This window comes from Phaenicophaeus curvirostris, chromosome 2 (assembly GCF_032191515.1).
Source record: "Phaenicophaeus curvirostris isolate KB17595 chromosome 2, BPBGC_Pcur_1.0, whole genome shotgun sequence".
NCBI lineage: Eukaryota > Metazoa > Chordata > Aves > Cuculiformes > Cuculidae > Phaenicophaeus > Phaenicophaeus curvirostris.
In genome coordinates, this window is record NC_091393.1 from 57730836 (window position 1) to 57802924 (window position 72089).

The 72089-nt window shown below is 39.5% G+C and overlaps 1 protein-coding gene across 1 annotated transcript; it reads left to right on the forward strand.

Moving 5' to 3' along the window:
- The first annotated feature begins 5012 nt into the window (after positions 1-5012).
- EPM2A (EPM2A glucan phosphatase, laforin) lies at positions 5013-46135 on the forward strand. The gene is made up of 4 exons (XM_069852177.1): positions 5013-5293; positions 18938-19112; positions 42495-42736; positions 44153-46135. The coding sequence occupies exons 1-4, from the start codon at positions 5032-5034 to the stop codon at positions 44431-44433; spliced, it is 960 nt and encodes a 319-aa protein (XP_069708278.1). The 5' UTR covers positions 5013-5031; the 3' UTR covers positions 44434-46135.
- The last annotated feature ends 25954 nt before the right edge of the window (positions 46136-72089 follow it).

Sequence of the window (72089 nt, forward strand, 5' to 3'; positions counted from 1 at the left end):
GCAACAGAAAATGTTCCATGAATACGTCGTATGATCACAGCATCAGTTTCTGGACTTTCAAACTTCTCCATAGAACCCTTCTAGCTACAGCAATTAGGCAGAAACTGAATACAACCGTTGACGTTACAGTTCGTACACAGCCTCAGTGATTCCTCCTGTGAAATCACCACCTACACAAATTTTTGGATAATAAACCAGACGTAAAGGCTAATTAGCTGGAAATTACATACGGCTGGACCTATCAGTGCAGTTTAGGTGAAACCCCACAAAGCAATCGATTCTTGCAGAGATGGCAGCCTCTAGAGCTCCTACTTACATACTAATGCTGTGAAAAAACAATCTTTTTTGTGCAATTTTCCTCATTTAGTCAGTTGGAAACTGTATTGGGTTTGCGTGGCAAGGTTTTGGTAACTGAGGGGGTAGCTACTAGGGTGGTTTCTGTGAAAAGCTGCTAGAAGCTTCTACATCCAATAGAGTGAATGCTGCCTGGCTCCAAGACAGACCCTCTGCTAGCCAAGGCTAAGCCCATCAGTGATGGTTGTAGCATCTCTGGGATAACATATTTAAGAAGGCACGGACACCTGTGCAACAGCAACTGCCACTGGAGAGTAAGAATATGTGAGAGGAACAACTCTGCAGACACCAAGGTCAGTGAAGAAGGAGGGGTAGGAGGTGCTCCAGGTGCAAGAGCAGAAATTCTCCTGCAGCCCATGGTGAAGACCATGGTGAAGCAGGCTATCCCCCTGCAGCCCATGGAGGTTAACAGTGGAGCAAATACCCAGCTGTAGCCCATGGAGGACCCCATGCCAGAACAGGTGGATGCATGAAAGAGGCTGTGATCCTGTGGGAAGCCTAGGCTCCTGGTAGTACCTTTGGCCCTATGGTGGACCCATATTGTAGCAGTCTGTTCCTGAAGGACTGCACTCCATGGAAAGGACCCATACTGGAGCAGTTTGCAAAGATCTATAGCCTGTGGGAAGGACTCGCATTGGAGAAGTTCATGGAGGATTGTCTCCTGTGGGAGGGACACCACGCTGAATCAGGGGAAGAGCATGAGGAGTCTTCCCCATGAGAAGGAAAGAGCAGCAGAGACAATATGTGATAAACTGACCACAATCCCTATTCCCCATCCCCATATGCCACTGGGGTGGAAGGAGTTACAGAATTTGGAAGTAAAGTTGAGCCTGGGAAGAAGGGAGGGGAGTGAGGAAGGTGTTTTAAGAGTCAGGCTTAATTTCTCATTATCCTATTCTGGCAATAAACTAAATTAACATTCCCAAAGTCAAGTCTGTTTTTTCCCGTAATGGTAAACGGTCCTTATTGTGACCCACAAACCGTTTGTTATATTTTCTCTCCCCTGTCCAGTTGTGGAGTGGGAATCCTAGAGCAGCTTTGGCGGGCACCTAGTGTTCAGACAGCACCAGCCCATCACAGAGACACAATCAGAATTGACAAATGCCTGGGATGGTACCAGTGAAAATAAATTGAAGGCTTTAAAACAGATTTGGCACGAAGTATCACAGTCTTACTAGTTTACTGTTAAATTTGAGGTAGATTGAGGCAGTAGATGCTGTAGGTGTAAGTATATTGCTAGATCCTAAACAGCAGTTAAGGACACAAAGGCACAATGTTTATTGTTACAATTCAGACAGACCACTAAGGTGGACGTTTGTTCCCACAAAAGTGAACAGTTAACAATAGTTTCTGGGACAGTTAAAAGCAACTAGATTATTAGGAGTTTGGTGTCTTTACGCTGAAATTTTTTGATGGAACCTGTAAGGTTTGCCAAATAGGAAAGAGGACTTAATACAGTGGGAAAAAGGAAATGGTCATGTTTAATTTTGTGGCTGTAAAAGGTGCCTGGGTTATAGGGAAGGCTTTTAAGTTTAAGAATAATATTGAGGACTGCAGTGGAAGAGCACTGGCCAGGCAGTACTAGGATAAGGGATCATTTTTGCAAAGGAAACTAGTTTATAGTTAATTCCTTAGGAGGCTTAGGGTGATGCTTAAAACTAAATGTAGGGTTACAGCAATGGCCCAGCAGAAGTACTTCTTCAAATCCTGCAATCCCAAGTCATGACAGTAAACATAACAACTCCTTTGCTCCTGAGCTTAACCTCAAACCTTATGGTACCTACAGCTCACTAGTCTCAGATCTAATGAGAATTAATTTTATCCTGTCTACAGCCCTCACTCAGTCCACAACTTGGTAGCATTCATCAATAAAAACTGCTCTTCCCTTCCCACTATGCCCAACCCTTGAGACTTTAGAGTCCCAAGTCAATCTCCAGTTCTAGTTTTTTATCTCAATCTTGCAGGATCCAGCAATAAATCCAGTTTTTCAGCCTTTCTGGTTTGCTCTCAATGATAACCCTAATCTGAACTAAGCTTTTTGAGGAAAGAGCAGGAAGGCAAGCTTGTCACTTTCTGTCACCTTTACCTTAATCTTGCACCCAAAAATGACAGGCACAAAATGGATAAAGGCAGAACCTGGAGAAGAAAGAGACCGAATTTTTTGAAACCTAGTATTTGGCATATCACAGTCTAAAGAACAAATTTTTTGTTGTTCCACATGGCATACAGGTCTAAAATGAGGACTCAGTACTGAAAGGCATAAAGAAGTTAAGGTTTGTCTAAAGGCAAATGTGTTGGTGGTTTCTGTTTACATTGAGGCTTAGACAACACCCAGGAACTAAATTCTCAGTGAGATATCTTGTTGGATCCTGCAGTTTCTTTATCTGGGACCGAGACTGGAATGAACACAAGCATATGGTTTGTTGTAGACGCAATATGCTGGGGTGCTTTTAGGTGTTCAAGCTTAAACTCTGGGATAAAACCCCAAAGTTCTATACTGCCCATAACACTGAACTGAAAATTTATGGTAAAAGGGTAGATATTAGATAGCCAATTATCAGACAGGTAACGGGTAACTCAACTGGAAGGTTGAGCAAAGCGAAGATCAAAATATACTGCTTTGATCCACAAAGGCAGCAGTGCTACAGCAAGGGCTGGTGCCAGCAGCAATACATGGAGACAGCCAGAACTCCTCTAGATTTGGTTATGTCTGGAAAAGTGGTGGTGTATCATTTACAAGTTCAATGAGAATCAGTGAAAATGAGCTACAGCACTCTTAAAAATACATTTGGCAGTACATACTCTTCAGTGTGTCATCACCCCTGAACAGAGAAAACAAGCACTCATCTTTTGAAGCAGGATTTCTTTTGACTCATTGAAAGGCCTTCATCCTGTTCCCAGAACTTGACCTAAATAAAGTTACCACTCCTCTGTTTCTGTCCTTAAATGCTTCTGGAATGGGTGCATTCAGACAAGGACTGCCCTGTAAATTGTTGGATTGCATTTTCTTTCTCAGCCATTCTGTGCAAGCCCTAAACATTGCCACATGCAGGAGTTGCCAAATTACAGCCAGAAGGGCAAAACAAGAACACGTGCAGAGGAAACTACAGAATTTTTTTAAAAAAGATTTCTAACCTCCCCTGATATTGCACATTTCTTGTCTCACCACATTTTGGTGCCTGTCTGCAGAGAAGATACACACATTATGGACACTGAAGCGTTATTCAAATTACCTATTTGTAATGCTGCACGTACGGCAGTTATTTAATGATGTGTTTGCCACACTAAATTAAGTCTGGGCTCTCACAAGTTGTTGCAGTAGCTTCATTAAATGAAGTAATGATACTTGCTTAGTAAAGTCAGTATAGATAATGTGTAGCCTGTTGCAATCTGGAAACCTAGTATTTATCTACAGAGATCACTCTCTGTTCCAGTCCTAATTAGAATCATAAAATTGTTAAGGTTGGAAAAGACTTCTACGATCACCAAGTCCAACCATCGACACACCACCAACGTGCCTACTAAACCATGTCCCAAAGCAGCACGCCTCCATGTTTTCTGAACACCTCCAGGGATGGACATTCCATCACTTCCCTGGGCAGTTTGTCCCAATGCTTCAGCACTCTTAAGAATTTTTCCAAATATCCAATCTAAATCTCCCCTGGTGCAACTTGAGACCATTTCCTCTCATCCTATCATTTGTTACTTGGGAGAGGAGACCAGCATCCACCTTGCTATAACCAACTTTCAAGGAGTTGTGATAAGGTCTCCCCTCAGCCTCCTCTTCTCCAGGGTAAACAATCTCAGTTCATAGAATCACAGAATCTCTAGGTTGGAAAAGGCCTCTTAGATCATCAAGTCCAACCATTCCTATCAAACACTAAACCACTTCCCTGAGCACCTCATCTAACGGTCTTTTAAACACCTCCAGGGAAGGTGACTCAACCACCTCCTTGGGAAGCCTGTTGCAATGCGCAGGGACCCTTTCTGTGCAATTTTGTTTTCTGATGTCCAGCCTGAACCTCCCTGGTGGAGATTGAAGCCATTTCCTCTTGTCCTGTCCCCTGTCACTTGGGAGAAGAGGCCAGCACCCTCCTCTCTACAACCTCCTTTCAGGTAGTTGTAGAGAGCAATGAGGTCTCCCCTCAGCCTCCTCTTCTCCAGGCTAAACAACCCCAGCTCTCTCAGCCGTTCCTCATAAGGCCTGTTCTCCAGCCCCTTCACCAGCTTCGTTGCTCTTCTCTGGACTCGCTCCAGAGCCTCAACATCCTTCTTGTGGTGAGGGGCCCAGAACTGAACACAGGATTCGAGGAGCGGTCTCCCCCGTGCCGAGTACAGAGGGAGAATAACCTCCCTGGACCTGCTGGCCACGCCGCTTCTGATACAAGCCAAGATGCCATTGGCCTTCTTGGCCGCCTGGGCACACTGCTGGCTCATGTTCAGTCAGCTGTCAACCAACACCCCCAGGTCCCTCTCCTCCAGGCAGCTTTCTAGCTCCTCTTCCCCTAGTCCGTAGCGCCGCACGGGTCCGTCGTGTCCCAAGGGCAAAGCGCCCCAAACCGCCGTGTTTGGGCGGTTGCCCGGGGACGGGGGGGCGGTCGGAGCGGTCACGCGCCCCTCTGGCCCCGCCCCCCCCGCCGGAAGCGCGGGTGCCCGAGGCGCAGGCCGCCCGCCGCCATGCTGTTCCGTTTCGGCGTGGTGCTGCCGGCGAGGATGACGGAGGGCGGCGGGGAGCTGCTGGTGGCCGGGTCGCGGCCGGAGCTGGGTCAGTGGGACCCGCAGCGCGCCGTGCCCATGAAGCCGGCGCGCCCGACCGCCCCGCTGCCCGCCCAGGAGCCCGCGCTGTGGCTGGCGGAGGTGGCGCTGCCGGACGAGGACGCCACCAGCCCCTTCTGGTACAAATTCCTGCGGCGGCAGGGCGGCGGCCTCCTCTGGGAAGGTAACGCGCGGGCCCCGCCCCGCTTCGCCCCTCCACGAGTGCTGCGGGCGGTGCTGGGCGCCTCGGGGTAAAAAGGGTCCAGAGCTGCCGGAGGAGGCCCCGAAGTTGGTTGAGGGTTCAGAGAAGCGGCTGAAGGCGCTTAGAGAGGGCTTGGGGGAGACCTCATCGCAGTCTACAGCTTCCTCACAAGGGGAAGAGGAGGAGCAGGCGCTAAGCTCTTCTCTCTGGTGATCGATGAAAGGACCCGAGGGAATGGCAGGAAGATGTCCCCGGGGAGATTTGGGTTGGATATTAGGGAAAGGTTCTTCACAGAAGGTGGTGGAACACTGGAAGCAGTCACGGGTGCCAAGCCTGACAACATTCAAACAGCGTTTGGACAACACCAGCAGGTCCAGGGAGGTGATTCACCCCTGTACTCGGCACTGATGAGGCCGCATCTCGAGTACTGTGTTCAATTCTGGGCCCCTCATTACAAGAAGGGTGTTGAGATTCTGGAGCACATCCAGAAAAGAGCAAGAAAACTGGTGAGGGGACTGGAGTACAGGTGTTAAGAGGAATGGCTGAGGGAGCTGGGGTTGTTTAGCCTTGAGAAAAGGTGGGTGAGGTGAGACCTTATCACTTTCTACAATTCCTTGAAAGGACGTTGCAGAGAGGTGGATGCTGGTCTCTTCTGCCAAATGACAGGTGATAGGACTAGAGGGAATGGCCTCAAACTGTGCCGGGGAGGTTCAGACAGGACATTAGGAAAAAAGTTTTTGCCAAAAGGGTCATCAGACACTGGCAGAGGCTGCCCAGGGAGGTGGTTGAGTCACTATTCCTTGAGGTATTTAAAAGACTGTTAGATGAGGTAGTAAGAATATGGTTTAATGGCAGATAGGTATGGTTGGACTTGATCTTAGAGGTCTTTTCCAACTTGGTGATTCTATGAATGCTCTCAGACACGCAGTGTGAACGTTGGGGTTGCCTATTCAGGGGCAGGAGCCCGACTCGATGATCCTCGTGGGTCTCTTCTAACTCCAGTCATTCTGGGATTTGGGCCACCCCGGCTGCTGGGCACCAGGCGGGACTGGGGCAGCGGGGCCATCGGGCGCCGGACAGGAGGGGCAGCTCTGCGGGGACAGAGCAGAAGTGGGAGCTCTTGACATTGAGGGATCCCTTGCCCTGCTGGCGACTCTGACAGCTCTGGCTCTTGCCCGGTGCCCCCCAAGTGGCGTTGCTGGGGAACCGGGAGGGGCATCCCCATCAGGTGCACGGCACCCCGGCCTTGATGCTGGCGGGTGTCGTAGAGGTATGGGGATGGCCTGCGTTACGCCTGTGGCTAGAACCTCCTAGGTTGTCGTGACTAGCCATGACACAAGCACTCACTAGCAAACACAATTTTTAACTGTGTGGAGGAGAGTGAATGCAAAAGGAAGCAGCTCATCTAAGTTGGTGAATGTTCTTTGAAACAGTTACATCATTATTTTTTTTTCTTCTGTTGTCATGGTGGTTTGTTTTCTTTCCCCAGAAGTAAAGAACTCGGAATTTCCTAATTATGCATTAAGGTGTGATTTGCTTACTTTATTTCAGTAAGCTGAAATGTCATGATGGCTTTTTCAGGCTGGTAAATTTTACCATTGGAATTGCTGAAAAAAATAGGGAAAAGTCCTATCACAGCTTTTCCAGTCTTCTTGCAGTTTCAGTAGTACTTCCAGCATGATTTTCTCCTTTTCAGTGTTGTCAAATGTTGACCAACTTCAGTCAGTTTTGCTGTTCACGTATACGCAATTTAAGTATCTCAAATAAAAGAGAACACAACTACAATTGTATGCTGAGTTAAATAAAGCTCTAAATATACCTGTTGTCACCGAGGAATGGATTGGACTTGGTGAAAGGAAGATGCATTACTAGGTAGTTTGTGAATGGGTTTTTTTGGCTTGTAAAATATCTTTTATAATCTGTATACTGAGATAACACATTGTAGATCAGTTGCTCTTCACCTGTTTTAAGAATACATATCACACTAATAAACTGCCATTCTGTCGTATAGACTAAAACATGCATGTCATCATAATTATTGCATTTGTTTTTTCATCTTTGTATTAATAAGGCTACGCATTAATAGTTCATTCACAGAAGTTTACATCATGAAGCACTATTTACACAAAGTAACAGTAATTGATCTTTTAGCAGCTAAAATAAATAATATATTCTGCCTCTTTTAACCATATTTTTCTTTTGCAGGAAAAGTGAATTTATGGAATAAAAATCTTTGCGTCTGTCCAAGGAAGCAGAATTGTGTCTCTTTTGAAGGTGCCAGGTTGTACATAACGTGACGATGATATTGGCATATAAAAAGGTCCTCACCACACAGAAGTAATAGTAGTGTGTTTCAGTCTGTAGAGAGTCTGTAATTGTAAGGTGATGGCTGCTGTCTAATTTGGAAGTAATGATATCTCAAGGTATTTTTCCATACCCAGGAGTGCATTTAGTAAGTGTAGTCTATGTAATAAACACATTTTGTTTTGGCAGTGATGCGACTGATGCAGTTTTAGGATTAGCCTAGATGGGATTTTGTTCTTGTCGTTGTGAATGCTCAGGAATTTCAATTTATTGATTAGCTAGAATGACAGAAAACCAACAGGAATATCATCCAAATGCAAGGTTTTGGTTTTTTTTTAATTACTCATTCATATCAAACATTTTTTTCTATGTTGTTATTTACAAGAAAGAACTAAATTTGCTTAACCCTGAAATGTATTGTTCTTCATTTATTGCATGAAGGGAGCTTAAGGATGGTTTTCTATCCAATAATTAAACAATATCTTGCTGTCCTTTTTTATGTCTTTTGTTTTAATGATTTTTTTTGATTGTAGATTAATAAAAATTCTGTCTGTCACCTGTTTATTCTTGAAAAAATCACAGTTTGAAAACAATTACCTTTTTTAAAGAAAGAACAAATCTCTTTTGGTGATAAGTAAATGTTATGCTCTTTAGTATCTGATGTGTTTAGAATTAAAATGTGCTTTGGGAGACATAGCAGTTACAGAACATCTGCACTTTTGAAGACATGGTCATGAGGGATAGAGGAAAGTGCAGAATGATACTTGCAGAGGAAGTTTTATCAGTTGAGACATTCATCTGTAACCAGAGAAACTCCTGTCCAATTATGGATGTCAGATGCTTATGTATATTGGATGTGAAAGAATGTGTCATCTTTAAGAAAACAACTCCCAATTTTTAAATTAGTGTACTTTGTGTGAAACTTTCACTAGTAATGCATGTACTTTTTCTAAAACTAGAGCACATGTTGCATCATATGTTTGAGTATAAATGTAGTTCATCCTCGCAGTCATTCCAATGCAATGGGGAAACAGATAAAGTGAGGATATTTCTTTCCATGGGCTATGAGAGTCAAAGTAACATGTCAGCATTCTGTGACTTTTGGGTTCTGCCAGGTGGTCTGGTATGAAGCCTTCAGATAAAGCTTGGCCTGCAGGAGGGTTATTGGTTTGTTGCTTGTGTCAGGAGGTACCTAGTTCTCTCTAGGAGAATGAGGAGGGAGAGGAGACTCTTGTGTTCCTGAAGGGTCAGATGCTTACCTTTGCTGTCCCAGGGTCTGTCACTTAAAGCCATTGGGCTCTTCTGGCTCAAATCATGTGATTTCTGTATGTGCTGTGGCCCAAGTTAAGTTTCTTCAGGGACAGTACTTTGCTTACTAGCAGTGAGGTCAGCTGACAGACCTGTTATCCAGAGGGGGTTTTAACTCTGTATTTATGGAAAAATGGGTTGATTATATTGAGCTTCAGAACCTGGAAATAGGTTTACCCATTAGGACAAAAAAAAAAAAAAAGTGTTTAACTCTCTCATCCCCTTCCCAACTGCATTTTACATGCCTTTCTGTGTACTTCAGTTTTGATGCAGATTCTTCAGACTGGCTTTATTGATGTCTCTCTTTCAGCTTGGAAAGTGAAAGTGTATTTTGCTTACTGTTAAAATGAAATAAATACAAGACAAAACTTACTCTTGAATTTATTTTTGTGAATTTGTGCTTGAACACTCACCTATGCCTTCTTTTCCCCTTTACTCTGATCTAAGTAAACGGTAGGTACTATACAAGATATGTGTTCCATAAAAGGACAGAAGAGTTACTAAGGGTATGCCCTCAGCTGTATTTTGAAATGATGGAATACAGTCTGTTGACACCTTACATTTTAAGAAGGGGAAAAAAGTATATATAAAAAGTATAAGCTTATATTCTAAAATGTTGGTCCATTTTCACATATTATTTAGTTTGATGTAGTTGGTGCTTGAAGCTTGACAGATAAGACTATTGTCAGTTACAGCTGATCAACCTACATTCCAGCCATTTGTGGGAGTGAGAGATTTATTCCTGCCAAAAAAAAAAAATCCCTGAAAAAAACAGCTGTAGTTTTGGGGAGGGAGGAGGAAAAGGAGATTCTTGTTTGCACTTGCCTGCTGCAGTTGTTCTTCGGTTTCTTTGGAGCCCAAAACAAACAATACAACATATTTGGATTTAGAAACAGTAGGGTACACAGCCGGTGGCTTGCTATGTTGGCCATCCAACATATCCAGTTCATACTTCTGTGAGCTTTTTAGTTACAGTTTAAGCTGGCTGTCAGGCAACGTTCAAAAAGCATGGTACGTTTGTGGAGGGTTTCATAATATTGTAATATAATTAATGAAAACATCAGAAGTAAGATCTGCCTGTAACTTTCAGGGGTCAAGCACTTGATTGGCTGAAACTACTAGTGACAGTAAGGCACATTAAAATTTCATTTCTAAGGTGATTGTGTGTAAAAGCCTAGAACAATCTCACTTCTTGCCCTCAACTCCATGGACCAAAATGAGTATAATTTCTTATTTTAATACAGGAGATTAGTCGAAGGCTGCATGGGAAGTTAATACTGAGTTGCCACTTGAGTTGGAGAGATTGTAACAGAATAAAAAGCATTTGGGGCTAAGCCATAGCAGTATAAATTGAAGTAAAAATTCTAGAGGCCATTGTGGAGAGGTATAGTTGCATGCAACATTATTTTTCTATAACTGAGATGCATCTCTTTTTCTTTCCCAAAGCTAATCTACAGATGTCCAAATGAGATAGCAGTTCTATTTTAAAAAAGAAAAAAAAAGAAAAGTAACTTGGAGAGATCAACATTTTTCTTCATACCTTTTAATGCAGATACTGTATGTAGTGTTGTTTCCACTGGGTGTCGCCATTTTACTTGTGTATAGCTAGTGACTGCCTAGTTTCTTGCAGCTACTTGCACATTTTGTCAGTATTGAGTTTTAACCTATTCTGCTTTTTAAAATAATCCAGAGTGTTACCTGCTTTCTCAGTCTCAGTCTTGTTCTTAAGTGGGTAGTTACCCGGAAGAAACATAAAGTGCAGTTGAATGTTGACAGTCAAATAATTGTGCATAATATGCATTTTGGTTGTGCAAGGCTATTGCTCTGGACATTACTAAATGTCTTAACACATCTCAGATATGTGAAAACTTTATAAGTAAAGCAGATATATTTGAAATCTATTATCCAGTACCTCTTCAATGAATGGAGAGAAACTTCTGTTTACAAATTACAACAGCTCCTGGTATTTTGTTGTCAAACCCCCCTCCTCCCAAGACATACACTTAGTGTGGATTATGGTGAAATTGGTAGCAAGTTTTTTGATACTTCCTACCTGTATGTGTGCATTAACAGGCAGACTACTCGAGAACAGTCAAACAGCGCAGAGTTGCCCATGAAACTACAAATTCAGAATAATAGAGATAAGTATGTACCCATGCAATGATTCCTCTGGATTTGGCAGGTGTGTGCCATTTCTTACCCTGCAGGGGTAATCAGGGCCAACTTTAACTGCTGCGAGAGCCTAATTAAAGCACTTGTGATTATAATGGTAAAATTACAATAGCTGCGTTGTTTATGCAAATATTTATTTACTGTTTTTCCCATCATCCACTTCACTTCTCACCCCTCACTTCCAAGTGACAGCTGCATGCAATAAAGGGTTAAGAACTTATTTTCAAGAGCAAGAAGCACTGAGAAGTGATAAGTAAAGAACTGGGATATACAGTACAATGCCATAGAGAATATCAAAGCAGTTAGGAAGACCATATTACATTATACATGTTGCAGCTATCAGGCATTAGTCTGTCATCTAAATTTCCTTTATTCTTATTTCCACCACCTGTCTGAGAAGAACCTCTTTTTCATATGAGATGGATTCCCTTTTAGTTACTTCTCTGGCTTAATCTACATCATTAGACTGGGCATTGGGCTGAAACCTCTTAGTACAGTGGCAGCTCTCGCTGAGGAACACCTGTGCCTAAGCAGACCTAGAGAGAGAAACAAAACATGTTTTTGAAAGTTGCCTTTGAAAAATCTTGTTTTCTCATATCTGATTAAAAAAAGAGGAAAAAAAAAAGCCTTGTTGATTGACAGCCTTGAGAGCTGGGGAGGGTGGTTTGGTAAACAATTGAGTTCTAATTTTGGCGTAATTTTTAAGAATCTATAAAAAGACTGCTCTTAGGAGCAGACTGAGAGACTAAGAAATCTTGAATTCAGCCCAGATTTTAATAGATTTAAAACTTGTTTCCTTGGTTATCTATATCAGCCCTACCAAATGAGAAGTTGAAACAGTCTGCTTGAAGTCTGGTAAAAAATAAACGTGTGATACAAATGGTTTTCTGCTTTTTTGGTATCTCTGTTGGGCTGGCAAATGCAAGGAAACGTTTCTGAAAATTAAACAAGTCATGAAGGAGGCGTTAGTGAACTGTGTGGTAAATTAAACGATATTAAGTAATACACGAAACTCAGCTGTTTTCAGAATCTAAAGGGAAGGCAGTTTACTGGAAGCAGAAGAAGTGGCATTAAAAAGCAGAATATTTCTGTTAAGCATATAAGCAAGTGTTAATACATGACATACAAAATTAAAATGTGTTACTTGGTGCTATTTGTCAGAGGTGTGAAAACAAAGGGCAGCTATTCAGGGGCCTTACTGACACTTCAGAAAGGTGTGAGTCCAGTCTAAGAGCCTGTGTGGCAGACTCAGACTGCCAAAATACCTGACCTATCTCTATTCCAGCAAGGGGAATTCTGCCTCCCATCTTTTTTTTTTTAACAATCAATAGCAATTCAGCTTTGGTGGGATTGAAAGAGATCCTATTTCAAGACAGCAGAGATTGCATTTTGTTCAAACAGTTAGGCAGCAGGGAGACTTTCATGACAGACTTTCATGTAAAGGGTAAGTAAATTTGAATATTGTAAATGTAGTCCAATTAGAATAATGTCTGATAATGACACCATGCACTAGCACACTCTCAAACATGAGAATTGCATCCAGGACAGGACTTGAAGCTTTTCTTTTTTGTAATATGGATAGAATGGATAAGGAAAGACTTAAATCCTTCATTTCAGAGATTTCTTTTCTCCCCACATTTCCTTTAGTTCCTGTTATTCTCTTACTTTTATTTTTTTTTAAAAATCTATTCCTCAACCCGCCCACCCCACCCTCTGCCTTTAGAGTGTTTATAGTGCTTATGATACTGAACTATTCCAGGGGAATTTCTAAGCATGAACTCAAGAAGTTCATTTAGCCTGTTAAGGGATCTCATTTAATATTTCAGATGTAATTACTTATAATATATAAGCATACTTAAAATTTTGACTTGGCATGTAAAGCCTTCTGATTCATGCAAAATTTACAACCAAGATTATAAGACTATGTCTTTACTCTTACTGATTTGTAGGTAGGTGATCTGAAAATTACGTGGCTGCTTGCTGTTTGGATTTGTTAGTTGCTGTTGAAGCTAATGGGCATATCTAGGGTCATTCAAATAGCCCTGTGGTTTTTCAGAGGTAGCGACAAACTGAGAAATATACTGACCTAGAAGTCTGCAAGCGGTAGGCCTTGGCATAGGGTCTGGCTAAGGCAGGGATGAGGGAGACAACACCTTGACAGCCGGTTCTGTGCCCTAGAGTTTCTACATACCTTCCCTCCCACAGTGAAAAACAGAAAAAAATTGAAACTTCCAGCAAGGTATGCAACAGGCCAGTAACTGGGAGAGCTATGGCTGAGCAGTACACCAAGTGACTTTGCTGTAAAGAGCTCTGCAGAGACAGTGAAAGAGGCAACCTTGTTTTTCTTTGTTCATTCATGTTTTTTTTTGTTCACTGCAGTTAATGGTGCTGAGAAATTTCATTGACCCAGATTTTTCTCATTATCTTCTAAGATGAAGCTGATCATTTCAGCAGTGTGGCTCATCCAGAATATTATGCAGTCGTTCTCTGTATCAGGATGAGTCTGTGCTGTTGGCAGACTGTTGGATTATACTTTTTTCATCCCTGCAGTACAGATGTAATAAAGTACCAGCTGAAAGTTTTTCTTTGTATGCTGTCACTGTATGTGGTAAGCTCAAATTTCAGAAGAGCCTCTTCTGGTCCCTGCTTATCTTCTTCCAGTCCTTGACCTTTGGATATCTTTTTCTTACTTTCTGCGTCTTCACCTCTTTTTACTTTGTTTTGTTCTTGTCTCCATCTTTTGCCAGTGCCATTTCTCAGAGATCTTTGTTTTTAATCTTATGTTTGGTTGTTTGTGCAGTTAACTTCTTTCATCTGCCATTTTGATCATCTTTCATATGCTTTAAACTAGAAGCCGTACATGCAGTTGTGCAGATTTTGAAATGCCCTGCTGTGAGGCTTGAGGTGTAAGCAGGGCTGCTGCTTGCTGTGTTCTCCAGCAGTTCCCCATCTGAATCAGTGGATTCCACTGCACAACCATCTGCAACACAGAGAGCAACAAGTGGATTGCAAAAGCAGTGAGAAACTTTATAAATTATACTAATTTTTACTTTCTCTTTCAGTTAAGCATTTTTGCTGCAAGGAGTCACAAAGGTGGAATTTAAATAAAATCGTTCTGGACCTTATTGAAACAAAAAGAGTGCTACCCTGTCAGTTAAACTAGGACCTGTATCTTGTAATAAACTTTTCCAAATTCCTTTTGTTCTTCAATTAAGATCAATTAACAGGAGGATTAGTACTGTTCAGATATCTAACTTGCCCTTATTTATGGTTAAATTTCACATATTTTCAAATGATTGTGTATTTGCTTGCAAAAAATGATTAATTAAACCAATGTTTTGCCACTTGAAACAATATGAATAAAAACAAGATGAAGAAAAATACTAATTTAGAAGTGAATTGGGCTGTAAAAACATGTTTCCTGTTGTGTATTGCCCTTTCTCAAAGGGCATTTGTGCTTGTTTTCTGCAGATGGACAAGTGAGTGGAAAACAGATGTGATTTTCTTTGCTTTACTCCTGGCTTTAGGAACAGAAAAGTGGAACTACTGTTAAAATTCTCCCCAGTCTTTAAGGCTACTTTCTTGACTATAAAAAAATCTAAAATTTCACCCAAAGAGTTGTTAATATAATACTAAAAGTGCCTGGAAACCAATCCAGTGGTCTGGTGGTGTGTGCTGTGAGCCACGTGTGAGTTCTGAGACCAGTGCTGCTGCTGTCTTGCAAATGCCAGTGAGGATGCGTGCAGCTGCTGTGTCTGAGCGGGGCATGTAAATGGGAGTTGTGGTGAGTTCCCATTCTGGAAGCCAGTGGAGTCACATGGGGTTTATTCAAAATATCTTGAAGTCTTCACACAAAGATTGGGTAAGCTTGGGAGATGAGTCAGTGTAAGGGGACAGATGTATTTACCTGTATTATTAAGGTACTGAAGGATTGCTTTTGGTGGGAATTTGCACCTCCTCTAGGGATTCTGCAGTGTGCCCACGTTCAGCACTGGTGTGTTTCAAGCTGTTTCCCTCCTAGTGGACTGAAGTCTAGGGTAACAGGGACGTTAGGTCCTGCAGCCATTCAGTCTCTGCAGGGGACTGGCCAGTAATGCACACTTTGTTGTGGGTGAAGGTGTGATGTGCACTGGTGGTCTTGAAAACGTGTTGGATTGCAGAAAATTAAATGCTGGACGTTCTCTGTGCCATGCGGGGTGCTGAGGTAGAGGCACCCTGACAGTCGTAGTTGCCTGGCACTGTCAGGGTAGCCTTCCTAGCTTGTAGATGGAACCTTTCCAAGCTTCAGGTACAGATACTAAACTTCAGTGGTAGGCCTGCAGTTTTGCAGAATGCTTTGTGCCTTTGAGAAGTGAGTAATAAAGCTGAGTTTCTGTGGGGAAGGGTTGCTGAGTCTGACTTCTTAGGAGATCACTTAGAAGATCCAAATGTGCAGTGGCTTTTCAGATAATGCAAAGATGGACTTGTAGAGGAAGTAAGTGGAGTAGAGGTTGGAGTGGGCATGAGCAGTTTCAGTCATAAGCAGACATGTCCAGGCTCTGCATACATGCAGTCTCATGGCAGTTTTCTCTGCACTGGCCTCTATCTTTTCTCTCTGGTGCCTCAGCAGAAGGCAATAGATTCCCACTGGCTTCACTTGTTGCTCTGTTTCTTGCCAGACTAACCAACCACACCACACAAACAGTCCTCGACTAGAGACAGAGCAGGGAAGTGGTGGTCTTTGATCGATGATGCTGTTGGTTCCTGCCTGTAGCTAACACCCTGCCCTGTCCTAGGCAGGGGAAAGTCCCCATGCTGTAGGGATTCAAATCCAGAAAATTCAGAAAGGATTTTGTTTGGCCTGTTGTGGAAAGGGAGGGGAGAATAAGTGTTTCACTTAGTGTGCCAGATATTTATCCTGATCCGACCCTAAAAACTTCTTTGTTCTTGGCATGAGCTCTTCCTGTACTTGTGTGAAGTCTTGGGCCAGCTCATCTGAGTCTGACAGAGTCAGGTAACCACCTGACAAAGGAGATGCAGGGAGCCTGCTCAGCCAGCAGAGATAAAGGGGCTGAGACCAAGGCATGTTTTGCCTGGATGTCCCTCAGAACATGAGGCTGATGGACCTCGCTTCAGACAGAGGAAACTCATGAGAAAAGGTTTAAAAAGGCACAGGTGTAAGGGGAAGAACTGCAGATTATCTAGTTAATGATATCTGCTCATCACCCGAGCTGTGCCTGTCTTCCTAGCCGTATACGTTCTACAAATATACAACAGAACTTGTAAGCAATGCTAATGTTTTTCTGTTGAAAACACTGTTTATGATCAGTTACCTTGAATGAAAGTTGGTTTCATTGGCTGATTTTTTTTTGGTATTAAATGACTCTGAAAGATAAAAGTTGAGAGAATTCAATCTTTAGCCCTTTTATAGCATCTCTAAATTATAGTTGAGTTCTACGTTACTCCTCCAAACTTGTCACCTGACTCTACTTCTGAAACTGTTCCCTTGTGTTGTTGTTTTATGGAAACTAAGGTATTTTGGGTTTCCTGTAACAAACTGTGCTAGAAGAAGCATCATGTGAACTGAGAACAATTTTCTCTTTTTCTGAATCTTACTTGTTTAATGCATCTTGTGAAGCAAACTGCGGTGAGAAGCACTTGTGTATCGTTTGGATATTGTCTGGGTAGTGAGATCCTGATCATTTGTAGTAATTGCCTTCCTTCACAACTGTTGAAAGGAGAACAGAACATTCAGCTTCCTTAACAGCTTGGTATGGTCATACTGTTCTCTAAATCAGTATTTCTTGGAGATGGAAGCACTGTCCCCTTTCTGTCTGAGATACTATCACTGCATTTGTTGAAGGTGAGGTGTAGTGGTGCAGAAAAATCAACGGTGATAAATAACAATTAGGCAAGGAAGCTTTTCAGAATGAGATTTGACAAAACCTGTTTTAGGGAGCAAATGAAACAAACATTTCATAGCAATTGACTCTTGGCCCCGCATTCATCTGTGGTGTCAGGCTAGGTAAGAGAATGAATGGTGGAAAGTTTACAAGGCAAGGAGGTTACTGCCATTTAAGAAGGCAGATGATAGAAAGAGAAAAAGAGCCAAGAACTAAAGCCGGGGAAGAGGATGGGCAGTAAAACTGCCGAATAACAAGAGGACATGCACCTCAAACAGCAGCAGTTGTAAACAGGAAAGCAGGAGGTATGCAATTGACTTGGCAGTGTTAGGTTAAGGGTTGGACTTGGTGATCTTAAAAGTCTTTTCCAACTTAAACAATTTTATGATTCTATAAGACCATAAAGGTGAAGAAGAGCAAGGCTTTGTTGTCTTGCAAAGACTTTTCTGAATACGTGAAGTCAACTAAGGGTCATAAACATCCATAGGTTTAGTTACACTATTGTATTTGTTGATGTATGCTGCTGTCTTCAGATGTTGTTTAAAAGTGGTAAGAAGGTGTGGAAATGTGAGATAAAAACGTAAGATTTGTAGCTTCAGGAGCTATACACTGATCTTGCTCACTATTTATCAAAAGCTGTCTCATACTGTTGTGTATGATACACAATGGTTCAGCAATATAGAAAGAGAAAATCATTTTATGCTTAGAATGTTTTTTTGGTAAATAATATTTCACAATTATGGTAGTGCTGCATGTCATCTGGAAATAATAAGATTGTTTGAGCTTTTCTATTAAATGTTAGTGTTACTTTCTAATCATTGCATTAATACATCTCCCCAATTGCTCTTGCTTTAGCAAATTCCCCTGAATGTGCTTGGAAGTTGGTATTTACTTGCAGTATAAAATTAAAGATATTCATTAGGGAATAATTTTACTGAGAAATGTTCTAAACATTATTAATAATGTATATGTGTAACAGGTTTACATTAAAAACAAGCTGTAGACTAGGTTACTTCTAATATACACAATAATTCCTACATGACAATTATTATTACAATAATTATGTAAAAATTACCAAGGTGGGGCAGGGGAAATACACATGTACTTTTGGAGGCTAGGTAACCTTTTAATTGATGACACAACGGCAAGCCGGTAGCAATGAAGACCTATTTCAGGGAGCCGAGAAGGCAGAGAAGCAAATAACGGATCTTGCCTACCCCATTTTACTTTCTGACAGCTGTCCATAGTGATGCACATCACTGTGGCCCTTCTCTGCTCCCAGAAAGAGTTCCTCATTGCTGCCAATTGCAGGTTACTGTCTGCCATCTGCTTGCTTTTCTTCTTTGGTATTTGATGCCTTTTCATGTTGGTGTTTTTCTTCTTGAATCCTTAAGGTGGTAACAACTCCAGTCTCACCAGTCCTACCTTTGTGGTTTTGCCTTTCTGATCTTACATGGCTGTACTCTGTGCTTTCTCTAAGGTCTCTCTTGTGGTTTGGCAATTTCTTTGGAAGTAAGGCTGAGGCATGGTGATGCTGCTGTGCTGCATCACAGCTAGACCTTGGGCCATAGCAAGCTGAACCCCCACCCCCTCGACAGAGGTCACCCAGCAGAAACATTAAACATGGAGGTCACATATTATCAGACATTAAATGAGGAGCTGAAATGTTATTAATTATTCTTAAAATTTTAAGTACCATGATTGATGATTTGGGCATCTTAGACAGCTTTAATACTTTTAAAAAATAATTTGCAAAAATTTAGTTTAATGCTGACTATTTACTTTGTGGTAGTGCTTCTGTTACAACTGTTTCAGATGTTAGTAATGTGTTATGAGAAATGCAGTTTGAAAGGGCAGCAAACACCACTCCTGGTCTTAAATACTCAGTTCACAGGTCCTGCAAGACTTTTGGAAAATTTTCCAAATATACAGCCCACAACTGTCTTTTCTTCTGTTCTAGGTAATGGACCCCATCATGATCGAAGTTGTGTTTATAACCAGAGCAACATAGTAGATGGAGTTTACTGCCTCCCAATAGCACACTGGATTGAAGTGTCTGGACATACTGATGAGATGAAACATACAACTGACTTCTATTTTAATATTGCAGGACATCAAGCTATCCATTACTCCAGGTAAAAGAAAAGTGCACGTCTTGGCTGGTGTCAAGTATTCAAACAGAAAATCTGTAGAGACAATGTCAGCAAAATTTGAATTTGAAGTACGTGTACAACAGTAAAGTTTAACAAAGATTCAACACCTCTTTGCAATTAAATGTCACTTTTGTCAATAAAAGAAGAGGTTCTGAGTTCAAGGAGACCAGCAGACTGTCCAGGTGTTTTAAGTTACATCATATCTGAAAAAGACTAGTGGTAATTTATGGATAAATTTATGAGTAACTGTAATTTTCAAATGCTTGTCCACATACACATGTAAATATGTATGTCTGTAATGGGCTTGGTTTGGGATTGTTTTGCTGAAGAACACACCCAAAAGAATAGCCCTAAAAGTTTAGGGGATCACATTATTACTCATGTGAGGCAGGAACTGCAACTAGGGGCAGCTCTTATAGATGACTTCTATTCCTGTGCATGCTTTTAAAAAAAATATTAAAACTTAGACAAGTCCTAAAATGTTTGTACTTCTGTGGTGTTCACTTGGGTCCACTGCCTCACCAGTGAAGCATCCTGGCCTGAATTAGGAGTCAGTAAAGCGCAGAGAAAAGAATACCCACCCTTTAGTTCTACAGATAAAGCAGAAGCTGTATTTAGAGCAGCAGCCTTAGCACTGGCGGTTAACAAAGTAGCACTGAGGAATTGGGGAACATTTGTAACTTTCCCCCTATCTCCAGTCATGGATCTGGCAGCAAGTTTGTGGATTGATAATGGATGGCAGCCCTGATACACCACGTGCAACTGGTTTTGGTTAAAGTGGTGTTGGGGATCTCAGAGAGATGTGTAATTTTTAATAAATCAAACCATGTCATACTTTCATTAGGTCTTAGCATTGCTTTGTGTGAAATTCTCCAGGTTACTATCTCGGCTACCCTAGCCTAACCATCTTGTCTCCTCTTTCTACTCTTTTGTCTCCACACTCCCACAGGGTAGGAACCAGAGTCGTCATCTTCTTGTCAGAGTTGCAGTGTATGAGGGGGAAGATTTCCTTCTCTTGATATCTTTTGGAATAGTATGGATTCATAAACACTGTTAGTGCTAGGTATACATAGGTATTTGTGTGCCTTAGTACGTTTTTGCTGAGACACCCTCAGGCTGCATATACACCTGACAGGCTGTACTGTTATCTGTATCTTAAGCATCCATTTCCAACACCCTATCAGAGAAAAGATCTTGTTTATTCCAAAGCACAGAATTGTCACTTCCGAATAATCTTTGCTTGGCAGAGGAAGTTTGTGAGAAAGAACAGCTGTCAGAAAGTGAATATCTAAGTACCAAAGGCTAACTTATCTTCCTTTCCAGAGGCAGCAGTGATCCATTTAATACTGCCTTATCTGTGTGACTATATGTTTCTAAGATAACATAAAAAACAGATATTCAACTAAAGAATTTTGGAGAAAATTTTCTGAGTTGTGTAGTCTTTTCCAGAGGAGGATTTCCTCTTCTGTTTCCCTCTTGCTCACACGTACCTTCATTGCAATGTAACCTTATATGTACATCTTCAGGATGTAATTCTTATCTCATTTCTTTGAGCTATATTAAGTGAGCATACCCATAACAGTCCTGTTGCTTTTTTTTTTTTGTGTGTGTGTGTTAAATCCTTTGAAGATATGGAGCCTTAAATGACTTCTTAATTATTAACAGTTGGGGGCAGATTCACCATTTTGCTGGTTATAACAAAGCAGCCTAAAAATAGTGGCTAATTAAGATTCTTAATTTTTTTTTTTTTGGCAGAGCAGCTGAAGTGAGCTGATGAAAATGCCTTTATTTTGTAATGGTTTTATTGAGTCAGAAGAGTACTATGGAGCTTAATACCACCAACAACAAAAAACCAAATACAAACTTATAAACTCCCCCTAAAACAGACAGAGCTAGTTCCTCCTCCTGTACAGTTAAAAGCTCAGTGTAGGATTGGATTGTAGTTCTCCAGCCAAGGTTACTTTTCCCCTCCCCGCACCATAATGGAGGCAGCAGTACTACCAGGAGCTTTATGAGCACAAATTCCAAGTCCTGTTGCCATCTGTAGGATCTTTACAGAATGGCGGCAGCTGAGAAGAAGTGATTTGTCAATGAAAACTTCTGATGTGAGACGCTGTAGGTTGCTCCGCTTAACAGGATTGCCATGTGCAAATTAGCTGTAGAGGAAAGTTTATCTCTGTCAAAATAGCCTCCCACATGAGCCCTTGGACTCATTTTACTTGTAGACTGTCTAATCACAAGAATTCGGAACAGTTGTTCTGAGCTTTGCTGCCACCTTGCTTCTTCATAAAACATGTGCTTAAACTTTAAATGGGTTGCAGAAGGATGAGAAGGGCTTGCTTCCTGCTGTTGCCAAAAATCATGTCTGAATTATGCTGGGCTGATGGCAGTGCTTTGGGAAATCAGATTGTTCTCATTTTGTATAGATGTATTCACTCATAAATGAGTGATTCACTCATAAATGAGTATGTACTCACTCATAAATGAGTGAATGAATTCATGTTTAAGCTTAGATTCAAAGAACTCACTTTCTGTTTGTCATTCAGGTTGGAGAGTATATGATGCATTGTTTAAGAACAGCAGAATTTGAATTCATTTTTTTTTACATGTGAAATGGAGCTTACCTGCAGCCATGGAGTCATGAGCGATACCTCCATGGCATTAGTTTTCACTTGTTCTGGACATGTAATGACTCATATCACCAAAATCTGATTCATGAAAAAGTAATAGTCCCTTTCTCTTTTGTATTAGGTATTACTGTAATAAGATGCCTTCAAATTGAAGGAAAGTTCACTTATGACACAGTAATTTTCCAAAGCAAATTAGGGTTATTAAAGTCTTTTCTGGGAGAAGATGACTTCAGAAAATTTGTAAATTTGGGGCACATTAGCCATGTTTCAGTTCTGTTTGTGAAAGGTGGAACTCCTAACTCATAGGAGTTATATATCTTAGTATTTATATAAAAACCTTTGCAATTCTCAGAAGAAAGGCTTTGTGTAAGAGCAAGAAAGGGACTGACACTGGAAATTACAAGATCCTTAAATAATGCGTTGGAGACAGTGATGCTTGATGGTAGAATTAGATGCTATATCTAGAGGAAAAGTTGTCTTGTTACAGCTTTCTGTTTTCAAACTCATTTTAGGTCCCTGAATCCACTCCTGATAAGTAATGAATTCCTGTAGATTTTGCCTACTCATTCAAATATGATTCATGAACACCACCTCTTCATTTTAGGACACATTTTTTGATACCATCTATGGTGTCTGGTTTTTAATAATATGTGTTTACAATCTGCTGTTTTCAGAACTGTAATTTTATTCATTATGTGTGCTTTTTGTGGGTCATATCTCGTAAATCTGATGAAGACAAATATTTTTACATGCTTTGCATGTAAAATGCAGCTGAATTGGATTCTGTGAGTGAATTCCTCAGACAACAATGATAGCTAATCTCTAAATGATATGATTTTTATGGTTGCTAAACATTTAAGAGGAAAATACACAATCAGCTTTAAATATAAAAGAATTTAATGGGGAACCCAATAAATGACAGTAGCCATGGGTGCTGACAACAATTTTTTGACATACAATTGTTATAGTAGCTTCTTTTGCACTTTAATGTTAAGGCCCTTAAATGTGAATATTTCATGATTATGGAGCAAGTGGGATGTTCCTGTAACTGGACTTAATCCAAGAAACTGTAAAGTTGATTAATGTGTTACTATCATCAGTATATACGTCTCTATTTTTTTCCATAAAACAAAATAAAGGAAAAGATAAAAGAAAATAAATCTTTTGTCCTTGGAAGTACAGTTGTTGTTTATTTGTTTCTTGATGGTTGCAAATTAAACTTAATTTATTTACAACTGCTTTCTAGCTTGTTGGCAAGACAGTTTCCTTTGGTAAAGTAGGTTATAACCTAAGTTAAATGGGGATAATCAGGAAAGTCACATGAAATGTGTGCTCCTGATTCATACTAAAATGTTAATGTAGATAGGTGAGTGGATGAGCAATGATCCAGGATGAAATACAGATGCTTCTTGTTTACTTTCTTGAGGCACTGAAGCAGTATTATGCCAATGAACACTGAGTTTCCTTTTATTTGTAGTAGTTGTCTCGTGAAGAAAATGAGCATTTACTTGATTGACATACATCCTTCACTGGGGTGGAAAACAAGGAGCTGGTTGAGTGTATTTTTGTGTGAGAATCACTGGAAAAGGGAAATAATGTAACTTCTGTTAACTTGTTTGGGTCTTACAAGGTGCAGTTATTGCTATTTGAATGTTAGAACACTGCTGGGATTGATGAGTGTAAAGATATATGTAAAGGCATGTGTGATAAGGCTCAGCTTGAGATTAAGATGACTAAATTTGTATGTCTATATATGGCAATTAAACACACTGGTGACTAGAAGTCTGCTTTCAAGTCAATTGAATTGGATTGGTCTTCAAACTTCACTGATGATGCTCATGAGACCTATTGTTGATTTGTAGTGAGATATTAAACATTCTGTTTGCTTGAATGTTGATGTCTAGTGTCATTTGAGATGCTCTGGAGTTTATTGCCTGTCATCCAGTTCCTGCATGACCAGAATATGGTACACATTTGTAGATAACCATGTCTAGGTGCCTTTATCTTGATCTTGTCTCCCATACCTAGCCTATATTAAAATATAATGTCCATCTCAGTTCAGTATGAAGGCAGAATTACCTTTGAATTATGCGGCTGGAAAAAATACAAGAGAGAAGGGAGTTATTTATTTTTTCTCTTTAACTTCTTTTCTGATTTACTGGGTTTAATTCATCCACAAAATAAAATAACCTTCTGTTTTAAGTGTAATTTTGAAGTAATTTTTTTATTACTGAGTTATAAAAAAGCTTTAAAGAAGAAGCTGTCACAAAAAAAACCCTAGAGTGCATTGAACTATGCTACTGTAGTAGAAAGCTGAACAAGACTTTATGTCTATGTTATGCATTAAGATGTCATAAGATCTATGGAGATTACCATAATTAACATTAAAAGCTGAGAACTAGCTGTCCCCTGTGCCTAAAGAATACTTGTGGGACTACAAAAAAGGATAAGAAATAATGAGCTCCGGAACAAAAGTCTTCAATTCTATTACAGTTAAAATAATCGTTATTAAAAATTCTTAGCATCAACAGGAGTTTGGCCTTTGATTTTAGAACTAAGTGCTCTAAGTGTAAAGTTATCTGGCCATTTTATGTATTAAATAATGAAAATATTCTAGGCCCCATTTTCTGATATGTTTATCCCATAAACTAGGACATTTGACCACTCATTTGAAAATCATTTTATTACCCTGAGCTATAGTCTTAAGTTAGTTAAGTTAGAGCGATAGTTTACTTACTAATGGGATTTAAACCACAAAATGGTTAAAATTTTATTTTTTTTTTCCTTGCATAGCTTCATTTTTTTCTGTATCATCCTCAGCTGAAGCTGTGAAATGCTTTTACAAGTCTGCTGTGAAGAAAATGTTTCTAATCAGTACAAGAATTGACCTTTAAGCATTTTTTAATGTAGGTTCTTGAAAATTAGGAATGAGTGTGAGGAGATAAAAACTAGAGTAAGAAGACAAGCATATTATGAGTTCAGAACATTATACATTTTTTTAAGTCCTTTTTTACATTTATTTAATTCAGATCTATCCCTGTATTGGTTAACAAATGCATTCTTCTTCCATGTTTGTTCTCCATACAAACAACAGGTTTCTCCTTTCATGAACTTAACAGTGGCTGAAAACTTGAAAACTGATACTGCTTTTCTAAGTTTTCTGACTTTGTGTGTGCAGGATGGCACCTCACTGGGATGACCTAAGCCAGGCTATTGGAAAGTTAAATACAAATCCTAATCCCCTGAACGGTGCACAGGAATGTACTTAAAATGTGCCAGCAGTGCAGTCACAAGTCATGGTACCTGTGTGTTGCTGTGGATGAACTGGATCGAAGGAACTCACTTTTCAGTCATTTTGTTTTTCTGTTAGCGAATAGCTGTTGTCTGTACTGCTTCAGTTCCCTCACCATGACCTACCTACCACCTGAACACTAGAAAGAAGCTTGAAATGGGAACTCCTGGATCACAGTTACTAATTTCTAATTGCATTTCTTGTATGTGCCATGGTAACAAGCAAAATCTTGCACTTAAATGGGTGCTGTAATTTTTTCCAAAAATAAAAATCACAGAGCTTTTAGATTAAAGATTTTTGTATGACTGTCATTAGTGTTTGAATTCCCAGCAGTACTTATACATACGGTGAGAGGTCTGTTAGATCTGATGAATGGCAACAAGCCAGCACGGTGCCACGTTTGTTGTGTACTGTAGTGACTGAGGAACACAAAATATTTTCTAGACATTGGGATGACACTGTTGAAATAATGGCAGATGAATGGTAAATTATTTCTGTAACTATAATAAAACTGGGGGAGGGAATGATTTTGGCAGCAAATGGGACTGAAAACTAGCAAACTGCAAACTATTAATATTTTTCAAATTGCAGGCATTATTAAGATTCACTGGCTTTTCTGAGTGTTTTCTCCCATTTCTATAAAGCTATACTGCATGTTGTCAGCGTTATTGATAAATTAATAATTTTGAACTGTTCATATTTATAGTCTAAATAACATAACATTTAAAAGATTAGTTTATGTGGAATTTTACATTGCTTTAGGTTATAGAGAAATTAGAATAATTCTTAATATCCCAATGAGGGCAAATCCTACTGATGTGTGGATTTTAGTTTTAATGAAAATCAATACATTTCTAATGAAACACAGAATATTTTCACAGTTCAGAAGGCACTGAATACCCCGATGTAATGCCCAGTACTCATCTGTACTAGCAAGAAATGGCTTCTACAGTGCCTTCATTATTTGCCTTCGTTTTACTCCTCATGAGGGAAAGCAGGGTTGTGAATTTCTTTCCATTCCTTATCCCTGCAAAGAAAGATAAAGGAAATCTTTTAGATGTCACACATCTGAAAAAGCTGTTTTTTCCTAAATTCATTCTGAATCATATTCAGCAGTAATGCCAAGGCCCTTCAAACCATCATGTGGCTCAGCTGCAGAGGAACCAGTTGGCTTCCCTAACCTTTGATGGCTAGGGAAGTGGTACGGTAATGCAATACCATCCAGAAAGTATTGCTAAAAACCTTAAAGAGTAATTAGAGAAAAAAAGGGAGCTTTTGCAGCAACAAAGCTCTTAATGTACTTCCACCTATAATATTCCTAGTTAATATTCCACCTAGTTAATATAATTCTGTTCAGTGCCACAGCTGGGCTATCAACAGGTGCATGGCAGCAGGATAAGCAATGGGACTACAGCAGGAGTCCTGGTGCTTTGTAACGCCACATTAGCACGAGTCTCTGCAGGGCAGCAATTATTAGATGTGATATTCCTTTGGAAACCAAATAATTTAAATGCATAAATTGAGTATTGTTCAAGGTGCTTCTAGTCAGCTCGATGAATATGACAAATTTTAAATATTTTTAAAATAATTTAAAGAAGTTGATAGGAAGTCTGTAGCTGAGTTGCACTGAGTGTTGTGACATGGCAGGAGGAGAGGCAGCTGCAAATCTGTCTGCTGCTTTATGGAAAGGGCTGGCTTTATTTCACATGCCAGGAACTCAAGGCTTGCAAGGTGTTTTAGAAGGAAACCTGAAATAAGAGATCAAATCAAAAAATCTAGTAATTTAGTCAAGTGATTTCCAAACAGGGAGTGGGCAACAGGACACAACAAGCTAAAGGGGAGCTTAACATGCTGGCTGGATATTCTTGTGAGTTTTATGTGGGTGTTTTTCCAAATTTTTCTTTACCATTCTGCCATCCATATGTGGCATTTGAAACAGGCATTTGATTGAGAACTATTTATGTAGGGGGTGATTGTTCAGGAATGAATATTTTGTTAATAAAACTATTGCAAGCAGACGCTGGCCAATGATAGCAAGATGAGCGCCTTTCATCAGCTGACTGGTAATGGGTAATGTTTGTTTGAAACCACTGTTGCTTTTTACGGTGGATCTTTTCATAGGTGTGTCACTGCATAAAATTATTTCCTTACTTCTTAAGAAAACCTTGCAGTCCTGTGCCATTCTGGGAGCAAAAACCAGAAGAAAGACTGGGCATCCTCCATGAAAAACCCTTGAGGAGCAAACATTTATTTTTTGTTTGTCTCTGTGGGATATAATAGACAAATGTGAATAGTCTAATAAATATGGATTTTATGTGAGGTACCAGTGTTAGGGAGCAAAACCTAGTTCTAATTTTTCTTTCCATTTCACTATGCCTCCCTGTCCTTTGTCTGAATTTCTTCTGGAGGTCTTCAGCCCTTTTTCCTGCCTTTTTACTCTTTGACATTCAGGCTGTCAGCAAGAGAGTAAAGTTCTGTCTCCATTGGAAAGCAATTTGCTAGTGTTGCCGACTGTGAATGAAATTGACTGAGATTGTGAAATCCTGGGCAATTTAGCTCACAGCCAGGATGACTGGGAAGGGGCAGCATTGCGCTTTCACCAAAGATGATGTTCCAGTTCTCTTGCAGATATTTATTTCCCCTTAGCTTTTACATGCATTTATTAGGTTCCCTGTAATTGCTGCCATTTCTTAATATAGTTTATCTAAAGATAGCAGGAGCTTTTTTTCTCAAAAGCAGAGATTGTATGCTCAACCTTATTGCTATTTATTTACCATGAGGGAGTGAATGCAGATATGTGGTTGTTATTGAAGAAACTTCACTAAGATGATTCTATAATTTACAACTGACAGGTTTGTGTTTGCAGTATATACCCACTCTGCTTTCCCTTCCCGTGTTTTTTTCACAGGCACAACTGCTAGGGCAAGTTGGCCCAGCCAACCTTCAACTGACACAGGGGAAAAAAAAACCTGCAAAATGAGAGAGTTTTCAGTCTCTAGATGTTAAAGGTGACACCATCAGATAGCTCATTAGCACCAGCTGGTTTGGTGTTTTCTTGCTCAGTGTAGACTGTATTTCTGAAATGGGTAACCTGTAAGTCAGAAAAATCTGAAATAAACAACTGCTTAATTGTTTCGACTCAAATGAAACAGAGAAAGTGTAAAAGATATGTCATTTTAAACAGTAGCAGGCTGAAGCTGTGAATTTGTGAATTCTACCTCTGTCTTCATTAATTTTTATAAATATATAAATATATATAAATATATAAATGCAAATTTTCATGCTTAAATGCTCTAGATATTCACAAGATAATTTTTAAAAAGTTCCTCCATATAACAATATGTAGAATCCTACCAAAGGGATAAGAAATGATTTATTAGAAAGGAAACTTGAATGTAGCTCTAGTTTCTTTGAAATTTGTCTCTGAAACTTGAGTATTTTATTTCCCAAAAGTAACTAGAGATTATCAAATTACTGGTATATTTTCCCATATATAATTTTCTCTCTGCAAGAAAAAAAACAAAACCCAAAGAAATAATCTTTGTTTGTTTTCCCAGGGAACATATCAAGAAGCTGAATGCAAAATCTTTCATTCCCTCCTTTAATGCTTATACTTTGGGAAATTTAATTTCAGGGAGTCAGGTACATAATCTTTGCCACTGTTCAGAAGTTTAATGTATGTCCTCTTGTGAACTATGATAAAAATTGAGTCAGATGTCATAGACATTGCCAAGGTATAAGAAATATGGATTTCTCCTTTATTGGTTCAATAGACACCGTGGTTTGTAAGTTTAAATGAAATTACTTTTTTCTTTGATGTGAAAAATCTAATAATAGAAAAGATCATCTTAAGCATGTAAGAAGATGAAAAAGGGGATGTATGCATTTCAGTTTCAATAGATAGAAGAAAATGTGTAATAGAAATAAAATCAATAATGAAATAGAAGCTCTGCCCTTCCCTTCCCTTCCCTTCCCTTCCCTTCCCTTCCCTTCCCTTCCCTTCCCTTCCCTTCCCTTCCCTTCCCTTCCCTTCCCTTCCCTTCCCTTCCCTTCCCTTCCCTTCCCTTCCCTTCCCTTCCCTTCCCTTCCCTTCCCTTCCCTTCCCTTCCCTTCCCTTCCCTTCCCTTCCCTTCCCTTCCCTTCCCTTCCCTTCCCTTCCCTTCCCTTCCCTTCCCTTCCCTTCCCTTCCCTTCCCTTCCCTTCCCTTCCCTTCCCTTCCCTTCCCTTCCCTTCCCTTCCCTTCCCTTCCCTTCCCTTCCCTTCCCTTCCCTTCCCTTCCCTTCCCTTCCCTTCCCTTCCCTTCCCTTCCCTTCCCTTCCCTTCCCTTCCCTTCCCTTCCCTTCCCTTCCCTTCCCTTCCCTTCCCTTCCCTTCCCTTCCCTTCCCTTCCCTTCCCTTCCCTTCCCTTCCCTTCCCTTCCCATCTATATTTTTAGTACTCCTTCTTTCTGCAGTCTGGCTGCCAGTTTGAAGAGTTAGCTGTGTGCAGACCATTCCCAAACACAGCATAAACTACTGATTTCACTGCAGAAGGCTGAATTGCTCAGATTCCTGTAATGCCGAGTTGCTTTGATCTGGTGAGGTGAAAGGGGTAAAAAGCTTCTCAAATATGTTTGCAGTCTGTGTTATAAGGCTGTTCGTATGAGTAATGTTTTACAAATTCACAAAGTCAGGCTTCAGCCCGGAATGCAAACACATTTACATAAGCTTTAGTAATAGGAGATCACTTCAATATATTTATTCAAATGCCTGCAATTCCAGTTTTCAAGCAGGTGAAATGGTATTGCTAGAAAAAAAGAAAGAAATCTGGTTAAAAAATTTGATAATTTTAAAACCAGACAATTCTTGTTGATCTTTGGACTTCCATGAAACATTGTTTGTTCGTAAAATTTAAGTAAAATGATTTTTTATCTTTTGACATCCAAGACTTCTTCAAGCGATCCTAATATACTTTGCAGTAATGTGATGAAAGGACCTTCTCAGGTCCTTCTGGGGCCTCTTGGTGACTGTTAGAGTCTCAGCCTCAACCTTTCAGGTTGGCAAATCATCCACCAGGGTTATTAATTTTATGTTTATAATCTAGTAACCGGGTATGTTAGCAAAAATTAGGTTGTCTGACACTTTTATTATGGTAGCACCATGCAGCTGTTTTCCCTTTGATTTGATGTTGTTGTGGGAACATATTATTTTAGATATTTACATAGCTGACTGTGGTGATGCATTGATTCAGTTTTTCTCAGTATTTCTAAGATGTTCTTCCCCAGCCTCTGGTACTTCAGAATGTATCTGTCCCTTTTTAAAATTAATATAAATATCTGATATGGGCTTACAAATTCTGGATAAATATCATAAGTGGAATGAACACAGGTACAGAGCCCATCAAGCTGTATTTTGATGGTACCACAAGGGATGTGCTTTTTCCTCTGACTGTTGCACTTCTGAGGAAATGCCAGCATTTTGTATGTGTTCAGATGCTGCCATTGTGGATCACAAGGCCACTTTGCAATAAACTAGGCTTTGCAATTACATAATTTTCGTGAATATGTACTTGCTTCTGAAGCATTGGAAAGCTTTTCCACTGGATCCAAATGCTGCATTTTGAAAAGTGTATCTATCTTCTATAAAATGTTTGCGGTCTAGATTTCTAAGCAGCTGCTAATAAGTTAACTCTGAAAGAAGACGTAAGATGATTTTACCAGTGATTCCTGAAACTTCTCAGGCACTAACTTGAAGTTCATCTGTAGCTTTTTAAGTCAATTTTGTTAAGATGCTTTAACTTAAAGGTGCCAGCAGTGGCATCATTCCCATTGCCAAGTGTTAATGTTAGAAGTTCTCATTCCTAACACTGAGATATCCATGGGTTATTATGATCTGGCTTAGTTTAGTAGGCTGTTCTCATGTTTCCAAGTATTTGTTCTAACTCAAAACAAATGGGAATATTGGCAACCTAACAGAGACATACGCAGGAAGTAATTGTTAGCAACCATGGGTGCATGAGGCAAGACTCTATAATTGGAGCATTTAAGCATCCTCACAAGCCAGGAGAGGAGTCGTTTCCAGGTTGTTCAGTACATGCCTTGGAACCTGTTTCTCTTCTCAGGCTGTATTTTTATAATTAATTAATTAATCGTTTGCTTCAGCTACTGTTTACACAAAAGAAATTACAAGAAGAGTCATTCCCTACAAAGGCAAACCCTGCTTTCTACTGCATGCTCTGTGCTCCTTAGGCATCACTGGAAGACTTGTGTGTGTGTTTGAAAATAAAGTCTGATGAAGTCTTGTAAGGCTAGACCTGGACATCATCTCCTACAAGACATTGGTGTGCTGATGAATGATCACTTTCTTATCTTCACAGTAGAAATACATGGTGAAATATGACATGAGATATTTCACTTCAAATACAGGGAGGATAAAATTTTGTCTTCCATAATTTAGTTTTGCCATGTACATAAAGTCTTGGGTGACTAAGTTATTTTAGATCATATCTAGAGTAGAGATAAAATAGATTATAAAAAATGTATAAGACATAAAGATACTGTCTTTAAGCTTTTTAAGGTGAGTGAGAGGGGAGAAGAATTTATAGTGTATTTCTTTCCCTGTATATATTCAAATGTACTGCAAGCTTAATGAGAGCAATTCCATTGAATTTATTGGAGCATGCACACTTATCCTAGAGAAAAAATTAGATAAATTTGTTCTGTTATTGTGTCAGAAGAACAAAGATGGTTTACAGTCCCTTTTGCACTTCCATTCCTCAAGGTGGGACAGGTCTGGAACATGTTGTAGTCCTGGCATGGAAATGGTTAGTTGTATCAGGCTGGTTCATCTCATCTATCAGACCTTTAAGGTAATGCTGCAATCCCTGTTAATGGGGATTCATTGCCTCTCTTGTGTTGCCTTCTTCATAGAACTTTGTGGTCAGGAGATACCCCGCAAAAAGAATTCCCAAGGTTTCTTGTTGGAACTTTACATTCTCTGTGCCAGGGGAGGAATAAGAATAGCAAATTTGGTTTTGCAAACCCATTTAAAATACAAAATGATGTAACAGTTGGTTTTGTTTCTGTCAGGGATTCTCTGATGTAAGATATGCCTTCATCACAAACTGCAGTGAAAAGCAGAGATACCTCAGCTAACTTGGAATGAATGAGGGCATTTTCCACAGGCTGTGTAGATTTTATGATGCTGAAGTTGGAACAAAATTAATTGGCTTGCAAGGAAGTCTGTGCTACTATAGCTTGACTACTTCTGGTGTCTGAGATAGACAGCATATTAAATGAAATCTGAGAAAGAAGATCTATTACTATTTGTAAAAGACATTCAGGATTTAGTATAAAGGTGGAAGAAGAATTATTGAAATTGAACCTTCTTTAAGATCAAACAGATATTAATTGCTTCTGAATTAATTTAGAGTGTAAATTAGAACAAGGTTTCTGACATCAAAGGAATAATGCCTGAATTCTGGCATGACCTTTCAGATAGAACAGGGAGGACAAGGAACCTAAATTATTTCAAGATGGAGCTTGATAAATTAATATAGGTAGTGATCCCAGAGGTGGAAATAAAAGTTTATGATTATAGTATCGTAGATCATAGGCTCACAGAAACTTCAAAAAGCATCCAGTCCATTTCCTTGGTCTAACTTATTCTCAATTATATTTAAATAATTCCAGGTTTATCCAGCCTGACCTTAAATACATTCTCATCTCAGTGATGGAACTCTACAGTCCTGTTACTCTTCCATTCAATTACCTTACTATTCATACCATTGTAAAGCTTTCTTCATCTCAGCTTAAATCTTCCTAGCACAATTTAATTGTTCTTCTCCTATCCACAGAAAACTTGGAAAACAAATTAGTATCCTGCCCCTTCATAGGCATCTTTTGGGTGGATATAGCCATGTACTTGAAAACTCCTGTCTTTTTCCCCAAAATCATAGAGTGGTTGAGGTTGGAACATCTCAGCATTTTCATTTTGATATCAAGCCTCAGTTGTTTAAGTCTTTTCTCTGAAAACTTGTCTTCTAAATCTATGATCGTTTGTTACCCTCTGCTGGGCTCTTCCAGGTGTTTTTCTTCCTTCTTCCCATTCCTCCTGAAGATGGTCCACCAGTACTGAATACAATAGAGGGATTATTTTGTGACTCTCGGGCATAGTGGTACTGCTTATCTATCTGAGTAGTATTGTAATTTTTGCAGTGTGGGATGTGGTTTACTTCCCAGTTGTCTAGGTGTTTTCATCAAAAATGTTCCCTGCTATGGCAGAGTACAGGTTGTTAGAAATGCCCTTGATCTCTGCAGTTGTCCTTAAGTTTTTGTGAGTTTCTTCTAATAAAGCTCTTATGCTTCTCATAAGGGAATATTTGGGGTTGCCATGGAAAGGGAAAATGAGTCATAAACAGAAAACTTTGTGGATCCATCTGGACTAAACTTCTCTTAGGTGATTGACTGTGTCGCATGGATCCTTCTGGTCCTGTACCCCTGGTGCATTCAAAGCTAGGACAATCCATAAAGCAGACATAGCCTACAGGCTTCCCCAGAGTCAGAAACCACCAGAACGTTATGAATGATGAGGAGACCTGTGCTTTGCTTAGGCTTTAGCATGTTTTCTCCTTGTCTCATAACCTGAAAAGTACACCATACCAGCTGCTGTAAATGCAGACTGGTAGGTGAAGAGGGGGCAACCAAGCCCTGTTTTGCCATCAAGCTGATGCTGTGGATACCTGCTCTTAAGACAGCGGAACCTGCGGGCACTGTACCACTGGAACTGCTTTGTAGCTGGATGTCTGGGTAACCTTATATTTCAGTTATTGTTTTGATATTATTCTTACCTGTTTTCATTTTAGCACATTGTCAGCTTGAGGTCAAATCTTAATGGCTTATTTGCTCTGCACATCAGCAAATGAGGTAGTTTGATGCCACATTCATGCATAACTCTGTGAACATGGAATAAATGAGATACTATTAAGCATAACACTCAGAACTCAAGGGCTTGAGAAACTTTGCATATTTCTAAGCTGACAAAGTGTTGTTCTAAAGTGATAAAAGCAGGTGTTTCTTTTTCATTGCCAAGTCTTCTCCCATGTGAGAGGCTAAATAAGTAGTCCAAATTACATCTAAGAAGAAAATTTGCCAGAGCTTAATTACTTTTCATCACAGTGCCAAATAATAATAAGAAAAAAACTAGCTTGGAACTTCATTGTAGTCTATTTAATTCTCCTCATTTAAAGCCCTGGGGTAGAAATTTTAACTTTGCAATAAAGTGCACTCTTTCAGTAGCAAAGCAGAACAAATTTATAAGCAATGACTTGTGCTCCTTCTGCATTTGACATTTAGGTAAAAGCAATATTTTGTTCAAAAATATAAGTAGTTTTTACAAGGTCTCCAGCTGTGTCGTTTCAGTAGTATATAGTTTTATCATTAATCAGCACTTGTCTCTGATGACTTCTGCTAAGATTATGGCCATTTATTCCATCTTGGTTGATAAGAGTGATCTTATTAAGCCCAGCTATTACATCTTCATGTTCTGTGAGTTAGACCTTGCTTTCCTACTGTGGCCAGTGGTGCGTGTCTGCGTGCTGGGCAATTGAGTGCATCAGATTGTGTTAAGTCAATCCTATTTAAGTTAAGCCTCTCATCACAAAGCCTCCATCAGCTTGTCTTCTGCAAGGAGATTTATCAATAAATCAGCAGAAGAAGGGATTAAGACCACAACCATTTACCCACATGCCCTGTACAATGTGCAATGAAATGTCAGTGTTGTAGCCCCCTCAGTTCTACATTATTATGTCATCGGTAAGGAGGCATTTTGCTCAGAGATCTCTCTATCCTTTATTTAAAGAGAATGTAATGAAATCAGAATTCTTGTATGAGATCAAACCAGGGACTCTTCTATTTTGAAATCTGATGATGCTGTCAGTATTTTGGAGGAAGAGACAAGAATTAAAAAAAAAAAAGATAAACCCTGCCATTTTTCTCATCTCTTGGTAGTTGCATTGTAGGTGGAACTATATGGACGTTAAGATTCTTTACCTCTTTTAGGTAGATAAAGCCAGTTGATTTGCCTCTCTCTTGTATTTTATCTTTAAGCAGTCATACAATTCCCTCTTAAAAATGCTAAATTCTTAGTCTGCCCTCACAGGAAAGTATTTCCACAAGAAATAGCTGGCATCTAGTGCATTCTGAACATTTTCATTTTTCTGTATCTTTTTTTGATATAATAAAATAATTAATAAAAATTTCAAAATTTGAGTGCATAGAATGAATCATTGATCTTTAGAAAATTACTATGAATTTTCTATTAGTTTCAGTTTACTTCTTTGTACAGTCTAATATTACCACTTTGATCTCTCTATAAAGCAACACTTTCACCAAACATCACTGCAAGCATGTACTGTTTCCCTTTTAAATTGATTATAGTTAGCTTAAAACTCGGTGATATATGTGAGGTTCTCAGATTATTTATTCCGAAACGTATTACTGAGATGCGTTCATCAACTGTGAATCTCATCTGCTCCTTTCCTGCATATTCATTTAGTTTTATTTAATACCACTGGCAGTTGTAACTAATAAAATTAGTTGTAACTAATAAAATTAGTAATTCTGTTTTGGGCATATTTGCATCTCTTCTTGAGTAGGTTCATCTCTTGTAAGAAATCTTAACTTGAAGAGAATTGCATGTTGAATATAGGTCAATGGTGTCATGCTGTACCAAGGATAGTCAGGGAATGACAAAGAAGGATGTAGCCTTTGAGGTACAAGAAGTAACTAATCTTCAGTTCTTGTCAGAAATGGTTAGACTTCTTTCCAGTACTGGGCATAACATCTTAAGGAAGATTGAAAATACGACAAGCAAGTGTTACGTGTGTAAAGACTACCAGGCTGTGTGGGTGTGTGTTGGTTATTTTTAAATGAGTAAAATGATTTTTTCGGAGTTGAAGGGAATAATCTGTTCTTTGTGTTCATTTTTTGAGACAAGAAGATGTCTCTGTGACCCGTGACTGCACTATTCATATTGGACATGAGCAAAATATTTTGAAGGTGAAGACAGTCATCAGTGTGCTTTCTGCATATCAAGCAAAACTTCAAAGTGTTCAGATCTAGCACTGGAAAGCAGAATTTGGTCATTTGAAAATCTTTCTATTTGTAAATGCATTTCATGACATTAGATAGCTATCTAAGTAAAGTTTTTAGATTACTCTGACAAAGGTACAGGAACCTCATTTGATTTCTAGCAAGTGCTCTTAGTATTTTCACTGTCGCAGGTTCAGGAGAAAAGAACAAGGAAGGCCCAGAAGAGAGATGGCTAATTCGGTGCTTCAGGGAAGCCATGCATGTGCCTAATAATGAGCTGCTATATGTTGTTACAAGGATGCAAATGGCAAAAGAAAGAGCACATACAGGATGATAGTTCTGGGTCATCGTAATCCAGTAGTATCACCATTTAGAGTTATGTGCCTTGTCACAAGGCAGAGGGTAGAGAAAAGACAAAAGAGAATCTCAGCCACAGCTGGTAGGATTTTGTGTATTGTTATTCTGAATATGCTCAAAGCAACACTTATGGAAATGTCTTTTGTGTCAAATGAGGGAGAGGGAAAGAGAGGTAGGAGGGTTTTTACTGTCATCCCTCTATCTCCTTTTATTTCTCATCAGACAGTTGGTCTTTCAACTAGTTTAAATGTGGTTAAAAGTAGAAAGTTTCAGTGCAAGCTTTTGGTTCACATAGATCATCATTTTCCATTAAAAAAATTCTGAACCAGTTACTACTCCAGTGCCATCAGTGGAGGAAGTGGGAATCCACTGTAATTGGAAGCAGTCTCCAATATTTACAGTGTTCCAAAATCCAATTCTAACTGAGTTGTACTTCAGGCCTATATAACCCTTGGGCTGCTTGCTTGTAGTGGTATCAGGGTAATAGAAGTACATCAGTACAAAAAATTCCTCATATGCATATGAGCATCACAAAATGCTGGAGATAAATTGACTGAATTATAGTTGTTGATCTTCTGGGAATGCAGAATAAATTTTGCTGCAAGCTACATGTAACTGTAGTAGCATGCTACACCTTTAGGAAAGAAAAGCCTTAAAGGAGGACACGGCTGATTTAATGATTGTTTTGTTTGGTATTTCAGCTAAATTGCTCTGTCTTTATGTGTATATATATATCAGCTCTCATCTTGCTGTCATCAGATGCTTAGTGGGATCTAAGGAAGACTGGTAAAGACAACTGAAGTGAATTGCAAGCTTTAACATCAAGCTGCATCTTGACCTGGTGCTGAAAGTTGAATCAATGCTTCACTTTTCATTTAAAATAATGCACTGGACCTTGGTCAAAAATAAAAAAAACCTGCGTGGTTGATGGATCACTCTGTTGCCAATAACCAATGAAAAATATATTAGTACTTACTCTTAGTTTGGCAAAGTCCTCTTTCTTGATTAAAGCTGGCAACTATAGGGACAGAAGGGCATCTGAAATGTTGTACCTGAATAGATGTTGTGATGAAATGTATTCCCCAAAGGCTTGAATCCGGCCCTTTTCTGTAAGAGATGTGGCTCCTTAAATTTTAGGAGAGATTGTAATATGCCTCTCCTTGTACACTGATGACTGAACAGATCTGGAAACAGTACTTGAGTCATCTCAGCAGACAGCTCAGCAACTTAAGGAAATTTCAATTTGGTGTCCATTTGTCTTAAACCATTACCAAGAAAAGTAACACAGGAGCTGCTTAAGAGGCAGCACAGACACCTGAGTTGTGGAGGAGGAGATGACTGCCTGATTCAGTAGCCTGGGGTATCTTCCCCTAGGACGGGTCATTCTCCCTGTGAATTGGATTCCTCCAACTACAGTTGCTGGGTTGGTTTTGAACTGTCCATGAAGGTCTAAGATTAATATGTCGCATTTTGGGAACATTTCCTCTAGCTTGGAGAATGCAATCTGCCCCATTAAAAAAAAGGTATCAGAACGTTAATCTTTCGTTGCCACAGAAGGGAAGACTATTTGCATATACATTGATTAAACAGAATGCATTTGTTTCAGATGCATTCATAGTGGATTATTATAATTCAATCCAGGCTGTGCAGGGTCCTGGGGGGAAGCAACCAAGTGCAATGTATATCTGCATCATTAAAAGTAATTTAAGTGTGATGACAGCTGGAAAATAACCATGCAAGTGATTTCAGAGTGTTCCATATTTATTTCCTGGTAGTGATAAATCGTTGTTGGTTTTCTCAGTTTACAAGTAAAAAGGCAGGTTTTTAACTCCTCAGCCTTTAATCTGGCCTCTGTAAATTAAGTGAACTGAGCAAACACCTGCCTAGCATTTAGCCCTTGTTACCACAAATTCAGATTCAAGCTTCTCACATCCATTCATTCATTTAATCACTCGAAGTCCCCTTAAGGTATGTAAATATTATCTCTATAGTACTGTAGAGAACTCAAGCGTAGGGCAGGCTTAAAGTAACTTTACAGAAAGTAGCTTTAAAGAAAGGGGTTTTAAACAATCTACAAGTTGTAATCCCAGAAGTTAGCTGAATATTTTTGATGTTACTGTCAGTGATTTCTTCATTGATAAACTTTCTAACTGAATTGACCATGTCTTCTGAGACCAAGCATGGGTTACTATCCGTAGTAACACAGGGAGTTAACACGTACAATGATGAAATGCCATTTTTATATTAAAACAGAATTCCTGTAGAACTTCATTAAAACACCATCCTGTTGTAATATTTGGGGAATATTACAAGGATTAATGGCTGAGAAGATTATAGATTTATCAATCACACATAATTCCTAAATTTTTTGAACTATGTGTAAGGATCACTTAATCTGCTGCTGGGTAACAACCACATCTGAGCTGGAAGGTAGCAGCTGTCAGACAGCTCAGAGCAATACTACATGACAGTTGAGGGGGGAAAGTAGAAGAGATCTGCTACCCAGGCCAAATATGCTTATGGCTAAAGCCTAGTTACCTACTGAATTACAGCGGCAACATAAAGAAGAAAGGCAACATTGGAAAAGGAAAGTTAAAAGTCATACTATTATGGAAAGAGATGTAAAAATTAAATTATTACTTTCTTGCTTTGTTTAATATCTAAGTTTCCCTAGTTCTTAGCATAATTAAGCCCTCAGTATGGGTATCAAAAATCTATATATAAAATACAGCTGCTAAACTCTTCATCAGTTTCTGTAATCACCTGTGTACTGATCCTTTCATTCTTTCCTTCTGATGTAAGGTAAGGTCTGGGTTTGAACCAGATAAAGCCAAATGGAAATAGAGGTAATATGCAGTAGTATCCCAGGATTTTTACATAAATTGGCCAATAGGACAGTTCTGCTGTACTGTTTTCTGCATGGACTGTTTTCCTAGTAAAAGAGCGGTTAAGCCTTGACCAGCAAGACCAAGACTTTTTAGACATTTGGAGGTGGGTAGTAATGAGCTTGAAGACCAAGTTCGAGGCTGCTTCTTTAGCCTCTTACAGACTAAACTAGGACCTGATCAGAAAAATGATTCACAAGAAATGTCTTCCTTAAATATGTTGTTTTGGTAATTCTCTGAATGCCACCACTATTTTGGTTAACTGTAGGGAAAGACAGTGATAAAAACTTAGTAAATTCATTAGATTCTTCAGTAAATCATAGAATCATAGAATCACCAGGTTGGAAGAGACCCACCGGATCATCGAGTCCAACCATTCCTATCAATCACTAAGCCATGCCCCTCAGTGTCTTGTCCACCCATCCCTTAAACACCTCCAGGGAAGGTGACTCAACCACCTCTCTGGGCAGCCTGTTCCAGTGCCCAATGACCCTTTCTGTGAAAATTTTTTTCCTAATGCATTTGTTGTTGTGAAATACAGGCTTTCTTGTCATGGACAAGACCTGTTAGGCTGCAAAATCAGAATAAACACATGAGTTATACCCCAGTGGTCTTGCAGATAGCACAACTATGATGTTTGCCCACTAAATAATCATTGTGAAAAAAAAATCGTAAAGCGTTGATTTATCTGTAAGCAAGAGTACTACTCAGAATTTTCTTTATCTCAGGAATGCTTTATTCACTACTGATTCAATCGAATGCTAGAAAACACACTTTTGCACTCCTGTCAATGTAACTTACTGTATTAGATATTTCCCAAAATATCAAGAGAATTACGTATGTATGAGATCCCAGGAAAGCCTTTGAAGGAAGGATACTAATCTTGTTCTTTAAAGAATTTCCTCATATTGTCACAAAAGATTTGTGACATTGCCAGTTTTCTTTCCCTGTTACAAAGTTTTGTGGGCATTGCTCATCGCTAGCCACTCATCAGTGTCTATCAGGGCACTTTAACTTACATTCCCCACCTTGAAATGCTCTGATCATTGTGATGGATCCCTATGATGGAAGCCTGGCAGCACTCTTTCAGGCTAGGATGGAGTTTGCTGTAGGGCTGGCACATGGGAAGTGGGGCAGTGAGGCCTTCACTAATCCCTTTGGTCAGCGGGAGTGCTTGAGCTGGTTATGTTGGCTTTTGGGCAATTTTGTAAAGCTTCCTTCCTGTGCCAGCACGTGGAATTGTGCCTCATTCCTAAAGGTAGTACACAGTTGTGCTTTCTTGGATTTCCTTCAGTTTACCACTGGGTATTGATATTTCTTAATAAATGAACTAAATTTAATTTCTAGCTGAAGAAATTAAGAGCCTGTGTATTAAAACTTCTTCCTTTCCATATGTTCTTTGCCTTAGAAAGGTAGTGTTCAGGAGCATGAAAAAAGTGACAAAAACAACTTCAAGGTGTAAAATCTCAATTTCTGAATTTTGAATTAAAGCTTGCCTACTGCTTAGGAACAAATGCATTTTCTGTTAGCAGTGGGAAATACTCACATTGTGTTCTAGACCATAACATGGATGCGAAACAAAAACTAAGTCAAATCTCTTCAAACAAGCCCACTGTTGAAACATGGTTGAAATGGTTATTTACTACATAATATTTTTGTCTAAATTGGACTCAGTTGCCATCTACTGAGATCAAGCACATTATCTCACTGGAACAGGGGCTGTTAAGGCAAAAGTCTCTTTGTGTAGCTGATATGTTATATATGTGGATGCAGCTGAAACAAAGGAAACAACAATAATAAGTGCTTCCTAGGTCTGAAGGGTTGGGTTTTTTTTTGCTTTTTTTTTTTTTTTTTTGCCAGCCTTACAGTAGTAACATAGCAGGATTTAATAATTTTCAATTACAGGTCTTAATTAAATGCTAGTAAATACTTATTACTGTGAATGGAAATAGCTACCTCATAATTTAAGGACTGTTTATAGGAGTGACTGCTCCTAAATAACAATAAAAATTTTCTGATTTGTCTCAGAGATTAAAATTGGAAAAGACAATAGGAGAAGCATAGCAGGCGTTTTATTTTTGAGGATCTTGCGTTTATTGTAGATTTGCTGTGCTTTTTGCAGTTTATCAACTATGTTTACAAAGTTGAATGTTCAACTGCAGGGATGTTTTGTGTAGTTTCTGGATAGCATGTTAAAAATAGAAGTTTATGCAAGCAAAAAAATTGAAGTAGATCACTAATTTCTGCATTTAAATAGTCAGTCAAAGATACCATTAATTTAATTGCATGTGTAGATTAAAAATCCTCATTTAAAACCAAGTCTCTTAATCCGCAGTTTATATTTATGTCAAAAATGTGTTGAGACATACAGTAGTTTTATGATAATTAACAATGGGAAAACTATAAGTGTCTTGGAATTCGATTTGGATAAGTACCAGAATGAGGGATGTTTATTCATCCTACATGCCTCCTGAGTTTCCTTGCAAAATTTCTGTTTCTTCAGGCCCTGAGGGGAGTTAGACATGTATTATAATTCTACAAGTGACTCCCACTAAACTCCAGAAGAGCAGAGAAAAATGAGGAGAGAATAATTCATTCAATTTGGAGTTTTCTCGCAGAAGGGTAGTTTACATCAAGAGTTTTTTGTTTCCCTGATCTAGTTTCTTCATTGTGGTGTTAGCTAAGAAGCTGTGAGAGTTCTATGCTTTTGGCTTATTACTAAAATAATTCAGATCTGGATCATGTGAGTCTTTAGATCTCCATATTTTTTTTTTTGGTACAAATTGCATGAATGTTCAGAGTTTTCTTATTCTAATCTGTGATGTTAGTAAGTTTCCATTGCAAGCTTAGTGATGGATGCCTTGGAGACCTGTGCTACTAATTATGCTCTTAATTTTTTTCTCAGACCATCTGGCTCTTTGTGGTAGGATAGGAACTTGATTCCCAGCATCAAACATTACCAACCTAACTGTAAGGAAATAAGAAGCTTCTTACTGCATGACATGGAAAAGCTGCGCTTAGCAATGGTTGTGTAAAGATGCTAAACAGATTTGAGCTGGAACACTGCTGAACTTGGCTTTTTCTTTGTTAAGGTATTTTAATCAATCCCACTGCAATGTTTTCTTAATGGTAGAATTCTGCCGAACATCTGGCTGGGAAGTTGCCCTCGGCAGCTGGAGCATGTGACTGTCAAGCTGAAGCACGAGCTGGGTATAACAGCTGTGATGAACTTTCAGACTGAATGGGACATTGTTCAGAATTCTTCGGGATGCAACCGCTACCCAGAACCTATGAGCCCTGAAATCCTCATGAAACTGTATAAAGAGGAAGGTCTTGCCTATGTCTGGATGCCAACCCCAGACATGAGTACTGAAGGTAATGCTCAGACCACTCTTGGAGCTAAATTAATACTAACAAACCCTTTGAGTTACTGATCTGTCACTTTCATGACTGTGTTTTTTGCTGTGTAAATTTTACGTAAAAATATAGTGAACACACAACGCGTAATTCCTATTTGTATTGTCTCTAAAAAAATTGTTCATCTTTTCTTGTAGACAGAGAGGCCATCTAAAGCACTTCATGTCTGGCGGTACATGTATATTTGACTTTAAAGCTGTATGGCGTTGATAACTGCTTGACTGTTTTTGCTTTCAGCTTGAATTCAGCCCATGTAATGAAAATACGTTGTGTAGGTGGAAGACTGCAAGCTTGCACAGCAGGAAAGCTTGCCAACCTTGCTGATTAAAAATGGAGAGACAGTACTGTATATCTGTCTCTGATGTTTCCCTCCCCCAGCAAATAATTTTTTCTTTAACTGTAGTATCCCGGTCTGATAAATATCCATAGAGTCAATTATATAATTATTTGTAATTAATTTTAAATACCCATGTTGCACCTCATGTTGTTAAATAAATTGTTATTATTTTTAATTCTTTCATTAGAATACTCAGTTCAAAATTGTATTTCCAACCAGTATGTTAGAAAGTGTGTGTGGTTTTGAGTGAGTAGCCTACAAGGAGAAGAGTGCTTTCAATAGAGTGAAATACTGCTGTCCTAAGTAGAGAACCGTCATACCAGTAATAGGACATCAGGGAAGACAGGAGACCTTAAAACTGTGACTTGAAAGGTCTTAACGTCAGTGCTCATCTGTGTCGTGAGGAAAATCAGGCTCTGATGTTTGCAGCTCCAGTTCCTAGGGCAACAGGGAGAAAGGCATCAGGAAATATGGTATAGTCACCCCTTCAGGAGTGAGAAAGACTGTTCTGTGTAGTTTAACCACATACTTAATACACAATTAAATTATAACAATATTAAGTTCTACAGGAAAGTACTCTTCTGCTCTCCTTCCCTCACTTATTATTGACATAATGGCCTTCATTACAGTGTTTTGGAAAGCAGCAGTACATGGGTAGCTTCACAAACCTTTGGTACTAAAAACCATCACACTTTTGGCTTGCTAACCTTAAAGCTATATAAGATGTGGAGTTCAATATGAATTGCTGCCTTATCTCAGTCCCTGTGAAAATGAATATGCCATACACGTTCAGTGTTAATCAACATGTATATTTAGAGAAGACTTAGGGCATTTTACAGATTTTATGTGATGTGAATCTACGTTGCCAGAAGAAACAAAGGTTAGGGTAGAAGGTCGTTTTGAAAACCAAAACCCAACAGAACCAAAATATGTCAGGTTTGCTGTTGTGATTCATAGTACATGAGCCTGTGCAGACATGTCAACTGTAAACCTAGCTCTCTCAAATGCAAATGAATATGCCTTGTTTTTAACCTTAGGAAGAATACAGATGTTGCCACAAGCTGTCTGCCTCTTGCACGGGCTGCTGGAGAATGGACACACTGTCTACGTTCATTGCAATGCTGGTGTTGGCAGGTCTACGGCTGCTGTCAGTGGCTGGCTGAAGTATGTGATGGGATGGAGCCTGCGTAAAGTGCAGTACTTTTTGGCTTCCAGGAGACCAGCTGTCTACATTGATGAGGAAGCTCTGATTCGTGCTGAAGATGATTTCTACCAGAAATTTGGGCATCTTCGTTCCTCATGCAAAATACAAGAGTAGCAAAACAGAAGAGGAAAAGAAGGTGAAGAGGAATCCTTACATTTGAACTGTGAGGACTTAGAAAACATAAGTTGGAGTCATACCTCTCCTCTTCAGATTATAAACTTGTCTTAAAAGTTGTGAAAATTTTGTTAAAAAAAAGTGCCTTTGGGGTTTTTTTTAATTTGCTTTCTTTAAGCTGATATGATTCGTGTTTTCAAGCTTTTTGCTGCAAGTATGAGACCTAGAAACTCTGCAAAGGGAAACTAAGATTTTCTTTTAAGTACTTGCCTAAAGGAACTGAGGTTTTAGGGTAGGCACTAAAGATGTGAGGTGAAATAGAGTTAGCAATATTTCAATGACGAGAAGGAGAAGGCATTCTCAGAAAAACAGATACGAAGTTTGACTGGATTAAGATTCAGGTTAGGATGGAGCTGATCGTTGTCAAAACTTGCTCAGTTATTTTAGGTGGAATGTACATTATTGAAGTGTTTTCCAGAAATTTGGCAACAAACTGCATTAATGAGAAGGACCAGAAGGAAGCTTATTTTTCAGCTGATTTTCTTAAACAAAAAGCTAATGTTTAATGCAGTGAACAAAAATCTACTCTTTTTGCCTATCTAGTTAATAACACGTCGGTTATGCTGGGATGTGACATGAAGAGAGGAAACAGCTCCACTTACTGCAGTTGTAGTTTTTCACTGCAACAGAGTACTACTTATTACATTATCCTAGGCTATGAGATCTCTAAATCAAAGATACATTTTGCTCTTCCGGTCTATGCAGTGCTGTACAGTGGGTTCCCTAGGTGCCAAGTCAATCTAAGCAGTAACCACTGGGCTAAAACAGGACCTATTGGAACTGCATGATAAGCGTTTGCGCATGACTGACATCACAGCCTCTGTGTGGTTGACCTAGATGAATTTCTTCACTACAGCAGAAGTCTCTCCTTCTTGCACAAGCAGTGTGTGGGTGTTCACAGATGGTAGATGTAGCCAAGTGAAGTTAATACATTTCTGCATAGGAGCAAAGAGCAACTCTGAGAAGGATTTCTCAAGACTTTGTGGATGATCCATAATGTTTTGCAGTGCTTCTTAGTCCCTTAGCTAAATTAAGCAGTGGCACCAGCAGCTTCCAGCCCTGCTCAAGTAAAACAAATTTGCTGTAGGTTAAGTCAAAGAAAGAAGGAAGAGAAATAATTTCCTAAGGAAGAGAGATTTAAGGATGCATAAACATGAAGAACCTAATTTGTATTTGTTAGTTCTTCAGTGAAGTCTCATTTTTTACAGCCAACTTGTCCCTCTAAAGACCCAGTCATTGCCAAGTAGTTTAGCTGATATACATAGATTATCTGAATACTTAATGGAGAAACTATTAGATATGAACTCTTCATGGAGAATGTCTAGAATGACATGACATGACATTATAATAACATAGCATAGCATAGCATAGCATAGCATAGCATAGCATAGCATAGCATAGCATAGCATAACATAACATAACGTAACGTAACGTAACGTAACATAACAACATATCCTATGCTTCACTCATATTCAAAAGCAAAAATATTTAAGATATTCTGTATGTGTGCATTTGATTTTGACTTTGTTTCTGAATTTATTTATTTTTTGCTTTGAGATAACACTGTTTATAACATGGATGATTAAAGTTCTCTATTAAATAAAAACAAAATGACAGTTCCAGCAGACCAATTTATCCTATGTCTTTGGCTCCTAATTTCATGAATAGCAAAAAGGGTCATGACTGATATTTCTATACAGGGGTGGGGCCAGCCACTTTAATGGTAACAGCCCATTTCTTGTATGCTATGCTGTATCAGTTTTGATAGGCTATTGAGAAGGAAATCTCAAAAAAGTGGCACCTCTGGTGCTTCCAAAGACCAAAAAAATGAGATAGCCTGATGCAGAAAGCAGAGGGGGTGCCACTGTTGCTGTCTGGCACTTGGGCTTTTGTGTGAACATGCAGAGCTGCAGCTGAGTGTCCAGAAGCATCCAAAATTTACCTCATTTTGACTGAGTTTGAAGTAAAAATTATAAGCTTTTACCACCGTGTGCCCCTCAAAATCAAGCACTGAGGAGGATGGCATTAAGAAGTAGATAGTAGAACTCAAGTTTTACTTTTCTGCTGACGTACATTTGAAACACCAAGCTTAACATAATTCTGCTTGTTTCACAGCTAACTGTATTTCTTTTTCCTCTTGGGACTGAGCAGCGCATAACATGGCATGAACAAGTAGGTGTATGACTGAGTACTGCTGTGGTGCTATTTTCTGATTTAATTGGCAATGGAATCAGACTGGCGCTTCATTTGTAGGGCAAGAATTCAAATGCTACAGAAGCCACACATTCAAGGAAGCCCTGACAAGGGACTGTTTATTTGTTGTGTATTGTCATTTTGATTTGCTTGTCTGCTGAATTGCTGAGGAACTACATCATATACAGATTGGATTAGCCAATGAACTATGTGAAAAATAACTTGACAACATCATGTTAACAAAGAATGCAAGCAGATCCCATGGCTTTTAGTACCTTTGCAGCCAACTTTTTTTCCTCATTGCTGCCTTCCTGCCTTCGTCCTTGAAGGCCACCCAATTGTACGACATTTGTTCAAAACCCTTTCTTTTGAATAAGACGAGGAATTTAAAAGCCAAAGAGATCGTTGCAAGAGGCTACAGCAAGAGAAAAAGCAATCATATAAAAATATTCAGTTTCTCCAACTATATAATTATATGATAAATCTACATCTAGAGTTTACCTATTAGGATTCCAGTTTGTAATATGTTCTGATGCTGATCAAATCATTAGCTTTTTCCACAGACTAGCCTCTTGATGCAATTTGGATGAAAGGATGAAGACAATCTACTGTTCATATACATGTATATTTCCTTGCTGCTTTAGTCGTAAACATGCTACAAAATTTAGAGAACAACTCCTATAGAAAGAATTAGAAAAAGATAAATAGCTCTGAATGATTGTTTTAAAGTGGGCTGAAGAAGACAGACAATACACACACAGTAATGGGAACCAGGTATAAATATTAGAATCACAGAATCATGGGATCATTTAGTTTGGAAAAGACCATTCAAATCGTCAAGTCCAACTATAAACGTAACTCTGCCAATTTCACCACTAACCCATTTCCCTAAGACCCACACCTACACGTGTTTTCAATACCTCTAGGAATTGTGACTCAATCACTTCTCTGGGCAGCCTGTTCCAGTACTTGACGACCCTTCCAGTGAAGAAATTTTTCCTAATATCTAATCTGAACCTACCTTGGTGCAACTTGAGGCCATTTCCTCTCATCTTATTGCTTGTTACTTAGGAGAAGACACCAAAACCCACCTCGCTACAATCTTTTAGGCAGTCAGCCTCCTTCTCTCCAGACTAAACAACCTCAATTCCTTTAGCCACTCCTCATAAGACTTATGCTTCAGACCCTTCACCAGCTTCATTGCCCTTAAAGATTTTACTCCAAAGTGGTTGTAAAGTCTCACAACTGGCAACTGAGCTGTGCGCGCTGCACAAAAGCATGTGCAAAGCAGTACCTCTGTTCTGGAGTGGAATTAAAATTTGAGACTGCCATCCAAGACCTCTTGGGCAAAAATTAATGTAAAAGATAGGCAGGAGAAGGTAAAAAAATTCCCTACTTAAAAAAAGAATGCAAAAAGTCAAACAGTGCATTACATACTATGATGGCCTTTTCGAGTTCTAATTTATAAATCCCACTTTACTGGCCTTTAATTAAGAAAAAAATTTATTTGAAGTAGCCAAAGACATTTACCATGACTGTATTGCCATATTGCTTCTTTTATTCTTCATCATTAGCAAGAGCTTTCAAACCAATGATAGAGTTAAAACAATAAATAGTATGATTCTTTAAAGCAATACACTGGGATTGTGCAACAGAAAACTATAAATAAATATTTAGAAGCATAATAACTACTGCAAAAGCATATATTTGGCGAGCAAACCCTACCTTCTTGAAGGATAATGAACATCAGACTTCCCTTAGCTAAACTGGAATTGGATTAATGTAGCAAAGGACAAGATATAAATGACTGTCTTGCACTCTAACTATTTACATTCTGAGTGATAAATCAACATCTCTACAGTTATTGCCTTAAAAATATTCTGCCTGAAAAAATTGTGTCTTATTTTCCACATCTATATAGCTTAAAGGGAAAGGGGCCGCTCTGACGGAACAGACTTTGAAACAGTGGAAATATAAAGGAATTAATCCTTTTTCTGTTGTTCAGTGACACAATGGCATTACCAACAGCAAGTCCAAACCATACAAATTCATAATTATTGTCTTCTTAAATTAACAGAGGAAGGCAGTTTTTTCAAGGTCAATGACATTAAAATGTGTTAGCATACGTGCATTGTTGTGATATAAGCAACCAAAATACACGTTGGCTCTTCAGTGGTGCCAACGATTCCAGTGAATCCACAGTGTTCATTCTCAATGTGACATATTTTCCTCTTGCTCCACCCTTTCACCTCAGGATGCTTTATTCCAGTTTTGACTAGTTTATAAACAGTTTTGTGGCTAAAAATTGCCCTATTTGTAAAAGTAAGCAATGCATATTTTATGAAGCCTTTTTTACATACAAAGGCATGTCTGGGGAAATAAAAACTGTTACACCCTGTAAACAACAATGGTGACATTGTGAACCATAGCCCTATATAATTCAACCTTTTTGTGTTTAAACATTTCTTATTTGAGAGACTGAATTTATAAAGATTACAGGGTAATGTCTGTGATTTGATAATTACTTCATTGCCTATGTTATTATATTCCATCAAGGAAGATGGAAGGCCTGTTTATTCATGAGTTGGTAAAATATTAAATGATATTACATTCTTGATTTAGATGATGTGAGGAAAAAGCATAAAACAGCTGCCAAGAAAAGATTTCTCGTGCTGGGCAGATTTCTGTGAGTTTCATTTAATGTCATTATAACAAAATTTGTTTTGCGGTAATGCAGTTTCAGCAGGGAAGTAATTAATAGGCCATCATCCAAGGGCAGCAGACATGCTTAGGTTGGGCAGCCAGCCCAAAGTCACTGCAACAAATCAAATGCTGAAAATGAATGCAATCGTCAAAAATTCAATACAATATATAAACGCAGGGGTTAAGAAATGAATAAGAAAATTGAATTGGGAGAAAGGCAAAAATATATAAAAGTATACCCTAGCTAATGTCAGAGGGAAAAATATTTTAGAGTGGGATAGCAAACACTACAACTCATTTGAAAACCTAATTGATATGTTAGGTAAAAGTATAGCTAGCATTTAAACTTCACTAACCAGTTAAAGGGATACTGCCAAACTATTTATGCTTAAAATATTTAGTTATATAAAGAAAGAAAAGAGGTAAGCTCTGAAAGAACACAGGCGAGGTTTATATCCTCCCTTGGGCAACTAACTCATGGAGTGTACTTGAGCAGGTGAAGCTTTACGAGCTCAAAAGTGGCTGCTGGTGCAACCCTTGCGTAGAGAGTTGTTGTTCTGAAATAGTAAGTCTGTGCTTTAGAAAAACTAATGGGAAGGGCACCTCTTAAAATATATTTAAATGATAGCTCCATATGAAATTCTAGGCAAGCAAATGTCTTGGTGGAGTCTTAAAGCCAGAGCACCAGAATGAGAAATTGTAATTGTGAATAGCAGTGGCACCGACCCTTAGTTAGTTAATTGTCAAATTACATTGTTCAGACCATTGCCAAGTTGGGCAGAGCTGGCCAAATTCAGATGAAGGCTGCCATGTGGGTGTCTGAGAAATGTCTAGAATGAGGGTGCTAAAACTCACCTTGCCAAATCGAGATAGCCCAGTGGGATCCCATCAGGAGAAGGGCAGACAGGAAAACAGGGTCTTGCACCCAATGCTGCCTCCGTTAGTGAAACGGATTATTTAATTTCTTTATTTAAGCTATTCCATTTCTTAACACAATGTAAGAATATTTAACCTTGGTCCTCTACATATAATTGGATGTGACAACTGCTGTTCTCAGTGTCTCCTCTCACAGTGGCTGTGTGGGTGCCTGTGAGCACTTGATGAGAGACACTATTTCAAGTACTTTGCAATTCCACGTTAATATGATCTAAACAACAGGCTTAAATTTCACAGGCAGCTACTTGTTCATGTCCTCAGCATATTTTCCTGATACGTGTGTGAGTACTGCAGTTTGATGGCACTCACAGGCAACACATGATCTAGGAGGACTCTGATCTCACCTTCTTCCCAACTAGGCTATCTCTTTCATCAGGAAACAAGGGTACATGAACAGATGCCATTATCTTCAGTCAGACTTATTGCAGTTTTCTTGATACTTTATATGCCACTTTCCTTGCAAGTGCCCTCTCCAGAGAATAACAAAAGCAATCATGATAGGGTGTTCTCAGCACCACTGAAAAACTCATTTGTGGTATGATTTTAGTTATGTTTTTTTAATTTTAATTTAACTTAATTTAAATACCTGACTGTGGGCAAACAAAGTTGAAAATGCTGCTCTGAATTTTTGACATCTCCCATCCTTCCTAAATGGTAAAATAAATGCGTTTTTCTGCAGCAATTTTCACATGAAGGACTACAAAACATTATACAAGGCAATATCTACATAGGCTCTAGACCACCAGAGGCAGAGTTAGAAGCTGTAGGAAAATATGTGAACCAAAGAAAGCAGTGGTCTGCTGAGACAAGGCAGATAAAGTAGCTGAGCAGCCTTATTTCTAGTGGTCTCCTGTCATGTGGGAAAAAAGCAGAGGAGAATGCAAAAGCTTGCCACTCAGGCTGAGGACAGGGAGGGGAGCAGTCCAAGGCAGGGTTGTGTAATCCAAGAACAGCTGGGAAATGGCTGGAAACCTGGGAAAAGGCTCAGAGATAAGGTGTGAGCGGGTCTTGCTCTCTAGAGTTAGAGGTGTAACCACTGCAGTTACATCATCACTCTTATTTCAGTACACTTGGAAATATGTTGATCGGCAGCTAGTAGGCACAAGCACAGGGACTGAGGAAATGCTGTGGTGAGGCACAAATAGGTCTCAACACCCAGTGATCACCAAAAGCACACTATATTGACAGGAATAGCAAAGCCTGGCAAGCTGTTTAACAAAATCTGCCAAGATCATTATTTTTGAGAGGAAAAAATTTGATTAGGTCCCTCTCAATTGCTGGGAACATGATTTAAGTACACTTTGGAAAATGCTGAGCTCTACCATTCATGTATTTCTGCTTATGGAACTGAAATCAATAACTTAATTTTAACTGTAAACATGGTACTTATTTTTTCTTATTGCTTTCCTGAATGGCAATAATTTCAAGGTGTCTTTCAACAGCACCCTGATTTAAACAGAAAAAGACAACCCCCCCCGAAAAATTATATCAGAAATTGATACAAATTCGTAGGACAACAAAATTCTGACTTGTCAAGGCTGGTCTTGCAAGAGGTGGCAAACACTGAAGTCACCTTGACTTTGCAAAAGGGAGCAGTTTGACTTGATCAAATTTCTCTGGTAAGACAGAAAGAGCAGGTGGTGATCTAGTGCTCAGATCAGTTGAGTGACGCCTGGCATGAGGCAGCGGCCTCACAGCCTGATGTTGCTTCAGTTGAGAACAGAAAGACCCCCTGAAATCACCTACCAGCTTCCCGCCCCAAGGGCATGATGACCCACCAAGTCTCACTTCTGATAACACAGCAGGCTTTGCCAAGAGACAATTAACACATAATAATTGACGTAGTAATGGCATCTGCAAGAGAAGCCACAAAAATCTAAAATTGGCATTTGAAAGCCCTTTTGTTGGAGAGGAGGAATCAAAAGACATGTTTACCTTTTGAAAAAGTCAACAGGCCTGCCCTGCTTCCCACCCTCACCAATTCCCCATCCGTCACCCCCAAGAAGGGATGCCTTAGGGATGCCTTTTTGCTAAGAGTCACACCTCAGACTTTGTTGGATATTCCCCAAGCAATAATTAGTAGCTCAAGTTTCAATTGTTACTTCTTTTATATATGTATATGATCATCATTAACCAGTGTAATCACTTAGCACTTAACTCAGCAAGTGAATTTACCAATGGCAATTCCGAACTAGCTTTTATCTGTTGCTTTAAATAAATTACCTATTGTTTCAGCATTGCAAAATTGTCTCTGTGAGAGACTTTAAGAGGGTACTGACAGCCATTGCAAAACTGTTTAACTGCTCCACTGACAGCCCATTTGGGTCTCTGGTGGCAAGTATCCTGTTGAGTGAAAAGCTCACAAGGAGCTCTAACTGGTAGACCTGTGGGAAACAGTCTGTAAGGGGACTCTCACAGGCAACACTAACTCTAACTGCTGGCTAACTCATATAAATTTTCTCTCCTACCCTCCTAAAGACCATGTAGGAAAAAAATCTTCACCTAGTACCCTCCTAAAGAAGAAGTAGGGAAGATCACGTAATCATTAAGTCATGAACGGTTGACCAAATCTGGGACTAAGGATGAATCCAGCTGCACCTATGCTTCCTCTCTGAGGATGAGCTTAGAAAGAAAGGGGGTCTACCTTGAACCTTGTAACTCAATAGGAGGGTCTCCCTCAGCCACATATCAGAGCTCTACCTATTTGCACAATAAAGTTATATATACCTAGGGTAATTTCTGTTCTTTTAATGATAATCATCCTTGTTTGTTGGGATATTAGTGAGCTTAGAATGTGCAATTATGTTCTTTTTACTGAACTACTGCCTCATATTCCAGATTAAAATGTATGCCTGGGTAGTACAGAAAATATAACATATGCCTGGGTAGTACAGGGTTCACTGTGTTAAAATTTATTTTAAAAAACTCAAACCTATAAAAAAAAATTGATGAGAAATGCAGTAGTTAACAGAATGTTTATCCTACTATTTTCTGCTTTTCATTTGACAAAGCAATAGGGAAAATTATATGGAAAATGTTGTTAAAGTATACCAGAAGGCATTCTTACACACTTCGACAGACCTTTGCTCCCTATGTTTTAGCAGTGGGTCCAGGCAGCTGATCTGCTAATTCTTCTTCCACACTCCAAAAGTCTTTGCTCAGGGGACACCTTTTTTATGTAGAAACTGATCTAACAAAGCACTTACTGCTTATGGAAATTTAAGTATGAGAATACTGCTGGAAATTTCAATTAGAAAACCTTACACTTCATGCTTACATGCTTTCCTGCATTGTTCACCTTGATTTTTAGTCCTAAATTGGTGTATTGCTGCAACAAGAATGCTCCCAGCAAATGCTACGAATTATGAGCTCTTAGAAAAGGGTAAGGACATTTGCTTGCTACATGACTCTGATTCAAACAAGCTGTGTAAGGTGGTAAAGTGAAATCACTTCATTTTTCAAGAGAATGTGTGATAATTGGTGTTGGAACTTCATTACAAATATAATATCAGAAAACTGTTGTGCACACCAGCAAAGTTGTCTGAGCATCTGTGTCCATGTGCCATATGCCTGTCTGGAAAAGAAAATGAAGAAGAAACCTACCAAATATAAGATATTTCAGGATGGCAAGTGAAAAGAATGAATGTATACATGTCAGATATGTAATGTCTGGAAACGCAAACAAGCTCTGTGATGTCTTGGGGAGACCCCACAGTTTTTAGTAATATTTCTGTTGTGTTATGCATAAGTATGGTTTTCTCTAGTCTGTATACATTTAGTCTTTTCCACTTGCTTTCTGTCCTTGCTTCTTCTTCCATTTGAAACAGACTCAAATACTACAGAAATGTTGAGGAATATCCTTTTACTTGTGAAACTTTTATTTCCCATGGGCTTCCTTACTCTTTCTTGGTAACTGCTTGTTCCAGACTTGCCAAATACCAGCGCCACAGCTCCTTCTTTTCACCTGTTCCTTCTTAGTTCCTGAACCTGGTAAGGAGAAACACAAACCTGTATAATGGTTCTGTATGGTTCTGGGTCACCTCTAAGAGATATGCAGAAATCATAGCAGATAGATAGATGGATAGACAGATAGATAGACAGGTAGCTCCCTGCTGAAGAATCTGAAAATTACAATTTAATGTGATTTCTCCATCAGTACTTCTAGGCATAATTTGAAATAATGTGTTGGTTTTTTCCCATACACGTTGCTAGTCAGGAAACCTTTACGCATTTCTTTCACCTTCAGTTAAGAAAGCTAGCCTTGAAGAGCACTTAGCCACTTACAGTAATTGTGAATTGTCTTTTGGTCTCTTCAGCATTTAATACCAAGTTCTGATGTGTGCCTCAGATCCCTTTGGAGCTGCATACTAGATGCCAAAGCTACAGCAGTTTCTGATGAATGGATCTCTGCTTATTCTTGTATTTTTCTATATCTAGTTCTTTCATTGGCTATGTTTTGGCATGGATGTGATCAAGCTGTTCATTGATTGCCATCAGTAATTTCTCCCTCTGCTCCTGGCCTGTAATACAACTCCTTCAGCCGATGTTCACTGCTGTTGCCAGCAGCAGATCTGCAACCAGCTGAGCACTTCAGCTGCACAGAAGCAGATTCCCCCAGTTGCTGACAAGTACGGGTGTGAGTGGGTACCTGACCCTGACAGAACTGAGCTTAAGGCTACTCTGCTGTTTGATTTCATAAAATATTAACTCAGATTTTTAACAGTTAGCACAACAGAAATGCTAAGACAAGCAGTCCTCTTTATTGCAGGTACATTAGCTCTTTATAACCTAGTGACTTCTGAGAGGAATTTCAAAATGCTGCACACAGAGGGAACTGTTTTGAGTTTTCTCTCAATGTACTACAGTTATTTGTCCTGGAGGGCAAGCAGCAGAAATCCAAGGACCTTTGTTTGGTGGTGGAGCTTCAGCAGGGAAGTGGGTAGTTAAATGAGAACAGTCAATGAGATCTGATCACCAACAGCTTCAGTTTGCTTTTGTTCATACTTCATGTCTCCCACTATAAGAATAATATTTCTTTTCTGATTTCTGGGGCAATCTCTACTCCTACCTTGTTTGCTCAACTCAAATGCATGAGTTGCATCCCAGGAATGCCTTGGAGACAGGGTCTGAGACTTAATCTTGTCTTCTGTGCTTCCCCTGTAAGCCATACTTGCACAAAGCATGTCACTTACCGAACAACTGAATGAAGTCACACTGAGAGTTCATCCAGCCCAACATACTGACTTGGACAGTGGCTGCAGGCAGGAGCCAAGGGCAGCGAACAGGGCAAACATGGAGGGTACTATGCTGTCCCCAGGCTCTGACCATTTGTAGCTGAAGTGATTTTCAGACCTGATGCAAACTCTCTGTTTAGTGATTGATAATATATCTCTGTTTGAGTGCTTGTTCTGTCTCCTGTGGGCATAAGCTTCAAGTATTCGGAGTGGCCTCTGGTAAGAAACTCCACAAGTCTGCTACATGCTGGAGGATTAACCCCATTATTTTGTTTGTTTTGTGATACAATTCATATCTCCTAGTTTTTGTACTAGAAAATTCAGAGTATAATTAATCTCTTCCTCACCTTCTCCATCAGAGATGCATATGCTCTGTTAAGCACACACATAGAGTAACAAGCACTTGATGAAGTCCAGTGGGAATAAACAACACCATAGCCCAAACCTAAACACAGGCTCATCTGCAAATTCTTTGCTGAGTGCAAGGGCTCCAACAGAATTGCTGCAGAGCTAAACGCATTTTTTTCCTGCTTTAAAGTGAAACTCCTTTCTCTGAGGCTTTGTTTAGGTGCAGGCATTTAAAAGATCACTTCTAAATCTCTACTTTCCATGAGACAAACATTCCTCCTCTGTCTCTCCTTGTTATCTGCTTATTATCTCTCTGAGGAGATCTTATACCAACCTTCCATTACCTGAAAGGGGCCTACAAGAAAGCTGGAGAGGGACTATTCGTAGAGGCTTGAGGTGGTAGGGCAAGGGGCAATGGGTATAAACTGGAGAGGGGCAGATTTAGACTAGACGTTACAAAGAATTTCTTTATTATGAGAGTGGTGAGGCCCTGGCACAGGTTGCCCAGGGAAGCTGTGGCTACTCCATCCCTGGGGGTGTTCAAGACCAGGTTGTATGGGGCCTTGGGCAGCCTGGGCTGGTGGGAGGTGTCCCTGCCCATGGAAGGGGGGCTGGAACTGGATGATCTTTGAGGTCCCTTCCAAGCCAAACTATTCTATGAGTCTATGATTCTATCTGCTGCCTTAAAAACTTTCTGGTTTATTAAGTTACTAAATGAAGTGCACATGCCATTCCCATGTATATTTTATTCTTTTAACTCTTGCTTTCCTTTCTTTTTAACTTGTTCACCGCCCCTGGTCAGAGGCCACTAGCATGAAGAGGGAAGAGTGCACCTGCTCTCATCTGTCTGTCTAGCAGAGGCCTGAAGATGCAAGAAACCTGCAGACACCAAATGGTGCTTCTGAGTGAAAGCAATCATTACATTAGCATTGCTGCATGGCTCCTATGATGCATACACTCCTGTAGTTCGGATGAATTATTTTATTTATAAAAATCCTAATGCACGTATGCATAGAGAGAAGATCCACAAGGAATGGAGGATAATTTAAGAAACAAGATTCCTCATGTATATGACCAAGCATGTTGCTGATTAATCCTCCTAAAGTCTTTGTCCCAGTCTCCATCCCTTGCCCCAGAACTTTATTTTTGCATATGTGACCTGCAATAATTTTAATACCCTGTACAAAGCATGCAGCTGGAGGTTTCTCAACAAGTTTTTTTATTACCAGATGAAACTCAAACCACATACATTTTAGGGATCAGGTAAGGCTGTATCACTGGGAGTCCCAGCCCCCATGTGCACCTGCATGCTGTCTGAGGAGTCACCTGGAGATACCTTATAGGAAATCCAGTGGCAAATGCAAATCTGATAACTGCCCCATACCTGGGAGATCTTCAGGTAAGCACCTCTGCTCTGGGACATAGGGAATATCATTGACAATGGGAGAGGCACCTTCATAATGAAGTTCCTAACTCACCCTTGTCTTTCAGGCTGGTGGTAATGGCTATAGTGCTCATTGTAGTTATCCAAGAGTTTAAATACTGGCCTAGAGAATAGGACCCTAGGCTTGATTCACTCCTCTGCCCAAAGTGTTTCAAGACCATGTTTCCCAGGATGGGACCCCAAATGCTGAACGATATAGCACATAAAGGAAATTTACATTCAAGAGCTTTAACAAGCAACATCCCGGAGAGTGGGAAGAACACCACCAGGCTCCTTATCAGCCATGAGTGTCCTGGTCTCCAGATCTCACCATCAACATCTCTGTTGTGCTTTCTCTCAGTCTGGCCCAATTAAACTTCAGATCTCTTCTGCTCACTGGCACAGCTCTGGCATGATACTGGGACTGGAGGGCAGTGGCTGACTTGGTCCCACCGTGCTGGATCCTAGCCTGGAGCTTATTGGTAAAACAACATAGATTTTATACTCATTTCTGAAGCAAGAGTTCTTATGAGCAGGCTATTAGGAAAAAGATATCTCAATAATCTTTAGTCCTTCAGAAGAAATGAGAGAACTGGTGGCATATGCTCACATCAGCGTTTAAGATATCTACAGCCAATAAGTGATATTCATGTTCTGAAGCCTGAACTCTCTGAAGCTTCTACAGTGTTGTAAATCCTGTACCCAGTGGTTCATCTACACAAAATGTACAGGCCTTATGAGGAGTGGCTGAGAGAGCTGGGGTTGTTTAGCCTGGAGAAGAGGAGGCTGAGGGGAGACCTCATTGCTCTCTACAACTACCTGAAAGGACGTTGTAGAGAGGAGGGTGCTGGCCACTTCTCCCAAGTGACGGGGGACAGGACAAGAGGGAATGGCCTCAAGCTCCGCCAGGGGAGGTTTAGGCTAGACGTTAGGAAAAAATTCTTTACAGAAAGGGTCATTGGGCACTGGAACAGGCTGCCCAGGGAGGTGGTTGAGTCGCCTTCCCTGGAGGTGTTTAAGGCACGGGTGGATGAGGTGCTGAGGGATATGGTTTAGTGTTTGATGGGAACAGTTGGACTCGATGATCCGGTGGGTCTCTTCCAGCCTGGTTATTCTGTGATTCTGTGATTCTGTGAAAACGTGGAAGTGGTCCGTGCTAGTACCACTGGTGCCTTAGAACCTAGAGAGTTTTGGATCTCAGCTCCTTCTGAGGCTGGTGTCTCTCACAAGAAACAAAAGAAGTGTGTACGTGCAATCCATATTTTATTCAACAGCTTGCAAACAATTGCTAGAAATGAAAAAGCTGAAGAAAAATTACATCAGAGATAAAGTTGCATAAAGCCTCATCAAATGGAAATATTTCCTTTCTTCTCCTTCTCAGTCCATGCAAGATACTTAGATACTGCCAGCAAAAGCGGTAGTTCAAGGGATAGAGAAACATTAAAGGTTTATAGTGTAAAGAATTTCTTTTTCCTATTGTCTTTTTCTTCTTTTCCTCAAATGACAAAACATTTAAATAAAAATTTAGAAAGGAAATTATCGATTTAGTTGCAGAACAGTCACATAAAACATCTGTTTACCAGTGGTTTTCTAAAAGGAATACGTTGGAGGGAGAGAAGGAAAAGGAAAGGTCACGTGACTTTGCAGCCTTTCCCACACTCTTCATCTGCTGCCCTCAAACAGCTTGTGCCACGGTGGGGGAATTTTAAACTAGGCTGAAGTCCCTCAGGAAATATACTCATGAAAAATCAGGACATACACAATCATGACCTGAAAGTTGATGTCAAGGTGAGGGATGATTTTTTTTCTGTTGCTGTGGGAGTTCATTGTAGTCTGGGAGAGCTCTGCCATGCACAGACGAGCCATGTTCTCCTAGTGAGAAGCGCCTGTGTGCCAGAGAAGCAGATTTCATGGCAAACTCATAGAAGAGACCAGCCCCTCATCTCAGAGCTATAAACAATCTTTAAATACTCTGGGACCAAGCTTGTGACTGCTTGCAGTAGCAGCATTGTGGGCACTGGTGGTCCAGGCTCCTTGCCTGGGGCACCTCTTCCCCACAAGGAGAGTGAAACAGAGTTAAATAGAGGGCCTTGCTGACTGTGGCATGCCTGTGCATCCATCCTTGGGGATTAACAATAGCAGGGTTTGTAGAAATGTCAGCTGTTGCAATGTGGCACACAAATGGAGATAGGTAAGGCTTAATAAATTACACAAACACTTGTTAAAATGCTCGTAGCATCCCCAAGGAAGCATGGTAAAAAAGGCTCTGGCTTTGCAGATCCTGATGTTTGTGGGATCCTAATAAAAAAGGATGTCACTGAGATGCTCGGCAAAGTCTGCTGCCCACATATGGACTCAGGCAAGAAATGGTATTTCTTGCGTTTTCTTCATTTTGTTCTGTGTCTTGCTGACTGAAACATACATATGGTATAGGGGAAATATAAAAATATATGGAAAATCCTATTTTAATAGTACCTTCTGCAGTGATTACTGTTTGCTTTTGCACTTAGCAGAGAGCAGCCATTTACCCTGTAAGTAGCCATACTGTAACTGGTACATTTCCTTAAATTCAGCTATATTTCCTTCTACTTCACCTTGACATATTCCTGAAAGAATAATGCATTCTTAGATCATAATATTTCATGCTAGAACATCAATAAGTTACTACAAAAAGGAGGATGGATGAACATCCCTTACAGTTTACCTCATATCTCACGTAATTTCTGTGGTTAACTCTCTAATAGGGAGATCTTGACAAGAGAATCCAGGGAACTCAGGTAACATTTTGCAAGGAGAACACTTCCCTGTGGAATGGTGAAGTTCCTGAGATCCACTAGAAAGTATCTTTGTCTTGATCTCACTTGACAGAGGAGACTGTGCCAAGGCTACATGTCCCCAGGGCACCACGTGGTGTGAGAGCAGGTTTCCTTTATCCTTGCTCATCCAATCTCCCTGGGGATTTCAGGTCACTGACCTCAGCAATGAAGGATTTATTTCTTTTGTTCCTTTTACCTCTCTGAAACTGGGTAAAACCAGCAAAACCTCAGATTTCTTTGTATGGTTTTGGGCAAGGGCAGCTAGTGCAGTGAATTTCTTTTGCTGCTGGGACTAGACAGCATGTCTGTAAAGCAGGTGGTGGTGCTAGGAATGCAAATGCTGAGTATATCTCCGGTGTTCACGGAAAAATCCAAGCAAGTTCCTCATAATCTGAAATATTCTGTTTCAGTCAATATTCACCACACTTGGATTCATCATTCCTGGGCATGATGCCCTTTATCTGTATAATTTCATAGTAAATTCATAGAAGAATGTCAGGCTGGCTGACTGGAAAACTTTTCTATAATATGTACACAAAGGGCAGATCTGTAAACCTGACAGGAGAGCAGATAGTCACACAATTCATTGCTTCTGTTTTGGCTAGAACTGGTGAAGAGTTGCTTACTGCTTGAATCAGGCAATTCATACCCTGATATAGCTGGTTGCTTTGCTCACCATCACAAAGATTAACACATGGAAACATAATGATATCTTGCCTCGTAGCTTGGCTTAAAACTGTCACTGATCTGACAGGACTTAGCACTTCTTCCGATGTGCAAAATTTGTCCTATAAGAAATAGGAAAGCATGCCTTTGAAATAGATGCAGCATAAAAAGTGAGAAGTAAAGTATAATGCTAATAGCAACACTTTGCCAAAAGTATTATAGATTTAAATATTGATCTACACGTCAGTATGTTCTTTCGTTACTGACTAATGTGCAGAACTGGAGTCCCAGAAGAACTGTCATATTCTTTTCTTAAAGCGTCTTCCAAATTAACTTGACTTCATTTGGGTCTCGCCTGTCTCCTTCCCTTCTCGAGTTCCCTTGCTATGCATTTACTCACTGCAGTTTCTATTGGTCTTTAAGAAAAGAAGTATATAGCACCCACATGTGGGTTTGAACAGCTTGACTCATAGGGCTTCTTTTTTAAGTGACAGTTTTAAAGAGTTTTACTTCTGAGGCTGTTGAAGATTTTTTTTCTACCTTCATGAGAATTTTCCTCTTTTCATGTTTTTAAAATGGAATTTTCATTTTCATTTCTATTGCTTGAATAAAATGAAACTGAGCACCAGGGAAGGTGACTTTCCTCATTCAGATTAGGTTTATATGGCTTCTCACAAAAAAAAGAAAAAAAGCTGAAAAATGGTAAAAAAGAGGAAGGGTTTGACAGTGCACCCAGATCTTAATTTTTGGGTGGATGAGTGGTTTCTTAGTCAGTCTTTCATCAGACTGTCAGGACATTATTTTCTCTTATATGCTATAGGTTCTGCTTGCATTTCTGTGGCATCTTCAGTCCCTAAGGACTGACAGCACTTCACTTTCCATCTATCTGGTCTGTCTTCACCTTCTATTGAAGTGCAGCTGCCACAGTCTCAGGAGCACAAACTGGAGATGTGTTTAATTGTGGATAACAACACTGTCCCACAGTGTAGGAGAGAAGCAAAGCAGAAACCAGTAGAAACAGCAGGGGACCTTTAGATAAAAGTGTAGCTATTAATGAATATTCAACTAATAGAATTTTCTGAAAATAAATCTCACTTCATCTCTTTCCTTACCTGTTTTAAGCCTATTTGTATTACAGGTGTCACGTAGAAGATATCTGGTCTACTTATTTCACATGCTTGCTTTCCTGTTTCTTATAGGCCAGATGTTGCACGTTGGAAGCAGTGCTAAGTCCTATGAGATCATACATTTTGATCAAAACCCCCTGATTTCTAGTTGCTTCTCAATTTGCTTAAGTTAGAGATGTTTTCTGATTCTCAGAGGTGCTTGTGTCCTTGCAGAAATCAATGTATACTGATGGAGCCCAGCTCATCTAGTTATCCCACCGAAACACAGGCTCCCTAGATAGCCCAAGTCAGCAAGGTCAGATAAACGCTTGCTCCTGAAAATGTTGATCCTGGGTGACAGACACATGTCAGGAAATTGGTCAGGATCATAACAGCCTGTTCTAGCTTGTAAAGTGAGATAATCACGGGCATTCATGGGTTACAGCTGTTGTAAATGACGGTACATGTAATGGCACAATAGCTATAGTATTCCAGGACATAAAATCAGCATCTGGATGGTCAGTGGCATAATTTTGTGCAGCTTCTTCATTGCTGTCTGCAAGGAAACAGGGCAGTAAGCACAGCAGACCAGAGCATACCTTTGATATGCTTGATTTTCTGCAGTGGAGGCTGTTCTGGTTGTAGGGGGGAGAAAACAGAGCAGCAATATGCTGACAAACACAGGCAGGGCTTCTTGGCAAACAACCCCCAGAGTAAATGGCTTGCTGCACAGAAAGATTTCAACCCCAGTTAGCTGAAATTGTAGGGAAGAATGTTTAGCTAGCAAAGAGGTTGAAGAACAGAAATTCATTTAAGTCAATGAAATGCTGTTTGTTTAAGGCAGACAAAAGCAGTAAGGTAATTCTTGTAGATATTTTTTTGAGTCCTATTTTCAACAAGCTTATTCAGATTTAATAACATCCCACATCTCCATGCTGAGGCCATGTCCATGGCAGCATGTGCTCTAGGGTCCTCTTTAGCACTGGCCATTTTTCTAATCCTTCCTGAACATGATTTGTAGGTGAGTCAGTCTGCTGAGGAGATTTGGTATTCATAGTAGCAATCTCTTCCCTACCTTTCAGTCATCTCAGAGGACACATTTGGTGATGTCTATCACATACAATTATGTTGGAACCCCATTAATTAATTAATATTAGTTGCTAATGGTTATGCGATTAATTGCATTTGGAAGAATGTAAAATTGGGTAAATAACTTTGAAGTGTTGAGTCCTATTTGGCAAGCGAATACAGCTCATCCTGCCCAATTACGCTGATAAGATTTTAAACTAATTGAGCTCACACTGTGCCTCTCCATTACCTGACATTCAGAAACACAAAGAGAAGATTAAAGGGATTCAGGGGATGGTGTACTTGTAAAACAAGCAATAGTCACTCTGGTTCTCATTTAAGCATAAATACATACTAATTCACAACTGAACAACACTTTATATGGAGGTTGTCATAGAAACGAACATTTTGAGAAGTTTGGGGCTTTTTCTGGCATTTCCCGTTAAAAATAATAACACGGGTTACTCAGGACCTCATTACACAATGGCAGGTGCATATCCTGCAATCCAGCCGGTTGCTCACCATGCCACTAGAGAAGCAGAGGGCTCACCATACTGGATTAAAGAATTTGTTCATCTAACTTGACTTTTGCCTTCTGCACTGATATTCTTGAGGAAGGTAGAAGGCTCCCATAATGCCTATTACCTACCCAATTATGCTATGTAGTATACAGGAAAAAAGCATCCTTCCAGAGCCCTGCAGGCAATTAGCTTACACCTAGAAGCATGATATTCAATTACCCTTATTATTTCAGCAAGCCAAGCAGCAAGAGCTGGTTAATGATTGCATGAAATTATTCAGCCTTTAATGAAAATCTACTCAAAGTTCCCAGAACCTTACAGCGCATGCTAGCAAAACCCATATGAGGCCCACTAGCAGCAGTAAAACTCAGGAAGGATGACTGACCAATTATTCACTTGAATGGCGATATTTGTCTTTTTGAGCCTTTGTTCATACCCACAGAATCTGTCCTGAGGAACACTTTACAGGATAATGTTCATCCAGAAACAAATCTATTACTCTCCCATACTGAAACTCATGGCTGTACAGAACTGACTGTTTTCAGAGAAGGTTTTCGGCTGCTGAGCTCTCAATTTCTTTTGGAACACTCTGGATTCAGAAGTTTCTTGTGACTGTATTCATGTTGTGATGCCAGACTTCCAACAAATCACCCGATAATAATGGAAAGAATCTGATAAAATCCTTCAATGCTTTGAAGAAATGCTTTTGCAGGATTAATTATTTTTCACTGAATAAGAATGAGTGGCTGAACTAATTAACAGATTAACTCCTTAGAGAAGAAAACTTAAGCTTCTTGAGCAGAACAAACTAAACATTGAAAAATGAGTTATCTTTCAACAAGTGTGTCTTATAAAACTTCGTAGTAGAGTTTGCAATTGAACAGGTATTTCCATTGCCATGGGAAAAGGGACCAAAGGTGCCAAGCCGCATGTAAATTATATAGAAAGGCAATATAAAAATAACTCCATTGATCAACAGTGTCTGGGTACCATATCAGACCATGCAAGAAAGAAGGTAGTAACTAAAGAGTGCAAGTGCTGTGAGAAATGAAATATTTGATACCTAGCTAAACCAGATAAGAGATCTTGGCTGGTAACTTTATGTCCTTCTGAGAAAGCATAAGGGAGATAATTACAAAATTTGTCAGTGTTTTTGATGGTACCAAACAAGTGCTGAACTTTGTCAAACTGACATTATAAATGGGCTGCAAATAAAATTTCAGAAGACCTTCAGTCCCTGAAGGACATATGCTCTGATTAAGACGTATTGAATCATTACCTATTCAGTAAGAGACAGTTAAGTTCTTCCTGATAAAAATTCAAGCAAAACCTTTACCTTTAAGGCTGAAAGAAATTAACTTCCTTTTAAGTTTAAAACCGTCTGCTAAAATAAAAGGTGGGATGATGACTGCCTTGTAGGCTGCAGACCATCATCCATGTATTTAGGATGCCAGGATGTCAGTGAAAATGCAGTTTCATGATTATTATCAGTACTGATTGAATCAAATGTATATTCTGCACCTATATCTCACTCCACTTATGGCCATGGCACTGCCTCAATAAACATGAGGACTGTTTAACATTTTTCTCTTTAACATTTACTAAATAATATGATTCTACAGTCTTCATAGAAAAACACTGTTTAACTAAATAGACTTTCAAAACAGAGTAGTTAGGGAATGGAAATTTTAGTGTGTTTTGGGCACAGCCTTGGGTTTCACAAAGAGGGTGTCATATTTCATATTATCCAGCGATAGACTTCTTGCTCGTGGCAAACAAAAGGCAGCTGCTTCCTCATGGGTCACAGTGAGCACACAGAGACAAAATATCATTTTGCCAAACCTATTTGATTGTTTTTCCCTAATATCTCTGTGTCCTGCAGCAGCTGATAGGAAAAAGCAAGACTAATCATGTAGAAATACATACTTTTCCACACAGGAATTTAAATTTTGAGGTATGTTATTGATTCAAATATTCTTGAATACTTACAACTGTAGCTTATTGAATAAAACGAGTGTAAGCTAGAAAAATATGTGGGTTTACTTATCTCATTAATCAGATGAATAAATTGTGTTAAGAAGTTGATGTTTTCCTGGAACAGAAAACAAATGATTCTGTGAAAGACATATAGGAAATAACAGTGAACTGCTGCAAGTCTTCTAGTAACTGCTGCCAAGAGCAGCAAACATCAGAGGTAAATGAATAATCACCAGCAAAGCAGAACAACCATTAGACAAAATGATAGAAAACCTCCCATCACACTCACAGACATCAACCTTTCGGTGCAATTACGAGTTGGCAGAAGCAAACAATTGGCTTTAGAACAAGATGAAGAGCTACAAAAAGAGCCTGGCTTTTTGCTTCAAGTGAGGGGACTGCAAGTGAATTCAGCTGCTCCGCTTGGAAAAAGGAACAAATGAGAGCATATTCTTCTGTCCCTTCAAAGAATATTCAATGTAAGAATAAAATCAAACTATTTTGAATTCTTTTTTTCATAAAACAACAAGAACTACCCAAAATCTCTAACTCTTATGCAAGCCTTTTGAAGCACATCTAGTAGGACCTCTCAAAAGAAACTGTAGATTTATGCACCTCTCGAAAGGGGTAGGGAGATATGAGGGAGGGGATGTGTCACTAGTTGAACAATAAGAGCAGGATGAGGGACAACACTGTAAGCCTGTTTCTTCTTCCATGCTATCTGTCTTACTATTGTGGAGTGCTTTTGACTTCTTAAATATTACTCACGCTGGTAAGAGGAGAGTCATTTCATGTCCTGGGTGACACAAAATGCTTTAAACACTCATTGGTTCAGTATTTCATTTCAAGCTGGTTTTATTCTGTGAAGGAAATTGCCAAAGAAGGTGAGAAGGTGTGATACATGTAGTAAAAGGTACTGACTAAAGAAGGGACAATTTAGAAAGAGGAAACCCAGAGGAACTGTTCTGGAGACAGAGAACAATTCTGATCAGTGTCACCAAATAAAACCAAAATATTGTGACTTTGTGGGTGCTCTTTTTCCCTGTGTGGATTTGGGAGTTCAAAATATAGAATTGCAGGGTTTGACTGGTTTCCTTTTTTTTTTTACCTGAATGTGTGCTAAATTCTAATTTTCACATCCTAAATCTCTCCAATGCAGAGAACAATATTCCACTGACTGCCATATTTAACTGACTCCAGAAAATTCCCACTAAGAATATTAGAAAAACTCAAACCATATATATCATCACTGAGCAAAGAGACTCAGGAGCGCATTTCCTCTGTGATCTGAAATGTTTTGGTTTTGTATTTACGAAAGAAGATAGAATTTTTTTGTGGTCCTCTCCATAAAAATGAGAATACCTGGAGCTTCAAAACAGAAGGAAAATATTTATATAGTACTCTTCAAAAACAGTTTTCTGATTTTTGATTCAAAGTTAAAATGATAGTATTGGCAGTCTTCTAAATTTTAATGAAAAATGTAAAGCATTTTGAAATTTCAGAGTTGCTTTATAAAACTCCTGCAGAGAAGCAGTTTCCTAAAGAATAAGTGACACAGCAAAACAAGTCAGTGGGCTCTCAGAAGCCAAGCTATTCCATAAATCCCCCAGGGCTCACTGTTGGGCCAATCCTGTTCAAAATCTTTATCAAGTTTATAGATGACACTAAGCTGGGTGGAAGTGTCGATCTGCTGGAGGGTAGGGAGGCTCTGCAAAGGGATCTGAACAGGCTGGACCGCTGGGCTGAGTCCAATGGCATGAGGTTTAACAAGGCCAAATGCCGGGTCCTGCACTTGGGGCACAACAACCCTATGCAGTGCTACAGACTGGGAGAAGTCTGTCTAGAAAGCTGCCTGGAGGAGAGGGACCTGGGGGTGTTGGTTGACAGCCGACTGAACGTGAGCCATCAGTGTGCCCAGGTGGCCAAGAAGGCCAATGGCATCTTGGCTTGTATCAGAAACGGCGTGACCAGCAGGTCCAGGGAGGTTATTCTCCCTCTGTACTCGGCACTGGTGAGACTGCACCTCGAATCCTGTGTTCGGTTCTGGGCGCCTCACCACAAGAAGGATGTTGAGGCTCTGGAACGAGTCCAGAGAAGAGCAACAAAGATGGTGAAGGGGCTGGAGAACAAGTCTTAGGAGGAGCAGCTGAGGGAGCTGGGGTTGTTTAGCCTGGAGAAGAGGAGGCTGAGGGGGTCTCTCTACAAGTGCCTGAAAGGAGGTTGTAGAGAGGAGGGAGCTGGGCTCTTCTTCCAAGTGACATGGGACAGGACAAGGGGTAATGGCCTCAAGCTCCACCAGGGGAGGTTCAGACTAGATATCAGAAAGAAATTTTTCACAGAAAGGGTCATTGGGCACTGGCAGAGGCTGCCCAGGGAGGTGTTAGAGTCACCATCCCTGGAGGTGTTTAAAAGATGGGTAGACGAGCTGCTCAGGGACATGGTTTAGCGGCAGGTGGGAATGGTTGGACTCAATGATCTAAGAAGTCTTTTCCAATCTGATGATTCTATGATTTTGCTTATATAGTTCCATCATGCAGTCTCTGGCTGAATGAGTGTATATTATTTCTAAAATAAACTAACATATAATTACTTTCCCGTTACACAAAAATATCTTTCATGACAAAAAATACTTTTGTAAAATTGTAGCACTGTAGAGAAATACTGTAGAAAATGTAATTTGATTATGATTCTTTACTATTGCTTTTTAGCTGTATTTTAATAGCATAGCAAAAAGCACTTTATTACATAACTAGGCAAAAAATAATTTTCTGGGTTAGTTGGTTTGTCTTATAGCACTCACTGCAAGAAGTTCTAACAGAAATGCTTGTCTATTAGCTTATTAGGGTATTGATGTATGGGAAAGCAGTTAAACACTTAAGCATTTCATTTACTTGAAACCACACAGTGTAAATGAACAGTCATACAAATTGCCATAGGTAAGTACATAATGCTAAAGCAGATGAAAATCCTTAGAAAGAAGGAAATTTAGCTGTTTCTCAGAAGATGTGGGACAAGACTAGATAATGTTCTTTACATCAGTGAAAAAGGAAAGGAAAAAAAGAAAGATAGAACACAAAATAAATCCCTGTACTCTTTCCTCAAGAGATAAGCTTGATCAATGCAAGACTAGATCCAAATGTGCTTGTAGGGTCCTGCTGAAATTGTAGCAGAGCACACTCCATTGGTTGGACTTTCCGCTGCAGGAATGCCAACTAGCTCTCATCCAACTGTGCTGTCAATAATAATTTTAAAATGCTGATGAAAATTAAATAGACAAATTATTAAATTTAAAATTTCTTTGGAAAAAGTTCTCTCTTTTCTTTTATTTCAGATTCAGTGATGTTTTTCAAAAGATAGGTTGTTAGTCCACCGCAGATTTTGCCAGGCTGCAGCAAGGTCTTTCCCAGGGAGCATTTGTATTAATGCGGTATCATGGATAACTGACCTTTCTTTGTTAAGTATGAAACTGGAAAAAAAAAAGCACAAAAAAAAGACTAGGAAAGAGAGAAAGAATTAAATAGAATAGGAATAAAATGTAAGAGAGGGGATGATGTGAAACCTGAGATTTTATAAACTACTTGAATTTTTTAAAATTGAACATCCTTGCAGTCAGTTTGCTTTGTGGGTACATCAAAGGCCAGTACATCTAAGAAGAACTAATCATATGAACTCCCTGCTTTCATTACTTGCCCTGTGAATGATCACCCTGACCTTTGCCACAGCAATGTCAGAGAAGGACATGTTCGCTTGTCAGTCCTGGCTGAGCATTGTGGCAGCTGTGTCAGTCACCCATGTATCAAGATAGCACTTTAGGTGCACCAAATATAATCTGTGATTCAAAGATTTTCTTCTCCTACTGCTGTGCTAATTTAGGGCCCTAAAAGTATCGCTGGGGCTCAGTGTCACTGTTGAATTCTCCTTGGATTGTCTAAAGCAGAGGAAACTGTTTTTCTTCTGCTTTGTCAAAATGGCTTTTATTAACAATTTTACAGGACTCATTTGCAGGTTGAGCTTGACTGTCAATTGCTTTTCACAGTTCCATTCAGCAAGACATTTAAAACTCTAGCAAATTTTTATAGCATTTGCATGCCCCAACTGTAAGGACTCATGTGGGTATTTATAGAATAAATAAATACTAGAACTCTTGGCTAGGACTCTGCCTGTGAAATTTGACTGTTCTCCAGTCAAATTACACTTAAGAGTATGTAAGCTCTACACAAAATTAACTTCCTGTAGGATTTGAGCTTGGTTCTCTTATTGGTGAAAAGTATCTTAATTTCCCTATATAAATATGTGTATATATACATGTATATATACAAATCCATCTATCTATCGATCAATCTATCTATCTATTTTACATGTTGCTAATGGACGACATAATAAATTACTTTATGCAATAATTCCCTTGCTAAAGTACCTTCTAACTATTTTTCAGCTTTCTCTATTCCTTTGTTCAAAGTAATACAATAACTTGGCCCACATCACTCAGCTACTAAACTACACACAAGCCACTAATATGTGCCAGGGCCTGAAGATAGAATGGTGCCTCTGCTTTTCTAAAATTAAGTAATCTGAGAAAATAAAAATCAAGCAGGAACTTCCTTCTGTTATATGCTATTTTGTCAAAGATATCTGGCATTAAAAGAAAAAGGAACAATGTCTTCAAAAGTGTCTTCCTGATCACTGGGACAGGTACGTTTCCCTAGGGAGAAAAACCTCTGCACAAGTAGTTTGTAAAGATTCTTTTCCTTCTGCAAGTCACCTCCTGCAATTGAGAGTGACTTGCGTGTGTCAGGGTTACCTATGGGTGTGCCAGGAATGACTGCAAAAATGCTATGTCTAGAAGCAAGACCTATTTCTTTTAAAAATGAGAGCTACAGGCATCTTTTTGTCACATGCGTACTCACTTTCATGTGTGTCCATTCTCTTTCCTAAATCTCAGGGTTTCAGACCTGTAGCAGCGCATAGGCTAATTTTTGTTACCTTGTGCTGTCTCTTTGCCAGGTAACAATATCTCTCTTGCAATAGAGTTAAAAATCTCTAGCTTGCTACTGGCTTTTAACTTCAGAGGAACTAAGCAGCAGGTGACTTGTGTTTCTTTTTTTCCTTCTGCCATTGTGCATATCAAAGTTTTGATAAAAGCATCTCTTTGATATTAATGCACTCAGTAGCTATTACGGCTCTACCTTCCACAAATCGGCAGCCCGTTTATCTCTCACCATTTGCTGGTTCACCACCACATCAAAAATTCATTGCTAGTCCAAGCACCACCAAGCCTCAGCAGCAGCATCTGTTCCCCATGCTAAAGCAATCACACTATCAGAAGGTTCCTATTGCCCCCATAATTTCTCTAATTTCTGCATGATTTAAATGTGTACTTGGCACTGCTGATTAGCTGGACAGTGCTGCCACCCTGGACACCCGTCCCTGCAAAGGGGGACAGTTTGCTTCCAAGTTCTGAACGGCACTAGGCTGAAAATTAAGATCTTGTCTGAAAACCATGGTATGATCATTCCTTTGAAGGTCAGTTTTCCTGAGACATATGGAAAACACTGCTAAACCTCTCCCAAGCCATGGAAAAAGAGATTTATATTTTGCTCAAAACATGACATGAAATTAAAGAACAATGTCACAATAATTAAGACACTGTGAGGTAATACAGGTGTGTAAAGCTGCCTCGTTGACTGTATTTGTGAAGACTGATTTACTTTCATAATCTCTAGCTCCATTTGCCAAAGGAAATCTGTTAGTCAATGTATTCCTTCTGTTGTTTCTGCACCCTGCTTATCCATTGGGTTATGTGTAGAAATATAATTTTCCTGGTGGACTTCTTTGGTTGCTCACCTTAGTATTTGAATGCATCATATATTACTTGTCATTAAAAAAAGGGCTAGAATTGACTGCTGTTGCCACCCTCCATTTCCAACTGTGATATTGAAGCAAAAGACTGTTAAAGTCAAAGTGACCAGAAGAGCTAGTAATCATGTAAGTTCTGAGTGATGAGGGGCCCTACAGAGACACCAGAGGACTACTTTTCAAGGGTCTTTAGCACTCCCTGCTTGCTGCCTCTCCTCATCAGGAGCATCAGCCACTCCTGTCATCTTTCACATCTTGCTTTGCTCTCTGTCTGCTGCAAGAATCTCCCCCCTAAATTTAGGCTGGTGGCAAAGGCTGCAGTTACATCTTGTAAATTAAAGCACTTCTGGCCAAGGCGATCCTGCTGACTGCAGTAAAAGTAATAGTATTGGACTTCATGTATTAATAAACAAATAATAAATAAGGAGTTGGAAATATATTTTGTATTACAGCTTGGCTGTGAAACAAAAATGCGTTTTCTATAGTCAATTGATATTACACTGACTACTAAAACTAATGTTTCAGATGACAAGACCTGCACACAAGCTCACATTGCAGGCAATAAATCAAGGAGGGAGTGAAGAACTGTGTATTACTGTTTCAAGAAAACACAATGATTGTGCAGCCTCAGAGCTTGTTGTTGGATTAAATCCAAAAGTTCTGGAAAAATAAGGCATTTCTTGGTCCCAGAATTCATCTTTTTTACTCATTATTTATTTGTAGTTTGTGTATGCTGAGCTGGGCAGACA

What these genes read in the sequence shown, in the direction of transcription:
- EPM2A (XM_069852177.1), top strand. Translation starts at nt 5,032, where the DNA reads ATGCTGTTCCGTTTCGGCGTGGTGCTGCCGGCGAGGATGACGGAGGGC. An exon ending in CGGCGGCCTCCTCTGGGAAG is followed by an intron (nt 5,294 to 18,937) that starts GTAACGCGCGGG and finishes CTTCTGTTCTAG; the next exon opens with GTAATGGACCCCATCATGAT. An exon ending in CCCAGACATGAGTACTGAAG is followed by an intron (nt 42,737 to 44,152) that starts GTAATGCTCAGA and finishes TTTTAACCTTAG; the next exon opens with GAAGAATACAGATGTTGCCA.